Below are 54,016 nucleotides of genomic sequence, written 5' to 3' on the forward strand. Positions count from 1 at the left end.
AGTGGGATACGTATATGTCTAACTTTTGCAAAGTATAACTTTTATTGGGAGTCAAACCTTAATGGATCTTGTAAATTAATATTAACAGCTTTCATAAAACCTTTAGCTTTATAGGAATAAATTCCCAAGTTCGTACTCTTGAGCAATTAGATCACTCTCACCCTCGTACTCAGTTTCTCATTTAACATATTTATTCAATGAGATGGGTGGTTCATCCACATGAGTACCAAAACAAAGATCCATAAACCTAGAGAAAATAAACTTTAATGCTATGAAACTTAAACTTTAATTCTAAATTAACCAATGTCAATTTAGTAGTAAATTCGACCTTCCTATGGGCAAAGGCACATCATGCATGGATTTACTATAAAAATTTATTCATAAAACTAGTAAATATAAACACTAAGAATCAAATTTTCCATACCTATGGGCCTAGGAAAAATCTCATCTTAATGCTACATTCACCATCTTATTCCAATTAAATCATAAAAATAATAACTTCCCTATGGGGCCAAGTCATTATCTTCATGAATTAATTTCAATTTAGATGTCTTTGTACCTAATGAAGTCTTGTAACAAAAATTTTGATGTGATTATCATCATGGCTTAAGATGCTATGGCCACTCCTAAGTCATTTTGATATTCACCACTTCAAATAGCATCATAAAGATCAACCAATCCTAATATTGATCATGACAGTATGCATTAAAAAATGATATTTCAATACATGATAAGTGCACAGAAACCTAGAATGCACTAAAATAAAATACTCACTTCAATGATCCAAATCTCATATATAATAATAAACTTTATGAAATAATTGCAAACTTAATTACATGCGACACATTTATCCCCATAATTTATTGTAAAATGTTATTGTAAAGTTGTAATTTACAACTATTTTATGTTGGCTTTAATTCCGTGCCAAATTTGTTTGTAATTTTGTTCAATCTTATGTACTCTGTGTTAGGTTCTAAAGTCTTAGGATTTTATGTATTTAGAACTCTAATTTGTATTGTTGGCAAACCATGATCAAAACAATGTGTTTAGAAGTGTTTTAGTCTAGCTCAAAGTTGTGCTTTTATGTAAAATTGGAATCGAGTTAAAGCAGGAAAGCATTGTGCCTTTCGGCCTGGCTCAATCGATCAAAAGACAGGCTCGATCGATCGAAGCTCGGGCAGAATGATTTTCTGCAGATTTGTCCAACTCAGCCTTAAGTGTTTTAAAACGTTTTTAGGGTTTCTTATTTGTCCTAAGTATAAAAGGCAAACCCTAACCACGTTTTAGTGTTGCTCATAATTGCGGTTTGTGTAAATCTCTTGTGAGATCTAGAGGAGCTTTCCTTTACACAAACTTAGGGTTTTCAAGAAGAAGATTTATCTACACCTTGATGATCAATTCAGTTACTGCCATTGAAGCTTAAAGAAAACACAAGAGGGTGTGCTTGTATCTGTTGGTGAATCCAAGAAAGAAGGAGTCCGTGGATTCGGAGTTTGCACGTGGTCGTGTTAGTAAGTTCTACTGGTTGGTAGTAATAAGAAGTCGAGCGTGGGGGCTTATAAGTCTTATTGTATGAACTTCGATTCTTTCAAGATAGTGGATTCAAGTTTACCTTAAGGATAGCTAGGTCAAATCTTCCCCAGGTTTTTACCGGTTTGGTTTCCTGGGTGATCATATCTTGTGTTATTTATTTTCCGCTGCTTTGCATGATTTGATCTTTGTTTTTGTATAACCTAGACTTGTTTAATTGGATTAAGTAACAACTTGGTTAATTATCTAGGTTAAATCAATTATTTTAAGGGGTCTAAAAACTATCAAGTGGTATCAGAGCGGGTAACTCTTTTGTTGTTGATCCTTTGATCACTGAGCTGATCCTTGACCCCTGTTGTCATGGAACACGGACACTCTCTAGTTATTCCTCCTCACTTTGATAGGAATAGTTATGCTTATTGGAAAGTAAGGATGAAAGCATTCCTGAAATCCATTGATGAGAAAGTGTAGAACTCCGTTGAATACGAATGGGAGAAGCCCACCACTCCTGTTAGTGAGTGGGAAACTTCTCAAAAAGAAGCAGCTGCGTTTAATAGTAAGGCTATGAATGCGATCTTTAACGCTGTTTCTATGGAGGAATTTAAGAAAATCTCTAATGTTGAGGTTGCTCATACTGCTTGGAATATCCTCCAAACTGTGCATGAAGGCACAAAGGCTGTCAAAATCAATAAATTGCAACAATTGACTTCTAAATTTGAAAGCATTAGGATGTCTGATGATGAATCTTTTGATGAATTCTATGCTAAATTGAATGATATTGTTAATTTTGCTTTTAATTTGGGTGAAATCTATGATCAACCTAAAATTGTTAGGAAGATTCTTAGATCTTTAACTGAAAATTTTAGACCCAAGGTGACTGCCATTACTGAAAGCAAGGATGTGGACTCCATCCCTGTTGATGAACTTGTAGGATCCCTTTAATCTTATGAGTTGGATCTACCCAAAACTACCAAATCCAAATCAATGGCTCTTAAGTCAATTGATGATGTTGAAGGTGGTAGATTTGATAATGAGCTCTCTGCTACAGAGATTGCCTACCTTGCCAAGAATTTTAGAAACTTTCTCAGGAATAGTAACAGAAAGGCAAGAGGCACAAACACTGTTAAACCTAGAAACTTTAAGAAGCATGATCCCACTAAGGTTAACAATAATGATAAACCTAGAGAAAAAGTAGGTCAATCTTCCAATAATTCTTTGGGCTCTCAGTGTTTTGGATGTCAAGGGTATGGACACATGAAATATGAATGTCCTACCTATTTGAAGTCTAAGGTTAAGGCTATGGCTGTAACCCTTAGTGATGGTGAAGTTTTTGATAATGAGTCTGATTGTGATAAGGATAGAAACTTCATTACTTTCACCGCTACTGCTGTAGTCGATGAGAGAATATCTGTTGAAGAGAATCCTTCTGATGGGGAACTCTCTGAAGATGCAGATCTTCAAGAGGCCTATAATAAACTTTGCAAAGTTGCTGTAAAGGATGCTATGAATGTTGAACTTGGCCTGAAGAAAATTGAATCTCTTGAGCTTGAAAAGAAGAATTTGCTTGTTAAACTGTTTGATGCTAATGAAATTTTGAATAATGTGAAAACTGAAAATATGCTTTTGCTTGATAAAGTTAAATCTTTGGATCTTGATTTATCTGTTGCTAGATCTGCTAGTTCTAAACTTGATCAAATGCTGAGTGTTCAAAAGTCTTCTTCTGACAAAACTGGATTAGGTTATGTTGAAAGCATCTTTGTGTCTGCTCCCCATTCCATTAAGTTTGTTCCTTCATCTTCTTCTTTTGAACCTTCTGTGAGTGAAATAGTAAGTGAAACTGTCAAACCCCCTGTGAGTGAGGTTGTTAAACACATAGAAGTTTCACCATCTAGGAAGATTAGGGTTGATCTGAAAGAGTCTAAGTCTAAGAAGCCTACCCTATCTAAGAACAAAACACATGATAAGCCTGCATGGATTTGTCACTTTTGTGGAAAGTCTAGACACATTCGTCCAAACTGTTACAAGCTGCAAGCTGCTAAGAGAGCAAACAAACCAAAAGTACCTGTGCCTCAAGCACAAGATCCTATGGTACTTATTGGTGAATTGGTAAAGGCTTTAAACCTTTATTCCAATCTTGGAGTTGGTAATCATTCACATGTGAATAAGAACTCCAATGTTCATGGTGCATCTAAAAGGTTTTGGATGCAAAATACTCAAACTAACTGAGTTTTTCTGACATGGTCCTTGTGCTTCATTGCTCTACCCTTTGTGACCATTGTTCTTTGGTTTTGTTTTTGTTTTTTGTTTTCTAGGATTTGCATTGCATAACATTCATGTGTTTCATTCTAAGTTTTTTTTAATAAAAAAAAAAAAAAAAAAGGAAGAAAAAGGAAGCAAATTTTGTTTTGTACTATTCTTCTTGGTTTTTGAGAACAAGGTTGGTCAATTTATTTTCACATAACATGTCTTTTGTACCTTGTTTAGCTTTGATGAGCTTACTTATTGCACTTTACTAGTTGAAATTTTGTAGTGCATGTTGTGTGGGAAAGATGTTTATGGTTCTTGATTTTTCTGTCTTAATCTTGAAGTCACATGTTTTTGAATGTTTGACTTGAACTTTTGGAGAAAGGCATAAATAACCATCTCACCACTGTTCACTAGCCAATCATGAACACCTTAGTGTATATCATAAAATTTTGTGCTCAAAAAAGTGTAGCACATGCACAAAAAGAACATAAGGTAAAGCCTCGGTTTAAATTGCTTAATACTTAAAATTGGTGTGTACTATTAGGCTTGATGTCAAACTCACACGACTTAAAATTGGTATGTACATTATGAGGCATAAATACAAGAAACTTACATGATTGCAAGCTTATGATCTAGGAGATGTGGGAGTTATATGATGTAACTCTTTAGGTGATAGTCTCTTTTAAATTCTTTGTGATGAATTTTGTAGACTTTGTGATTGATTGCTATTCACATATCACCTCACATGTATCTCAAGCTTTTGCTAGTTGCACACACTATACGAGTTACTCTTTGCTAAACTTTGTACATGTTATTGTGTGTGTTTATGGTCTGACCAACCAAGTTTTGCAAATACTTTGATTTTTGTGCAAAATTAATTTGTTGCTTGAAAATTTGTGGAGAATGCAAGAAATTTTATTTTTGGGGAATTTGGGCTTAAAATTCTTGTTTTGAAAATCACATCATAACATACTCATGCATTTTGTTCTTAAATTTCAATGCTTTGAGTTGATTCTAAATGTTTTTCAAAAAAAAAACTGTGTTTTTCCTCAAATTTAGTGAGCCTCTGCCCATTTCGATCGATCCATTCTGTTTTTCGATCGATTGAAATTTTTTAAATTTGATAGAGAGAGCCTCTGTCTGTTTTGATCGATCGAACTCTTTTCAAATTGTTTTGATAGAGTCTCTGTCTGTTTCGATCAATCGAGGCTATTCTCGATCGATCGAAACTCGTAAAACATGTTTTTTAAAAAGGTCAGATTGTCTTTTTCAAAGGGACTTTTTCAAAAAGTTTTTCAACTTTTCCTCTCTCTCTCTAACTTGGCTAAGGCTCCACCAAAGATTTTTTGTTGTTTTCCTCCAGAATTTTTGCAAGGTTTTTGTCTTTCAAAGCTGGTAAGTCCTTTTTGCCCTTCCTTTTGCATTTTATTTCATGTTTTCATGCACTGAATTGGGTATTTTTGGCACTTTCAATATTGTGGGGTTTTTGATGATTCAAACCTTTTCTGGTGAAATTGATCAATGGGTTTTTGTTCTAGGATGCTATATTGATGATTCTTGTAGATTAATTTGATCAATTTTGTGGTTTTTGAAAAATTGGAAATTCTAGGGTTTGAAATTGATCCAATTTGGGGATTTTGTCAAAATTGGGTTAAATTGATGAAATTGGCTTGTTAAATTGATGTATTTGGTCATTATTTTTTAAACTCTATCATACCTAATGATCAATTCGTCAATTTCTTTCAAATTGAACAAGTGGTTTTCAAAATTTTGGGGTTTTTGTGTTAATACTTCTATGTTCAAGCCAATTTTGTGAATTTGAACTTTTTGGACTTAAGTGCACTGCATTAGAACATGCATCATACCATTTAATTTGTTCATGCATCATATAGATTTTTATTCTATATTTTTTTTTGTACTAACTTGCAGTCTGCCCTTGGTTTTGTTTTTTTTGTTTTTTGTTCTTTTGCTCTGTGTTTTGGTCCTTATCTTAGCACTATGCCTAGGACAACTAGAGCCAATAGGACCCCTTCCACTTCCTCTGTGTCTCCCTCTAGGGTTGAGGAGTTTAGGAATGATAAGTGCAGAAAGGCCTTTGAGAATTTGAACTGTAAGCGTAAGATTTGGGCTGAGCGTGCTGTGATTTTAGATGAGCTTGATCCGGCCATTAGGGCTAACTTTGAGTCTAGAGGTTGGTTGCCTCTCTTAGAGATAAATCATCCACCCCCGACCGCCCTGATTAGAGAGTTCTTCTCGAACCTCTCTTGCCACGTCTATGATTCCAACACCCTTGTTAGGAGTTGGATACGAGGTGTTGAGTTCACCATTAACCCTCGGGTAGTGGCTGAGGCTCTTGGGGTGCCGGTTGTTCGGGAGCCTGTCTATCCCTATGATGAGTCACCTTCATTAGATGTTGTCATGTCATACATCATTGGGTCATCTATCCAGTGGGGTTCTGATCCTCGGATCACGTCCGCTGAATTTACCGAGACTGCCTATCTTTTCTTTAGGATAGCGTGTCATTCGTTGTGGCCTATTTCTCACTTCCACACCATTCCTTTAGAGCGATGTGTGTTTTTGTATGCCTTTGTTTCTGGAGCATCTATCTGTTTTCCTCACTTGTTCCTTCGTTCTTTGAACGAGGTTTATAGGAGTTCTGCCATAGGGCATGCGCTTATTCATCCTATTTTTATTCATAGGATTTTGCTCTTTTTAGGTCTAGATGATTTTTCGTCTGGTGAGCCTGTTCATGTTGTTGCTCCCATAGGTGCCACATTTCTTCGACAGAGGGCTGCTCACTTGAGAGTTGCTCCTTCACGTCTTAGAGGTGCGTCATCTAGTAGTGTTCCCCTTCCTCCCTCTTCTACAGGTGTTGATGCTGCTGAGACATCAGGTGCTGCTACTGATGATGATGTTCCTCCACCGACTGCTTTGGATGATTCAGACATTCGTCGTACGTTGGATCATGTCTTGACCGTTTAGGCGGCTCATGGACAGATTTTGGTGGACATGCTCGATGAGATCTGTGCCTTGCGTGCAGAGTTGGTGCAGTTTAGACCACCTCCCTTTTTATGATGGATTTTTGTTTGCCCTTTGGCATTCCGTCACAAAAAGGGGGAGTACTTTGTAGTGTTTTTGCTTTCGGGGGGAGTTTATTATTTTGGTTGCAGCTTGTGGAGTGTTGATTTTATTTAGGTGCTTCACTTTGTACTTTACATTTTTAGCTCTTGCCATGTTTTTTTTTTTTTTTTTTTTTTTATGGGATATTCATGTTAGGGGGAGTTTTATGTTTTGTTGGTACTTTATATGTTTCTTGTTTCAAACTGCTTATTGATTTATATTTATGAGTTATTCATTGATATATGTCTTTATTTGTGTGTTGTTTGAAATCAAGAATTTAATTTGTTTACTTGTATTGTTTCCACACATGCGGTTATGCATTTTGTTTAGTGTTTCAGGAAATATACATGTTGATTCAATTGAGCTGCTGTCTACACTTGCAACTGATGGATAGTAGTTAGGATTGAATTTATTTTATGAGCATTATTTTGTAAAGGGCTTTTTATTTTGTAAACTTTGAACTTCTAGTTGTGTTTTGTCACGGATTGCCAAAGGGGGAGTTTGTTAGGTTCTAAAGTCTTAGGATTTTATGTATTTAGAACTCTAATTTGTATTGTTGGCAAACCATGATCAAAACAATGTGTTTAGAAGTGTTTTAGTCTAGCTCAAAGTTGTGCTTTTATGTAAAGTTGGAATCGAGTTAAAGCAGGAAAGTATTGTGCCTTTCGACCTGGCTCGATCGATCGAAAGACAGGCTCGATCGATCGAAACTCGAGCAGAATGATTTTCTGCAGATTTGTCCAACTCAGCCCTAAGTGTTTTAAAATGTTTTTAGGGTTTCTTATTTGTCCTAAGTATAAAAGGCAAACCCTAGCCACCTTTTAGTATTACTCATAATTGCAGTTTGTGTAAATCTCTTTTGAGATCTAGAGGAGTTTTCCTTTACACAAACTTAGGATTTTCAAGGAGAAGATTTATTTACACCTTGATGATCAATTCAGTTGCTGCCATTGAAGTTTAAAGAAAACACAAGCGGGTGTGCTTGTATCTGGTGGTGAATCCAAGAAAGAAGGAGTCCGTGGATTCAGAGCTTGCACGTGGTCGTGTCAGTAAGTTCTACTGGTTGGTAGTAATAAGAAGTCGAGCGTGGGGGCTTGTAAGTCTTATTGTATGAACTTCGATTCTTTCAAGATAGTGGATTCAAGTTTACCTTGAGGATAGCTAGGTCAAATCTTCCCCAGGTTTTTACCGGTTTGGTTTCCTGGGTGATCATATCTTGTGTTATTTATTTTCCGCTGCTTTGCATGATTTGATCTTTGTTTTTGTATAACCTAGACTTGTTTAATTGGACTAAGTAACAACTTGGCTAATTATCTAGGTTAAATCAATTGTTTTAAGAGGTCTAAAAACTATCACTCTGTATTTTATGTGGGATTTCTTGTAAGGGTTGTGTGTGTGAGAGAGTATGTGAAGACTTAAGGCAAAGTGAAGAGCAAGAAGTTTTTGCGGATAGCTCGTGAGAAACTTCTTGCGAAGTGAAGCATGTGCCCAGCACATGACTGGAATGCGAAGAGTCAGGACAAGATGGTAACAACTGGTTTTTGCGAGTGTCTCGCGGGTAAGGCCTTCTTGCGAGATACCTATGAAACATTCTATTTTACCAATTTGTCATATCTGATACACACTATCTCTACTCACACTATATATACCTATTACCCACAGATGTTGAGGAGTGCTTCAGAGAGAAAACCCTAGCCACTATCCTTGAGAGTTAGAGATTGTTATACCCACAATTCTCTACACAATCCATTGTGGTCTTTCCTCAACTCCTACCTCTTCATTTCTATATCATTGAGAGGTTGATAACCCAAATACTTACCACACCAATTCTAAGTGTCAAGTGAGATTTTGGTGCTGCTGGGAAGCATTGGAAGAAGCCAAGCTTTGGCGGATGCAATCAGGCGTATTGCGGGATCCGGAGAACTAGACAAGACATGGTTTCGAGAAGTCTTGTTGGAGTAGGAGCTTGGAAGTCTTAGGTGCATTGGGTAGATTAGGCTTGGAGGGTCTCTTGCTATTCATGTATCCCAACTGATTGTCTAGTGAATTGATTTACCGCTTGGAGGGCGGCGAAGAGGTTTTACGCTGAGTACTTCGTTTTCTCTTCGATAACATATCAACATGTTATCTTGTGTTTGCATTCTTCTTCCCTACTCTTTTAGTTTTCATATTACTGTTGTGTTTTGATGAATATGGTTTAGAGTAGTTATATTGTTTATCTGCTCGCATTTACTCTATTCTGCACTTAGTTTAAGTAAGAGTAAAATCAATCAAGCCGTAATCTTTAATTTGGGGGTCTAAACAGCTCTTGTGTTTTATCACATTTTCAAGCTTTCAGTTATGGTTTCCAAAACATAAGGATCATTTGTGTTATCATGCAAAATATATTGATCCACAAAAATAGTCTCTAAAGCAATTCACATTTGAAAATTGTACAAATTATTAAGGCATGTTGGTCATATGAGCCACCATACTATCACAAATTATTTTCCAAATAATTAAGATTTTATATCTAGGAAATAAACATAAATACTTAGATGAGCACTTGATGAATATCAAAATTGAATTTACAAACACTTCAAGTGTCTTGGCATGTATTTTAGTCGAATTACCCACTAGTCCACATTAGCATATTGTAAAATATTATATGTGGACAATTTAAGATTAGAGAAAACAAAATCCTTGAGTCACACATGAATGAAAAACAAATAGATACAGCGTATCTACCATTAAACATGTCTAGTTCTATATAGATAATAATCATGTGGATTTCAAATTGATGCTTCCAATCTCAAAACTCAATGATAATGCTACACCAAAAAAAAAAAAAAAACTTGATCTCTAGGATTTAGAGTACACATACTCTATATTTGAATTCAGGACAACTTAAATTTCATCCCAAAATTAAATTAGTGCATACAAACTTTTACCATACAAATATACGGCAATTGGAAATAATAGAAATTTCTCTAACTAAAATCACTAAACAACATAGCATGAAGGATGGCTCTGATACCAAATGTAAGATAAAATTTAGAGTGCAACGGAAACAAAACAAATAACAAATATAAACATACCTTCAGCTATAGTTGTTTTAAGTGTTTTGAGAAAAACAGGACTTGATATATGATAATGTATATATAAAGGTGCCTTCTAGTCTATGGTCTTTACCTCGCATATTTCCTTTTGATGGAGACAGACTATATATATAGGCTAGATTAGGGACCCTTTTAAATTAAAATTTGTTCCATAACCTCCTTCCATCAAGGAGTTTAAAACTTGTAATTTCAAGGTGTTTATTAACCAAAGGGGTTATACCAATTGAGAGTTACTTAGAAATTGTTGTTCACCATAACGTCTTTCACAAATAAAATCCCTAAGATATGATTTTTCATTTTTCATTTAAATGTGGGCCATATAAAGTTTTCTTAAAAGCTTACATTATGAGCTACCATATGGAAGACCAAAGCCTATGGTGGACTGGAACATGTGCAGTAGGCTGTGCACATGTATCTAACAAGTGGCAGCAGCAGCATGGGGTACTGACAATTACCAAGTAATTGTGGCTGGGGCTAACTTTGTGCATCTGCTGGATTTTTAAACAATGTATTCAAAGGGCAATTACCCATGTTGTGGCAGTAAACATAGAAACAGTTACTCGGCTAAGTAATTGCTCATGCCAATTTTTTCATGCAATATAAAAACCTATACTGTTGGGGATGTCAGCAACAAGTGTGTATGGGAAAAATTTGTGTCAGTGTTAGGCAAAGAAAAACAAGTTTACTTTCTGTAGGATCATATATAGTATCTTTGTGTGGGTTTGGGTTATATATAGCCTAGGCGGTTGGATTTTTAAACTAAGGCAAATTTTGTATGAGGTAAAGCCTTGGCGTTCCTTTGATATAAAGTAATAAAAGGTTGGAAGTTTTTCCATTTGTGTTGTGTATTTGCTTTGCATGCTATGTGCTTGCATTATGTGCTTGTTTAATTAATTCACAAAAATTGGTTTGGTGTTCCTACTTCCTAGTGTGTGAGTGGTGGCTATTGACTAAGATTAAATGGGCTACTTAGTGTCGTCACAAGGTAGAAAATTTGAAGCTAAAATCTGCCATGTGACACCTAGATATGTAGCTCAGTTTTTTTTGTTTGTTTGTTTGTTGTTATAGCTCAGTTTTCTTTATCAAAACAAAACCACTAAAATAAACAGTTGTTGCATATAAAATCTTCTTTTATTACATTTGAATTTTATTTATCTCACTTAATTTTTATCTACTTTCCTCTGCAACCAAATGAAGGATTAGATTGCTTTGTTTCACATCTACCTAAGCTACACGCATTTGTAAATGGTGCTACTACTTTGAAATAAGAGAATAATAGGAGGAACAAACCTTGGTTGCTGTTGTTGTTGTAGACGATATATACTACCAAAAAAAAAAAAAAATTTGGGCTTAACTACATAAAGAATTTCACTATCATCTCTGGTTGGATTTAATTCTCCCACTAAACTTATCTTTTTAAGGAAATCACTTTTGGCATTATGGAAACAAAGGCATAGTGGATTATCTTATGAATAAGAATTGCCAAAATAAAATATTAATGACTTATCAAAGTTGAAAGCTATATATATGTTTGTATTTAGGGTCTCTCTCTCCCTCTCTCTCTTGAATTTAAGTGTTTCTTCCCAATAGGTTTTGATATGGGGAAGACCCGTTAGAAACTAGTTTGATCTTGGTCTTCCACTATTGAAGCAGGTCATGTGTGTTATTTCACTTTAAAAAATACCGTGTCACTTAAAAATGCAATCTAATTACTTTGTTAGATTGCATTGTGGATATACATCACTGTTAGTTTCTTCAAAACCTTCTCCCCTCTCCCCTTGTGTGTGTGTGTTAAAATACTTAGTATTCTCAAAAAAAAAAAAAAAAAAAAAAATTTTTTAGGATTAGAAATTTAACCAACTTTTGAATTGATTAGGTACCCACATATTTCTTTCTCCTACATTGAGCCTTCTTTATGCTTTCATTTATGTTTTTTTGACTTTTAAACATTTCTTCAACAAAATACTATGAGGTCGGTTATGGCTGCGTAATGAAGCAAATTAACATCGAGTGAGTGAAGTGATACATTCCAAATTATAGGTAGGCATAATGCTACTACCCCAAGCCACAGAGAAATTAAGTGTAAATATGCCAAAAGTATATTAATTTTGCATATCAAATGAAATAAAACAGTGTAAAAGATGCACCAAATGGCCATTGAGTGCAATTCATCTACTTAGGAGGTTTAAATAGTAAGGTTACACATGTAAAACTGCTAATTTAAAAACTTCTAAATTTTAGCAAATTTTTTAAAAAGTAATTTTTTCTAATCGCCTTTCTGCCTCTTTTTTTGCTCACACTCTCTCTCACATTGATTTTTTTAACTCCTAAATTTTAGATAAATTAAATAAATAAAAAACAGTTTTTCCTAACTACTTTCTGCCTCCTTCATATTTTTAAAAAAGAAAGTATAATAGTTTTTTTTTCTCTGCCTCCTTCATATTTAAAAAAAAAAAAGAAAGTATAATAGTATTTTTTTTTTCTCTCACTCTCTCTCACGTTTTTTTTTTTTTTTGGGTTGATAAACTTTTTCTCTCACGTTAGACATCTAGCCTCTAGGGAAAATTAAAAATAAAAATAAATAATTGTAGTAAAATAACTTAACCCATTACCAAGTAGTTATCCAAAAAAATAAAAAGCAGTTATTCAAATTTAAAATTCCACCAAACCCATTATGATATACTACAACAAACAAGGCCTATGGTGATGAAATTTAGTGAGGAAAATGTATTTCGTCACCAAATATGAACATTCAGTGATGAAATTTATATTTCGTCACCTAACATGGAAAAAGGAATTAAATTGGTGACGAAATGAAATTTTCATTGCCATATGTCTCAAAAAATTCTTGCTCCAATTTTCATTGACATATTCTTGCTCCAATATGTCTTAAAGAATATTTTTTACGAGGTTCATTCAAATTTGTGTTGAAGATGTTGATAAGGACCTCTTTGTAAATAAAATTTTTTTTTTTTTCACTTTGATCATTATGATAATATTGATGAGATCTTTCGTAACCTATGATCCAAAGGACAATTTTTTTTAGTCAACACAAGTTCTTTTAGATAATAAATCTTAGGTAGGAGATAAATCTTGTAGTATATGTGACTTCCTTATAAAAAAATTTATTCATAGTATTAGCAAGAGAATTAAAGATAAACTATAAGTTCATTGGGCATATGTTTTCTTAGTATAATGAAAATATTAATTATTATTCCTAAGATTAAATCTAGTAAATTATCTATTCTCTATTACTATAATAAAGTTATTAATTATTGTTGTTAAGTGAGTTTTAATTATTATTACTTAGAATACTCTAATTCATTAATAATTAGTTTTTGTTTTTACTCTTTTCAATTCTTTTATTTAGCAATTCAACTCAATTTTGACAACTTACAGGTCTTTGTAAATCATTAAGAAGAATTTTGTTGTGTTTTTTACATTACTCTATTAAGAATTCAACGCAACAATATAATCATTAAAAAAAATGTCTTCATTCTCCACTCTCTCACGCCCCACTTCCACTACCTCACACTTAATTTTCTTTTAGTGTTTCACTTAATTAATAGCTCATTTAATTTTCTTTTTCTAAGATTTAAGATCAAAAAATTATTAATTTTTGTTGTTGTTGGACTTGCTATTTTCTTTTTACTAGATTTTAGATCAAATTGGTTTGATGTTGGGTTTTTTCTTTTTGTTTAAGAAGGCCAAGATAAATTTTATTATCGAATTGATTTGTTCTTTGGACTTATTTTAGGGGGTTCAAAATTTTATTTTAAGGTGTTCAAAAAAAAATATATATTAAAATGTTATATTAAAAAAAAAAATCACAAGTCAGGGGGTTCATTTGAACCCCCTGAACACCATGTGGCGCTGCCATTGCCAATATTATTTTTGAGTGCAAAATGTGGTAGGGGAGTATGGTGACGAAATATTTCGTCACAAAAAGGGAGCTCTAGGGTGACGAATATTTTTGTCACTAAATAGTGACAATAGGCGACAAAAAGCTAAATTCATCACCAATCTGTCCAAAAAAAAAACCAGGCTCCAGACTAAAATGTAAGGAAATTTATGGTGACAAAAAATGACATTAGGTGATGGAACTTTTTTGTCACTATAGAGTTTGACGAAATTTCAAATTTCAATACTCTCAGCCTCTAACTTCACCAAATATCTCTCTCTCTCTCTCTCTCTCTCTCTCTCTCTCTCTCTCTCTCTCTCTCATGTTATCAAAAAAATATTAGTCTCTCTTTCTTCTCTCACCTCACCCTTCATGACCCTTATAGCCACTCATGCAGCCACGGTCGTAGCAAGTCATCACCTTGCTGTCACCGGTTATTTGTCGTCATCTCCAATTGGTAATCTCTCTCTCTCTCTCTCAAACACACCCTAGGTCCTTAGTCCTCAAATGGTGATGATGTTTTGTTTATTGCAGAAAATTATTATCATTTAATTTAATTTGTTTTTTAAGTATGACATTGTGAAGAAGGTACTAGTTTGTAAATTATGTATGGCATGGCTATGTTTAAGACTTTTGAGACCAAACCTTTTGTTTCCCTTCAAATTTGGTGTAGTAATTGATAATTATAAAAACAAGAAAATTGTTCAATTTAATGGTCTTACAATTTTTGCTCAACTTGTATTAGATTTAGAATTGAACTAGTTATGTCATTTGTAGAATATCATCCTATATATGCTTTTTTCTTTTTTATGAATAAAAATTATATAACATGTGAATGAGGACTAGAGGTACAGCTTTAACATAGTCATTGACTTATTTTGCTTTCAAAAAATAAACTTTCAATTTTTCGATAAATGTATGTGATTCTAATGAAAGATTGTATGCTTGGTTTTGGCCTTTTATGTTTATTTTTGTTCTTTGTCTTTTGCTCTTCCATTTTCAAATTTTCTTTGTTTTGTGTCTCAATTGATTAATATTTAATTAAACTATCCAAAATGGTTTGTTTTTGTTCAAATAACACTTTGAATGCTTCTCTTCATTTTTTTTTTTTTTAATTATTAACAATGGTGTACTAGGAGGAAAGTAGTGCACAAGAACACTAAAAGAAGGGCAAGTGGACCAACAGGTGAGTTAGTACACTTGGCTTGAGTATAGTGTGAACTTTAACTTAAATACTTCTAAAATTGTATAATGAAAATGATATGGTTGATGTTATGGTGGATTGTTGAGTTGGAGCAAGTGAGTAGTTTGCACGTTGTTATAAGGTGGTTTAAGTTAATATGGTAACTTAAAAGTGTTGATTCCTTTGTATATATTTGTTTGATTATTGAAGTTTATGATATATATAAAGTGCTTTTGTGTATAAGGTGGTTTAAGTTAATATTTAACTAACAAAGCTAATTCCATGCCAACACTTGAAGTTTTGCGCTCGTGGTGGTTTAAGTTAATATATAACTTACTTTTATGTTTTAATAGTATAATGACACTTTAATTCCTTTTTAGATTGTATGGATGATTTGTTTTTGGATGTGGTTGGAAATGAATGAATGATTTGTTTATGGATGTGGTTGGAAATGAATAGGTTAATGTAATGACAAGTAAATGTAAAGAACATTAATAAAAAATATAAAAAAATGGTGACAAAAATTTTTGTCACCAATATCTGACTATAAGCAGAAATTGGTGACGAAATAATTCGTTACCTAATCTATTGAAATTGAAAATTAAAAAAAAAAAAATACACTCAGTGACGAAATATTTCATCTCCTTATATGGTAAAAAAAAAATTACAAATAAAAAATCATTGGTGATGAATTTATTTCATCTCTGAATATAATGTTTAGTGACGAAAATATTTTGTCACCTATCATTTTTTTTATTAAAAATTTTTAGACCTATTGGTGATGAAACTTTTCGTCACCAGGACATTCAGTGATGGATATGTCTTTAGTGATGAAATAATTGTGACGAAAAGTTTCTTCACCATAGTCCACTTTTGTTGTAGCATTAAACACTAAAATAGTTATTCAAATTTAAAACTCAAAACTCTGTCTCCAAACCCACTACTATAATTACACGTACTTTTTTTTTTCTTTGTTCTTTATTCTACATGTCTCTCTATCTTTATCATCTTCTCTTCCTTCTTTGAATTCTAAAAAACAAATCTAATCATGTACATCTATTCCCATATTCCCACTAATTTCAAAGGAAGGCAATCACTCAAAACTCAATTAGGAAATCATTTGTTTTTAATAAATTTCATTATATTGCTTTCTCTTTATATATTTTCCTCTAATTGCTCTATAAGAAAAAAAAGCCTCATCACATGTGCGAAGTGCGTGTGATGAGACTAGTGTGTGTGTGTGTGTGTGTGTGTATATATATGAGATCGAGTTCAAGTTATACTACGAAATATATTTATTTTATTGGGTGTGAGTTTTAATAAATTTACCGTTGGATTAGATTTTTTTTTCTTATACTTTACATGTTTAAAAAATTTTAAGATGATCTAAAATCAATAATTATGTTATAGATAAAAAGTTTAAATTCAAGTTTTTATACTTAAAATTGCGTATAAAAGGTGGATATTTTGATCGAACATAATAATATTAGACTGACACAAAATCTTGGCATGCATGTTAAGAGTTAAGACAAAAAAAAAAAAAAAAACATATAGGGTCCGTTTGGATACAATTTATTTTATTAAAAACTGAAAACTGAATACACTGTAGCAAAATAATTTTTAAATGTATAAATAGTACCGTGAGACTCATTTTTAATATTTGTTTCTGAATAAAGTGGTTGTGGGTTCCGTGAACAGTCCGTGAACAGTGACTTTCGCTTCTGATGATAGTTCTTTATCATCAGATCAAAATACCATTCGATTTTTGGTGTAGGCGGGGATTGAACCCCAGATCTCTTATTCAACCATCAGAGACTTTACTAGTAGAGATAACTGGAACCTACTATTAAAAAATTATTAGATGGTGTAATTTTACATAAGAGTTATACAAAGTCACGAGTGTAGCAACCCAATCAATATTTATGAATTCAATACTTAAATTTCAGCTTCTATTTGATACAATAAAAGGAAATAAAAAATAAAAAATCAGCGTATAATTTCAACATTTATTGTCTCATTTCAAGAACTAAAATTACACCTGGACTAACTTTTCAGCCCAAAACTTTGATGCAGGGGTTGATTGATATAAAACCGGGCCAGCTATTGTATTGAGACCCGCTCCAATTCAAACCGGGCCCATAACCCCGCCCTCGCCCCTTTTTTCCTTTCCAAACGAACTCGCTCAGAGCAGAATTCAAAAAGAGAGTAGCAGCAGCAGCAGCAAGCAGCAAGCAGCAAGCAGCAAGCAAGAACCGAAACGACGGCGTAGTAGCAAGAAAACACAAAAAACACAGAAAACGACAATGTCGCATTTCTGGAAGCCCGGCACCGAGAAGCCTCGCATGGTCGACGACGAAGAAGGTGGAGTTCTGTTCTTGTCCACCGTTGCCTCTTCCTCATCTTCTTCGGGATTCGGCTATGGAAGCATGGAAAAGCAGAGGCAGAGGCTTCCCGTGTATAAATACCGCACCGCGATTCTGTATTTGGTTGAAACTCACGCCACTTCTATTATCGTTGGCGAGACTGGCAGTGGCAAAACCACTCAGATTCCTCAGGTTCACTTTCTTTTTTTCCCTTTGCTTATTTTCATTTGTAAAAAAATGAAACTTCCTATTAGGTCAATTGTACAATAATGAAAAGACAGGAGAGAAATGTTACATAAGTGACCAAACTAATCTATCATCCTTAGTTGAGTATGGTTCCTAGGTGTTGAAGTAAAATCACCCTATCAATAATAAGGAAAATTCAGGGTCAAGTTGTAACACCTAACCAGGTATGGACCCAAAAAGAAACTATTGGAACAATCCACCTTTTGTATCTAATTAAATAACTTTTTGCAATTGTATGTTCATTTATCAGCCTTTACCTTCCAATGGTCCAGGAACTGGGGTTCAAATTTCACCAGCCCCCCCCCCCCTCCTATTATTTACCTATATGTATTTATCAGCCTTTTCCTTCATCTATCTTAAATACCAAATTTCTCTTCTCTGCCCCCACATGGTTAAAATTATCTACTTGAAAATCCAAAATCTAAATAGCCACTTAAGGACCAACAATTGCAAATACAGGTCTTGGAAATATCCAAGCCAACAAGAATCAAAAACAGTGAAAAACACAAAATCTGAGTGTAAATACAGATACCCAATCTCATTCTCATCAATCGGAGTATCTGCTTTCGGCTTTTTCACCCTCTAGTATCGATCCATCTTCTCCACCATCAAAAATTTAAAAAAAAAAAATCACATCAAAACCATGCTATTCGAAACCCTAACTAAAGCAAATCCATTCAACAGAGAAACCACCTAAAAACGAAGAAAAACCAAAATATAACAATAAAGATCATAACTTTATACCTTGGCAGGCCAAGCAGGGAAGCCCTTGACTTTAGCAAGCACAAGATCGCCGACCTTCCATTGCCAGCGAGCTGCCACCGCTGCTGCTTTACTCAAGCCTTTTCTCCGACTCGGGGCCATCGGACTTGAAAACCTTACCCAATCAAAATCGAATCGGGTAGGCCAAACCAATAGCCAACACAAAAACGAAGAAAAAGAAGAAGATTCTAGATTCACACTAGGGGACTAGGATTTTGGATAAGAGTTAGATAGAAAGAGAGAGATGGGGAGGAAGAGAATGACTGGAGAGGGAAATGGGAGAATGGCTGCTGTTGAAGAGAGAGACAAATGCTAAAAAATAGGGTTAGTAGGGTTATAAAGCAAACCCAAAATGAAGTAGTTTTGCTAATAAGAAGAGAAAAAATAAAAAAGCTCTTACTATGGGTCGAACTTGGGCCGACTGGTGGGAATACGTGTGTCCTTGCCGCTAGGACACCTGGAACTTTCTTGATATAATTTGAACAAATTAATATTTAATATCTAATGCGGTGATTAAAAATTAAGATGTTTTTAGTGGGTTCGAACCTAGGGAAAATATTGTCACATGCGTGTCTTATCACTAAACTAGTGTAATTGTACATAAATATTTTATAAATAGTAATATTTTATAATTTATAAACTTAGCCTATAGCTGCGTTTTTCAAATGCGGCTATAGGTCTTTTTATTTATTTTTTATTTTTTAAGAAGAACCTATAACTGCATTTTAAAAATGCGGCTATAGCTAATCTATAGCCTCAATTTAAAAACATGGCTATAGACTTAACCTATAGCCTCGTTTTAAAAACGCAACTATAGGTTAGCTATAGCTGTGTTTTTTAAATGCGACAATAGGTCCTTCTTAAAAATAAATAAATAAATAAATTATTTGCCTAGATCTATAACCACGTTTATAAATGCAGCTATAGACTTAACCTATAGCCTCATTTAAAAATGCAGCTATAGGTTAGCTATAGCCGCATTTAAACGTGGCTATAGGTCCTCATTTAAAAAAATAATATTTTGCTGGACCTATAGCCACGTTTATGAACACGGCTCTAGACTTAACCTATAGCCGCATTTTAAAAACCCAACTATAGGTTAGCTATAGCCTCGTTTTTTGAACGTGGCAATAGGCCCTATCCAAAAAATCGTGACTAAAACCACTTATAAACGCAGCTATAGACCTAACCTATAGTCGCTTTTTAAGAACACAGCTATAGGTTAAGTCTATAGCCACGTTTTTGTAAATGTGGCTAAAAAAAACACGACTATAGCTTGCGTTTTTTGTAGTGCGTTGTACAATAGTGAGATGTCTTTAAGAATATGTACATGTGTTTGGTGGAGTTGAGCATTATTAGTCCTTCCGTTAATTGTTGTTAGTCTCCTTGCCTCTAATGTTGTTATGGGTTGTGGCTCACACGGCCAAGTGGTTGCATATATATGGGTGGTGATGCATTGTTGGGTTGCATTGGTGTTGGTGTTGATGTTGTTGTTGTTGGAGCATGCTAGCCAGGTTTGGGAGGTGGCGCTGCATTGGCATGGGGTGACAATTACCAAGTAATTGTGGCTGGGGCTAATTTTGTGCATGTGCTGGATTTTTAAACAATGTATCCAAGGGGGCAATTACCCATGTTATGGCAGTAAACATAGAAACAGTTACTTGGCTAAGTAATTGCTCACGCCAATTTTTTCATGCAATTTAAAAACCTATTCTGTTGGGGATGTCAGCAATAAGTGTTTATGGGAAAAATTTGTGTAAGTGTTGGGCAAAGAAAAACAAGGTTACTTTCTGTAGGATCATAGTATCTTTGTGTGGGTTATAGTCTAGGTGGTTGGATTTTAAACTAAGGCAGATTTTGTATGACGTAAAGCCTTGGCGTTCCTTTGTACTTTGAGATAAAGTAATAAAAGGTTGGAAGTTTTTCCATTTGTGTTGTGTATTTGCTCTGCTTGCATTATGTGCTTGTTTAATTAATTCACAAAAATTGGTTTGGTGTTCCTTGTGTGCGAGTGGTGGCTATTGGCTGAGACTAAATGGGCTACCTAGTGTCATCACAAGGTAGAAAATTTGAAGCTAAAATCTGCCTGTGACTCCTGGATATGTAGCTCAGTTTTCTTTCTTCTTCTTCTTCTTTTTTTTTTTTTTTTTTTTTTTTTTTTTTTTTTTTTATGTAGCTCATTTTTCTTTATCAAAAAAAAGCCACTAAAATAAACAGTTGTTAGATCTAAAATCTTCTTTTATTACATTTGAATTTTATTTATCTCACTTAATTTTTTTTTCATTAATTTTTATCTACTTTCCTCTGCAACCAAATGTAGGATTTGATTGCTTTGTTTCACATCTACCCAAGCTTCACGCATTTGTAAATGGTGCTGCTATTTTGAAATAAGAAAATAATAGGAGGATCAAACCTTTGATTGTTGTTGTTGTTGTAGACGAAATGAATATATACTACAAAAAAATTTGTGCTTAATTACATAAAAAATTTCACTATCATCTCTGGTTGGACTTAATTCTCCCACTAAACTTATCTTTTTAAGTATATCACATTTGGCATTATGGAAACAAAGGCATAGTGGATTATCTTATGAATAATAATTGCCAAAATAAAATTTTAATGACTTATCAAAGTTGAAAGCTATATGCGTGTGTGCTTTTGGGGTCTCTCTCTCCCTCTCTCTCTTTAATTTAAGCATTTCTTTCCAATAGGTTTTGATATGGGGAATGTTAGAAATACTGAATGAATCCCAAGTATGGTTTTTAGATAATACATCAAGTTCCTCTTTCATTGCAATTTACCATAAAGGATCAGTGGAGGCCTTACGATAGGTGTGAGGCTCGTGCAATGTAGCAAGGGCAGTATAACAATAATAGTCAAGTAAATATGCAGGAATGGACCTTACCTGAGTTGAGTGACAAGGTGAAATGTCTTATGCAAGATCTTCAGGCGGAGCAGGAGTAGGGGATCCAAGCTCAGGGTTGGGTGGCTCATCTTTGACCTGTTCATCTTCCACTTGTTCATTAGAGGGTGATCTAGAAGAGGCATAAAAAATATCTGGTGGTTAGATAAAGAAGTCTATAGGAGGATCAGGAGTAACTATAGAAGGAATATATGGCTCATCTGAAAAAAAGATCTAAGACAGAGGAGGTAGATATTGAGGCACGAAAGTGAGAAAACTCGACAAAGGAGCGATGTTCCTAAAAGACACCATTGCAGGAGATACAAAGACAATGAGAGATAGAATCATAACACCGATACCCCTTTTTAGTTTCGCCATAGTTAAGAAAACAACAAAGTCTAGACCAAGGCTTAAGTTTGTTATGCTCATACGGTTGAAGAAGAACAAAATAGGTAGAACCAAAGGAGTGAAGGTGGTGATAGTCTGGAGGTGACCCAAAAGGCGCTCATATGGAGTTTGATTTTGGATGACAAGACTAGGAATACGATTAATAGTATGAACAGCATGAAGAGCAGTTTTGCCCTAAAAAGGAGCAAGAACTTTGGCAGAGATAAGGAGAGCACGAACAGTGTCAAGAATATGAAAAAGTTTTCGTTCGGCTCTACCTTTTTCTGAAAGGTACCTGGACAAGTTAGTTGATGAATAGTGCCATAGGAATGCAAAATAGCTTGGAAAGCATATTGAGTGTATTCAAGAGCATTATCATATTGAAAAATTTTGATTCGTTCGGAAAATTGAGTTTCAACCATTTTTGCAAAATTAGAATATACTTGCAATAATGGAGAACGATGTTTCATATGAAAAATCTAGCTATAGAGGGAATAATCATCAATAAAGACAACAAAATAATGAGATCCACCAATACCAGAGACAAAGGAAGACCCCAAAATATCAGAATGAATTAGGTTAAAGATATCAGTAGACATTGATTCATTAGTATTGAAAGGCAAAACTGGTTATTTCCTAATTGATACGAAACACAATCAAAATTTTCTGTAGATATTGAACCTAACAAACCTCTAGAAGCCAAGTGTTGTACCCAAGAGGAAGATGCGTGACCAAGTCGAGCATGTCAAAGTGCAAGGGAAGGAATAGAAGAAACTACAACAGCTGCAACAACAATAGCAACGAAAACTAGAGCAATAGGTGGAAGATGAAGGTTGTTCATGGGAAACATATGCCCAACTCTGGGATCGGTCCCAAGCTCTTGTCTTGTCCTCGAATCTTGCATAATACACCTAGAATAATTGAAGGTAATGTGATAACCCAACTCAGTTAATTGTCCCATAAAAAATAAATTGTAAGAAAGGTTAGGAACATTAAAGACTCCAGGAACCGAGAGGTTGGAGGTCAAGATGGAACCTATATTATGACCAAACATTGTGGAACCATTAGCCATGCGAATATTAAGAGGGAGTGATATAGGTTCAAGTTGAGAAAATAAGGATGAGTGAGGTGTCATGTAATTGCATCAAGTAGAATCCATAAGCCAAGAGGAAGGAGACATACTAGATAGAACTGAGAGAGAAGAGGAATAAGATGCATTACCAACCATACAAATGGTATTAACAATGATGTTTTGAAGGTTGACTGTGGAAATGGTGATAGTGGATCCAGAAGACTTGGACTGTGCAGAGATGAGAGCCATTGGCTGGATACTCTCAATGTTAGCAACAATAACAGCAACTAATTTGTTGTAATGATAGCAAGTCTCAATATTATGGCCAAGACATTTGCAAAAATTGCAAAAACGTTTGTTGGATTATCGGCAATGATTGTTGTAATAAAACGAAGACTTATCCTTATTCTTCATTTAGAAGCAAAATATGCAAAAATGGACTCTACGCGAAAAACTAGATAATGAGCACTTGGATTGCAAAAAGTTAACTCTAAAAAGTCAATGGTCAAAGTCAAAGTCAACAACTAGTGTCAAAGTCAACAGTCCACAGTCAACGGCACAAGTCAACGAGTCAATGGCTATGACGTCAGCAGCTGATTGGGTGATGATGTGGCGAATGACGCAGTTAGGACTAATGTGGCAAGGTGACGTGGTAGAGTGACATCACAGATGACGTCAGCAAGCAGCAAGGCAGCGCTTGTAGCACGTAAGGCGCGTAGATGATGTTATAGAATATTCAAGCGGCGCATGAGAGCGCCTGAGCCGTTCGATGAGGCCAATTCTTTTTCGACGATGTAGATCGGAGAAAGACGATTCCAATAGTGGGGGCGGCGACAAGATCGAAGCAAAACTGATGGCGCGTGGAAGAATTTGACGAAATTTTGACCGGCATGTGGTGGCGCGTGAATGGTCAGATGATGATGATTCTGGCGGCGTTGTGTAGAGGGGTTGAAAATCTACACAAAGATATGTCTTATGTCTTAATTGGAGGTCTGATGTGAAAGATCAACGGAGGCAATGATCTTGGTGGTGGAGATTGAGCTTCTGGTGGTGGAGATTCAACCTTAAGTACCTCTGACGGTAGTGGAGCAATCAGGAGAGGAAACCAAAAAGGTTTACTAACTGAAGAAGTCGAGGCAGGGGAAAATACCAACAAAAACAAGATTGCAAGACACAAGAAAGTTAAAGTAGTGGCTTTGATACCATTTTAGAAATACTGAATGAATAGTATTGTATTTCACAAGTAATAAAATATACAAGAGTACCTTTATATAAGAGGCAGAATGTGTAGTACAAGTATGTGTATAGTACAAGTAAACAAGGTGGGCCTAAAGCCCACAACCTATTACACATTAACAGGGAAGACCCGTTAGAAACTAGTTTGGTCTTGGTCTTCCACTATTGAAGCAGGTCGTGTGTGTTATATGATGTATAAATGTTGCTATTTCACTTTAAAAAATACCATGTCACTTAAAAATGCAATCTAATTACTTTGTTATGATTAAATGAGAAAATGATTACAAATTTAACCAACTATTGAATTCATTAGGTACCCACATGTTTTTTTCTTCTACATTGAGCCTTCTTTATTCTTTTTATGGGAGGGAGGGACCCAAACAAAAAATATAGCTCATAGGTCCAGTTCGGGGAAAGGCAAAGGCCCGTTCAAGCACCAATCAAAGCTCGACACGTAAACGAAGTCCGAGGAAGTCGAACATGAAGCTGACGCTAGTTCGGGCTAAATATGCAAGCAGAGGTCTAAGGACGGAATACGGGTGGACCCATTGTCCAGGAGCTCGAGGAAAGATAGCACCTCGAGGTGCCTTAGCTGTCTGTTTACACCCACAAGCAAGACACCATGAAAGACATCAGAGATGTGCAAATGAAGAAGAGATGAGATATTTATAGAAAGTAAGGGTGTCAAATGGGTGGGTTTGGGGTGGACATAATTGGGATGGGTATATAAAACTCATTCACCCATTAAAACCCATTTAACTAATTGCTTCTAACCCAAATCTAACGCAACCCAATTATAATGGGTAAACCCCAATCTACCCAATTACCCAATTATCAAAATTACCAAAATACCCCTAAATTGAAAATGACCAAAGTACCAAAATATTTTAGTTTGCATTTTTTAAATGACACATCAACATTTTAATTTTTAAAAAAAGCCATGTCAAAAAATAAAAAATAAAATTATGAATTTATAATTTTTAAAAATTTAATTAAATTAATTTTTTAAATCTTAAAATCAAATATTTGTATCTGGGTTAAGACTTGAGAGAGAGAGAGAGAGAGAGAGAGAGAGAGAGAGAGAGAGAGAGAGAGAGAGAGAGAGAGAGAGAGAGGCTGAGATGCGGCTGGCGATGATCAGGTGGTTCAACTTTGGCTTCAAATTCTCTTCGAGTGGTTCGGCTTTGGCTTGAAGATCATCACTGATGCCGAAATCTTCATCCATCAGAGGAGGTAGGTTCAGATCAAATGGCTAGACCCTTGTTGCTACGGCAATCATCGGATGCAACAGGGTTCATGATCTTGACCCTTGTGACCGGATTTGAAACAACCCTGGGCTCACTAAAATGCTTTAGGTCGAGGTTTTTTTCTAGGATCAGAGCTCGAAGAAGGCATAGATGCACCATGGAGATTAAGGGTTCAAAGGAGGAGGAAGCGGTGGTGAAGGAGGTTTATGGTGGTTGTGGTGGTGCCAGTGAGCGTGGGGTTTTGGGAGATTGGGTTTGAGTTCATGTGGTTTATAGAGAACGAGAGGAGCGAGTGTTTGATTTGATTTGGGAGTGGGATCAGTGGCCTTGTGTTGCCATTTGATTTTGCACATCTAAGATTGAGGTTGATGAGGAAATTAAGGAATAGGAATTTGATCATGTGAAATTTAAGGGTTTGCTGGAGATGGATTGGTTACTGTGTTTATGGGTTTATTTCTTGGGTTGATTTATGGTTTGGTTTGGTTTCTTTTTTCTTGTTTTATTGGATTTGATGGAGATTAAACTTTCTCAGAGACCAAACAATGCAAAGTGGTGATAGAAAGAAAGAAAAAAGATTGAAATTTGAAAATTACCAAGTGGGCTTTTTGAGGAGATGAAGATTTGAGAGAAATGACAAAGATTTGAGGAATCTCCGAAGCTTTGAAGTTGCTGAAGTTGTTGGGTTTTCGACTAAAACGTGATTGGAGGCCGAGAAAATGACGGAAAATGAAAACCCTCGTGAAACACTGAAACGTTTGAGGGTTGGATTTTTTTATTTTTTTATTTTATGTGAAGGGCTAGGTTGAATTTGGGTATATTGTTTTTGGGTTAAATGGGCTTCAATGGGTTTTAGTTAAAACCCAATAATCACTGGGTCTAATTGGGTTGATGCCTATTTAACCCAACTAATAATTTGGTAGGTTTGGGTTCAATTAGAGTGGTTGGGTTTGGGTGGGCAAATGGGTTTAGACTTACTTTGCCACCCCTAATAGAAAGTAATCATCACCTCCACATTCAATACTCTGCACCTACTGAGCTGGCTATATTTATGAGAAAAAGACACTTGAATAGTGATTCCACAGCTCACATCACTCTCTACCACCTCCAGAAGGGTCCTGATGGGACAAGCATCCAAATTATTCGCCTGAGATGTACATGTGGAGGACTGAGATGCAATAGAAAAGACTATATAAGGAAAGGAACCCCTCTAGAAAGTGGGACTTTTTTGGGAAGTAGAAACTTGAAAAGTAAGAATTAAATGTAAAATTATAGAGAAATAAGCTTTGACTGTTTATGAACAATCAATCCTCGAATGAGACCAAGGAAGTGTTTATACCGAATTTGTGCTTCATCTGTTCATATTAAAAGCCTTATTCTTTTAAAAATCAAGCTTGGATCTTACTTGGCATTGCAATTGACACGAAAATCCCACTCTCTTACAAATTAATTGTGTTGGGCTTGAAATACTTAAAATACTGGGAACCACTATTCTAAGTGGGTCTGGGCCATTTCCTGAGTCTCTACCCTTTTTATTTATTTATTTTATATTATATATATATATATATATATATATATATATATATATATATATATATATATTAGTTTTAAACACTTCTTCAACAAAATACTATGAGGTTGATTATCGTTGTGCAATGAAGCAAACATCGAGTGAGTCAAGTGAGATACATTCCAAATAATAGAAAGACATAATACTACTACCTCAAATCATAGAGAGGTTGGGTGTGAATATGCCAAAAGTTTATTAATTATGCATATAAATGAAGTAAAATAGTGTAAAAGATGCACCAAATGGCCATCAAGTACACCTTGTATGCCTTCTATGTCATTAGCCCGTTGCCTAGTATTTGTACTATTATTTAAGGGGTTTTCTCTGTTTGGACTCCTATATTTTAATGCTTAAAGTATTATCAAATTCATCTACTTAGGAGGTTTAAATAGTATAGTTACACATGTAAAATTACTAATTTAGAAACTCCTAAATTTTAGCAAAATTAAAAATAATTTTTTTTTTCCTAATTGCCTCCTTTTTCCCTCTCACTCTCTCTCACAAGAAATTGTTTTATTTTTTTAAACTCCTAAATTTTAGTTAAATAAATAAAAGAAAAAACAAATTTTCCTTTTTCTCTCACTATCTCTCATGTTATTTTATTTTTTATTTTTGATAAACTTTCTCACTCACGTTAGACATTTAGGAAAACAGTCATCTAAATTCAAAACTCAAAACTCCATCTCCAAATCCACTACTACAATTATTGGTTTAGTAAAAAAGTTATTGTCTTCCCTGGGCTCCTCTGAAGTCTGAAGCCTAGAGAAAGTAGAAGTCCTAAACTTGTGTCCATCTACAAGCTTGAAACCTCTCCAGTTTAGACAGGTAGAGGATTTTTCCATTCTTATTCTTCCTTTCTTTTCTTGTCATTCCCTAATCTCAATAGTAAAGATACCCTTTGAATACCTTTTGGCTTACACCCTGTTTTTCTCCCATGGAATTTGAAATGAAGGAAATGTGTAAGCGATTTAGGTTGTCGGTAAAGGAAGGGGGCGAGATGCTAATTAAATCTAAAAGGAGGTTACTTACTCTCAAAAGCGAGCCCAATTCAGTCTATTAGTGAAACTCCAGATCAACAAAGATTACAATAAAGAAGCATTCATAGCTACATTACGTCAACTTTGGCGCTGCTCACATGGGGTTTCTATTAATGATGTTGGAAATAACTTATATCTAGCCATCTTTGAGAAGGAAAGCAATTTGGAAGAAATTATTGCCAAGAGTCCATGGTCTTTTGATAAACACCTCATTTTACTGAAGCGTTTCCATGGGGATATAAGTCCTTGTGATGTAAAGTTCAAGCATGCTTCATTCTAGATCCGTGCTTTTAATGTTCCAATAAGGAGCATGAATAAAGAAGTGGGAGGTAGAATAGCAAAGGAAATTGGTGAACTGGTAACAGTGGACGTTCCTCGAAATGGTTTGGCATGGGACCTTTCCTTCGCATTCGTGTGAATATGGATATAACAAAACCACTAATGCATGGAAAGATAATGTGGATCGAAGGATTGGAGGCTGGATGGATTTATTTCCAATATGAGAGGCTTCCAATATTCTGTTATAGGTGTGGTATTCTCGGTCACAATGATCGTGAGTGCCCCCAAAGACAAGTGGGTCGACTTTGTTTGGAGGCCAAAATGGGTAACTAAGCATAATTTTTCAACTATCTAGTTAGTAATTTCAGTTTCCAAACTATATTATTTACTAGCATTTTGAGTCTTTGAAACTCGATTTTGGCCTATAAATCGAGTCTTAAAGACTCGATTTTTATGGTCTGATGTGACATTTTTCCCACGTGGTGACCACTTGGAAATCGAGCCTTTAAGGCTCGATTTATAAACAAAAAATTTTAAAAGAAATTTGAAGTCTCATGTACCAGCCGAAATACCCAAAAACAAATTTCAGAAATCCCAGAAACACAACAATCCCAATCTTAGAGACTCAGATCAAAGGGAGAGAGAGCTCACCTCACCAGCGCATGGCCTGGGTTCCCACGACGGCCTGGGTCACGCGCGGCCTGGGCTCGCGCCAGGCCTGGTCGCGCGTAGTGGCCTGGGTTCTCCTCTAGGTTCTTCTTTGATGTTCTTCTCTAATGAGTTCGGCCTGGATTCTTCTCTGATGAGTTTTTCTCTGATGGGTCGCGTGCGGCTTGGGTTTTTTTTTTTCCTCTGGGTTCTTCTTTGGTATTCTAGTTTTTATAAGGGTTATAAATCGAGTCTTAGACACTTGATTTTCATGTTGTCGCCATGTGGAAAAAATGCCACATCAGACATAATTAGGCCATGAAAATCGAGTCTTTGAGACTTGATTTATAGGCCAAAATCAAGTTTCAAAGACTCAAGATGCTAGTAAATAATATAGTTTGGAAACTGAAACTACTAACTAGATAGTTGAAAAATTATGCTTAGTTACCCATTTTGGCCTTGTTTGGAAGAGGATGAATTACAATATGGTCATTGGTTGAGAGTGGTGGCTCCAAGAAAGCAAAGTCAAGGCAATACTCAACACAACCATCAATCTCACTCACATGCACTGATTCCTGATGACCAAGCCCCTGAACTAGATGTGGATGACACTATCTACTATTTGGAACCTACTTCCCTTGCATCGGAGCTGAGTCTGTTGGAACCTAATGGGAATTCCTCTACAGCTGAACTCTTAATGGATTCCCAACGTTCGCAGAATAGGGGCGATAGTTGTGGACCAAGCAGAGAAACTGCATTTTCAGTGGATAACACAATACTCAATTCGAATGTGGGGGAACCCAATTTGAATTCAAAAAATGATACAGCGCCAGAAGGATCTGTGAAGTTGAACGGGATACAAGAGAATAAGGGTGAGGTTGTGCAACAATGTGATACGGGAAAGAAGCAGCTGGACGAAGTTTTAAATTTGAATGATGATGGGGTTCGGGTTTTGACCAATAACAAGATAAGTACTGGGATGGATTTCACGGAAAAAGATGTCGACAATATGGAGGCAGAAGATTGTGAGGTAATTGTAGTTGATAATGATCAAAGACCAAAATTTTCGGCTGGAATAAATAAACAATCTCTTGAGGAATTATTTGTTAGAAAAAGTCTGAGAAAGTGGAAAAAGCATCTTCGCGGGTCTAATGAAGCGGCTATTCCACAACCATCTGAAAACTCACAAATTTCTAATAAAAGATCATCTGTACATTATGATAGTGTTGATGGTGAAGATCAAACTCTTGTAAAAAAGAGAGTTGTGGAAGTGTGTGTTGCCTCAGCTCAATGCTCCATAGTTGAGGTTGGTCTTTAGCCATTCCAACTAAGATGAAAATTCTTAAACTTTTAGAGACCTTCACTGTTTGGTGAAGGAGGAAGGTTCAAAGAATTTTATTTCTCGAAAAAAAAAGAAAAAAGAAAAAAGAAAAAAAGAAAAAAGAAAGAAAAAGAACTTGGTCTGTGTGATGTTGAAAAGTTTGAAGCTTGCTTGGGAAGGTCTAGCTTTGCTTTGGATGGAGGACAACACTTCACTGATGCGCTTTGGCATGCTATATTACTTATCTATGGAATTGTTTGGATGGAGTGGTACACTACCGTATTGCACTACAGCTTGAAGTCTTTATTTAATTTATTTTCATTTAGTTCCTTTTTGTGACTTTTTAATAGAGCTACTCTAGTTTCTTGTTAGTGTTGCACAAGAGAAAGAGAAGGCTATTGTTTGAATTGAGCAATGCCCCTTTTTTCTCTTCCCAATTCTATACCTTGATTATGAATAAAGTCTACTATCATTTCCTCTCAAAAAAAAAAAAAAAAAAAATCCACTACTACAATTATACAAACTTTTTTCCCCTTTGTTCTTCATCCTACATGTCTCTCCATCTTTAATTACCATTTTCTCTTTCTTCTTCGAATTCTAAAAAAAAAAAAAAAATCCTACACATTTGTTCCCATAATCCCACTAATTTCAAAAGAAGGCAATTACTCAAAACTCAACTAGGAAGGTATGAACATACCATTTGTTTATAATAAAATTCATTATATTGCTTTCTCTTTCTCTTTATCTCGCTTTCTCTAATTGTTCCAACAAAAGAGAGCCTGATCGCATGCGCAAAATGCATGTGATGTGGCTAGTGTGTACACACACACATATATATCTTTTCAAGTTACTCTACTAAATATATATTTTTATTGGGTGCGAGTTTTAATAAATTCATTGTTAAATTAGATTTTTTTTTTCCTTATCCTTTACATGCTTAAAATATTTCAAAATAATTTGAAATCAATAATTATGTTATAGATCAAATGTCTAAATTTTAAGTTTTTAAAATTAAAATTCTGTTTAAAAGATGGATTTTTAAATCAAATAATAAATAATATTCGATTGACACAAAACTTAGCATGCAAATTAAGAACATGAAGAACATATAATCCAACAATGATAATTCTGAAAGATTAATTTATTAAAAAATTATTAGATGATATAATTTTGCTTAAAGTTATACCAAGCCGCAGAATGTAATAGCCCAACCAATATTTATGAATTCAATACTTAAATTTCAACTTCTATTTGATACAATAAAAGGAAAATAAAAAATAAAAAATTCAGCGTATAATTTCAACAGTTATTGCAAATTTTGATAACTCAATTCTTAGTTTCCATAACTCATAACTCAAAAATGGTGGGACCCATAGCAAAAAGGTTGTTTGGCAAACGATAACTCTGTTTCCATTACTCAATTCTCCGATTTTTAAGTTATGAGTTATGGAAACTGAAAACATATTTTGACTGTTTTCAGTTTCCATAACTCATAACTCAATGACATTTCCGTAAATAAACACACATAGAGGGACCCATAGCCGCAACTTTTGACCACCTTTTGACTTTTTTTTTTTTTTTTTTTCACTTGTTCGGTCTTCAGTTCTGGTTTTTTTTTTTTTTTTTTAGCTTTGGTGAGTTTGGGTACTGAAAGAAAGAAAAAAAAAAAAAAAGTTGCATCGGCTGACAGGTATGGCCCACAAATAGTGTGAAAAATATTGAGTGATGGAAATTGGGTGATGATGGTAAACGGATGTGAAAAATTGAGTGATGAGTGATGAGTTATGAGTGATGGAAATTGAGTGATAGAAATTGATCCAAAAAGTGAAGCCAAACAGCCCTAAACAGCCCCTTATTGTTTCATTTCAAGAACTAAAATTACACCTGGACTAAACTTTTCAGCCCAAAACGTTGATGCAGGGGTTGATTGATACAAAACCGGGCCAGCTATTGTTTTGAGACCCGCTCCCATTCAAACCGGGCCCATAACCCGGCCTCGCCCCTTTTTCCTTTCCAAACGAACTCGCTCAGAGCAGAATTCAAAAAGAGAGTAGCAGCAGGCAGCAGCGAGCAGCAAGCAAGAACCGAAACGACGGCGTAGTAGCAAGAAAACACAAAAAACACAGAAAACGACAATGTCGCATTTCTGGAAGCCCGGCACCGAGAAGCCTCGCATGGTCGACGACGAAGAAGGTGGAGTTCTGTTCTTGTCCACCGTTGCCTCTTCCTCTTCCTCTTCGGGATTCGGCTATGGAAGCATGGAAAAGCAGAGGCAGAGGCTTCCCGTGTATAAATACCGCACCGCGATTCTGTATTTGGTTGAAACTCACGCCACTTCTATTATCGTTGGCGAGACTGGCAGTGGCAAAACCACTCAGATTCCTCAGGTTCACTTTCTTTTTTTCCCTTTGCTTATTTTTATAGTAACAGTGAATTCAATATGTTGATGGTTATTTTTTGGTGAGAAATTGGCAGTACCTTAAAGAAGCAGGTTGGGCTGATGGTGGGCGTGTTATTGCTTGCACTCAACCTAGGCGTTTGGCTGTCCAGGTTATTTACTTGTTGATTATTGTGGTTTTGTTTCTGTTTTATAAGATTGATTATTCAATTATCTGAAAAGTACTTGATTTTATTGAAGAATGATGGTGTAATTTTAGAAGTAGTGTCTGTTAGGAAATGGTAAATTCAAATTATGGGTAAAATACTATTTTGGTCTCTAAATTTTAAACTTTAATTAAGTTCTTTGTTCATCCTTAAACTTTGTAAAGAATTTTTTTCAATAGTACAGGAATGAAAAAAGATATTTTTTAAATGTTTAAGTACAGAAATAAAATATTTTTAATAGTTTAGAGACGAAAAATAAACTTCTTAAAGTTTAGGGTTGAGCAACGAACTTTTGGTAAAGTTTAGGGACTAAAATTGTTTTTACCTTTGAATCATTTAGTCAAAATTTTGGCACTTTACTCACATGTGGGGCTCAAACTCTACCTTAATAAGTGGGTCCCAATATATGGCATTTTTAACTTTTTATATGGGAATTATAGTAGAGACATGGTTCGAACTGATGGTCCATTTGGATTGAGGGGGAGTAGAGTAGATTTGGCCCAAAATTAGTCTATTTTTAGCCAACTGTACTCTACTCTCCTCCACTCCTCATCTTTCTCCTTTCAATCCAAACGGACCCTAAGGATCACATGCTTTTATACCATGATAGATTGTTAGTTATGGTAAGAGCTTAAACTTTTCAGAATTGGTGTATTTAATAATTTAACCTATATTATTTACACCAAACAATCAAAATGAGAAATGAGAAAGGATCTTCATCAATGAAACTTCAAAAAAAAAAACTTCTTTTCAGTGAGGTCCTTCTTGCATTGCATCATGACAATAATCAAATCGTAGCATCTATTGGTCAAACTATCTATATTGTTTATGCATGATAATGTTATGCCTAATTAAGGAGTGCAGTTGGAATAGTGTGTATGTGCATCATGACATACTAGTTCATTGGCTGAGCAGGGGAGGGAGTATGGGTATGCTACTATTTCTATTGTGCTATAGCAACCTTTAATCTTTTTGCTTCATCTGGTGGGAGATAAAAAGGTAACTTTGATAGGATAAATAGGATAGGATAGGATGCATGATGCCTAATGCATGATTCTCAACAGAAGTCCTCAAGAAGGAGAGCGTATCTTCATAAATGTGCAGAAATTCAAGGAAAGCTTATTCTTTGCAATTAAGTTCGGACTTTCTAGTTTGAACATTTAACATCAGTATTACCATATGAGAGGGTGTTTGCTTATAAATATTTGCTATATTGCTTCATAGTCAGTTGCTGCAAGGGTGGCTGAAGAGATGGGGATCAAGCTTGGAGAGGAAGTTGGCTACACAATTCGATTTGAAGATCTTACAAATACAGTGAGACCTTTCTACTTTCTTTTCAAGCTCTCACTAAATCTTTTATAGGATAATCTTCTGTTGTGATAAGAGCATAATCTACATCAGAATGCTGTATCTTGCACATATCATATGATTTTTAGAAAATTTCTGGTGTTTTAAACTAGAATTTGTGCAACAGCTTTTGTTGTTTTTTAGTTCCTTGTCATGACTGCTGAGAATTTCCATGGTTTGGCAGCACAGAATACAACCATGATCAAGTTTCTAACAGATGGGGTGTTACTGAGGGAAATGATGGATGATCCTCTTTTGACCAAGTATAGGTATTGAGTACACTTCTAGAAATTTTTATTATTCTCCTTCATGTTTTCAGCCCATCTTTAAACTCAATCTACTTATGTTCCCTTGTTCCTTATGTATTGGTTCTGTAAAAAAAATTTGGTTCTTAAGATTAACTTATGTTGGTCAGTTTTAGCTGGTCTGCAAACGCTCATACATGTGCATTAAGATTTTACATGCAAAAACCAACTACTAAAATTAGCGATGAAAAAAAATTATTTGATTGATTGTCGCTTGCACTTGCTTGTTAGTCCAGAAAGTAACAATAATTTATTAGTTTACTTTTTCCTTTTTGTGACCAATTCTAACTAATCTATTGAGGATCCATAGCTGACCCCATAAATTTGGGATTAAGGCTAGTTGTTGTTGTATACTATGTTCAGCAAAACTATAATTGTCTGTCTTTTTAATAACTGTTGTTATAAATGTTGTTGTATTATTTATAATCATATTATTTCCGTAATATTTTCCCCTTCAATTTCTCTACTGTTTCAGTGTCATAATGGTTGATGAGGCTCATGAAAGGTCCATTTCAACTGACATATTACTTGGTCTACTAAAAAAGGTACCACAAGAAATTTTGAAAACTAAAAACTGTAAAATTCCCCCCCCCCCCCCCCCCCCCCACATTTTTTTTCTTGAGTTTATAACCTTTTTGTACATTTTATTATTACTTACTTCCAGATTCAACGCCGTCGACCTGAGCTGCGCCTGATTATTTCCTCTGCTACAATTGAAGCAAAATCAATGTCTGCTTTCTTCCAAGCCAGGTTTTCTTCTAAGACTTAGAGTGAAGTTAGATTCTGCACTGGCTTGCTTTGGTTTCTGTTGCCATGGTTCTGGTTTACAACAAATATTCCAGTTAACTAGGTGGAATTTTAATTTCTTGTCCAATCCACCCCAAAGAAAATCCCTTAGAATATTCTTTCAATCTTCTTGCCACACCTACAGATAGTGGGAATAGAGATAAAAAAAAGTTGGGCTAGATAGTGAACTTTTGATAAGAGTGAGTCTCCTCCTTTTTGATGAGTGCTATTTCTTCCAGCCAGCCAGTTGACTATGTTTTCTCTCTATAATGGGATCCTAGGTTTGTCTTGCCTTGAAGTGAGCTCCAAAAGGCATATCCAAGTATTACATAGGAAGGGATGAAACATGACATCCAAGATCACTTGTAAACTCATCAACGCTTAGAACTTCTCTAATTGGCACAAGTTCAGATATTCTCAAACTAATCCTTTTCTATAATTTTCCATATTTTCCTTTCCAATTAAAATTTTTTTTCTACAACTCATTTTTACGAACTAGGGCAGGTTCCACTCATTTTATGTTTTAGTAGAATCCAAATATGCAGGTTTTTTTTATTTTTTTATTTTTTATTTATTTTTTATTTTTAAATTCTAATGTTAAGATCATATTTAGTGCCAATTTATTTATTAATCCCCTTAAAAAATTAAGTAATTAATACCCTAGAGTCAATGATCTAACCTTAAAATCCAAAAGTCCATCAAAGTATGATATTTTACACAATCAAATGAATCAATTGACTTAAATGCTTCTAATCTTGTAAAATCCCTAATTTCTAAAACCCTAGACTATAGAAATTTTAAGAAATTAGAGTGATTAGGAAGAAATTCGTGCCTTTGAGACACTTCAATGATCTTGGCTACAAAGATTCAACCTTTACTCTTCTACCCTTGTAACTCATAAGAAAGACCCTCTCTAGAGTACTCTATGAGTGTACACCCATTTTGATGAGTTTGGTAACTTACAGGGGTAATTAACTATATTTTTCTAAAAGAAAATAGATATTATTATTTTTTGATAGTTAAGAAATTTTTTCTGAAAAAAAGACTACTTCATGTACAACGGACATGAAGAATCATAAAGAATTACAATAAGAAAAAATTGTATAAAAAAATGTGGGGGCTCTATGAACAACACTATGGAATTACTATTCAGAAAACCCCATGTGCGAGACCAATAATATAAGGAACTAGTGAAGGTTGCTAACAACTGAACCCTTGTACTTTTCACATCTTTGTAAGTGTGTTGATTGCATTCCATCCATATAGTTCACATCAAACATAATAGAACAAGGTACAAAATATTTGGTGAATGATTACAAAATCAATTCCTCCATTTAAACATAAGGTCGATGACCTTTTTCAATAAAACCCTTTTGTTTTTTGATTAGTAAGTAAATTTTACTAATCAAAAAAAGAAACAAAAACCTGTTCTTAGGCAGTGTACTAGAAATGTATCAAGATTACAAAATATTATAAGAATCCAAAAAATCTAGTAAACTAGAGAAGGGATGACCATTCAAAGTAGCCCACTCATATAAAGTGTAAAGGGGTCCTATTTAGTACTATAGATTTTTAGAGTACCTAGATAACTTTTGAGTTCTTGTTAACCTTTTTTGTATTTTTATTTTTTCCCTGCTTGGGTTTTTCCTTTGTGTACTTCCTGTGTGCTAGGGTTGTGCCCCTTTTGCACTTTTCTTTAATGGATATTATTACTTATAAAAAAAGTTCCTGTGAGCTATAAGATTCTTTTTATTGTATTTTATTGGCTCTTGGCTTGTACAAAAAGTTATTAAGTGAAAGTAAAAGTATGCTAGTTGTTACTGCCAAAGCGTGCTTCCTATTGTTATTTTTCATATGCTTTCATTAATACATGTTATCACCTTCATCATATTCTTGTATAGGTTCATATTTTTTTGTTCCAAAATTATCTTGATTTTCCTTTTTTTGTTGCCTCAACTTAGGTTGACCAACAGTAATTGTTTTCCTTAGTATGTGGCCAACAAACATATTGTCTTTTTTGACTATCTGAATTGAAAAAAATTATTATTATTATTTTTCTGTAACTAGCAAAAGGCGTCGAGGATTAGAAGGTGAGGAGCTTGGACCAAGGATGGAACCTGCGATCCTATCAGTTGAGGTATACTGTACTGCCATTTTATCTCTCTCTCTCTGCCCACCCTCCTTCCTGGTTTTTCTAATTTGGAATGGCAATTCATTTAATCATTATTTTTGTTACAGAACTACAGTAGTTTTCTTCAGGTAACATTATGATTTCTTATGGATATAAAATTGATATATCATTGTAATCTGCTTAACTTTTAGGGTAGAGGGTTTAATGTACAAATTCATTTTGCTGAGGAGCCTGTTTCGGACTATGTTCAGGGTGTTGTTTCAACAGTATTATCAATTCATAATCAGGTACTCATAATTTTCTTAAGATCTCTCTCTCTCTCTCTCTCTCTCTCTTTCTCTCTCTCTCTTTAGTCCCTTTCTCTCTCTATCTTGCTATCTTTATATTTTGGATTGGTAAGTCACACATGCACCCAGTGAGTCTTGAACCTAAAATCTCACTTATGCCTGTTTTTATTGGGGAGGAAGTGCAAATTTTAGCTAGAGCTTATTAGCTTTAAGGATTTCTAGTACACTTGCTGCATACTAGAGTGTCCCTTTCAAAAAAAAAAAAAAAAAAAAAAAGGAAGGAAAAAAAGCAGAAAAAGTACATGTTCCAATTTAGATGTCTAACCAGCTCTCTTTCCTTCTTAAAGATCCTTGATTCTTTGCATTTGCTAGTTTTTCCTCCTCTGGTGCCTTAGGTGCGCCCTTCGTGTAAGCTTCATGTCCTTTGGTGGTGCTGCCTTGGAATGATTCCAAATAAATTCCTAACTGAAATTGTATGGTGTAACCCCTTGCTACTTCATACACTAAGTTGTAGCATCGATTTGATCTACCATTACATCACATATGCAGCAGATCTACATTGAATCTGTGCTAGTGACATATGCTTAGGGTGATGCTCCTACAGCAAGGAACTACATAAGAAAGGTCATAACTAAACTGTAAACTGGAGGAACCAAATTGTTTTCTCCCCACAATGCATTAATCTTTAATTTTACAAATGAACTGTACTGTGGATTGACTTCCTTACCAAGGATTCATAAGTCCTCTGAACTTTTTTATTTATTTATTATTATTTTTATTGAATGAATTGTAAATTGATGTACCATGTTATATTCCCTGAAAGCTTGTTTCTTCTTTATTGACCATAGTTATTTATCGGTGTCCATGTCCATGTGTTTCCCAGCTGCGACTATACATAGAACCTTGTAGGCAATGGTTTCATTTTTTTTTTTTTTTGGTGGAAGTTACTAATAAAAAAATTATTGTGAAAGTTGATGAGATGCTGCGTTTTTTTTTTTTTCTTCCTAGTTGAGGATTGCCTTCTTAATATGCGTAGAGTGGTATATTGTTTCATGAATATTTATCGTCTAAATTGTATTTGTTGCTTTTAGGAACCCATGGGTGATATTCTGGTATTTCTTACTGGTCGAGATGATATTGATACTGCTGTCAAGTTGCTTAATGAGGAAGCTCAAAGCAATGGAAAGAAATCTTCAGGTTCGAATGACAAAGCAGTTATGTCTAGACTTTGTAGTTTCTACATGTATACATCCTAAAGTAGTTGTAATTTGCTGAAATACACACACAAGCTATATTTATAATGTGTACATGTTTGTGTCTATATGCAATCATGCGGCCATGTGTATGTGTGTGTGTCTGTATGTTGTGATTTATTAGATGCTCCATGATTTGTAGATGGTTCTGTATTTATTAAATACAATTGAGGTTTTGTGTCATAATATTGTAACTGATCCACATCCTCTGTTGGTATTGTCCATTTATTATTATTATTTTGCTTCCTCACTCTTCCTTTGATTGGTATTCACATGATCATATTACAATACATGATACCATGGTTCATGAACCACCGGAATTGACTTGTATTAACAAAGAACAGGGGAGCTTGCTCTTTGCACTGCTTCACTGCTTTAAGTTTGATTTTATTGAGTTGGCAGTATTACATGTTTATCTTGTAGATTAGTATTTAAGATTATATTCTATTAGACATAACCAAAATCATTATGAAAAGTTTTGTTGGACATTATCATGAGTCAATCTACCTTTTCAGGATTAATTGTTTTGCCTTTGTACTCGGGACTCTCACGTGCGGAGCAGGTTAGTAATATATCAATATGGTATCTGGGTGCAATAAACTGATTTCTATGGAGTCTTTGTTTGTCAAATTTCTGATTCACTGACTATCTTTTTGCTTTCCATAAGGAGTTGATTTTTACTCCAACTCCTAGAGGGAAAAGGAAAGTAGTGATATCAACAAATATAGCAGAGACATCGTTAACTTTGGAGGTAACATCTCTGCCCTCTAGAGCAGTTTTTGTTGGATGTGATTAGTTAAAAGCAACCAGGAAGTGCATTGTCATCCAACCTTATGCTTCTATTATGTGCAGGGAATTGTGTATGTTGTTGATAGTGGGTTCTCAAAACAGCGATTCTACAATCCGGTAACGAATTTGTTGTTGGAATGTTTAAATTTATGTAGTTGTACTTGTATGATTAGTTCTCATACTCGCATCATATCTTGAATGTTTCACCTTGCAAAATTGTTTCTTGTAAATGTATCAATCTTGCCAACTCCACTTGTGTCTATGATTGAGTGTTGTATTTTTTTCTCACAACCAATTCCAGGCTTGGACAAAGGAGTGTTGCATTAGGTTGATGAGCAGCGTAAAATTGTCACTTTTCATGATTGGATCCTATATAGATATGTGTTAGGGTGTCCCCTATTAGGAATGTGTTGCATTAGATTCCCATATGTAATGACATGTGGGTTAGGGTTAACTAGGGTGTTACCTGTAAGCGACACACTACATAGGCACTTGGGTGTACTGAGAAATGGGCAAGGTTCCCTTACATTGGTGAATGCTTTTGGATAGACAAGTTAATCCAGGAGAATAGGATTTGTATAAACACTTGGAATATAGGATATTTAATAGGGAAATTAATGGAAATAGTAGATACTATAATTAGGAGGAGAATAAATATGGTGTGCTTGCAAGAAATTAAGTGGATAGGGGATTAATATAAAGGAATTGAACATACATATATAAATTATGGTCTTCAAGAAAAGATAAAAATAGGTATGGAGTAGAGATAATCATGGATAAAATTCCTTAAGAAGTTGTTGAGATTAGGAGGATAAGAGAGAATTTTTTTAATAAAACTTATCCTAGGAGAAGAAACAATTAACATAGTGCATATGCTTCTCAAATAGGGTTGGAAGAAGCCATTAAGCAAAAGTTTTGGAAGGACAGAGATGAACTGATTCAAGGGGTACCAAATGGGGAAGTGTTTTTATTGGAGGAGACTTGAATGGTCATGTTGGAAAAGATAGTAGTGATTTTAAAAGAATGAGTTAGGAGATGCTATTTTTGACTTTGCAATGGCATACGATCCGATATTGGTAAATACTTGGTTCAAGAAGATTCACACTTAATTCCTCCTTTAAAAGTGGGACAAACGTTGGCCAAATAGATTTTCATCGTTACTTGAAAAGTTGATCGTAGATATTACAAAGATTGCAAGACTAGAAGAGAGCATAACCCATAACCAATCAACATAGGTTGGTGGGACTAGATATTTGTATTAGAAGATGTTGGAAAATAAGAGAAATTTGACATGGAAATCCAAGATTTAAATGGTGGGGTTTGAATGAAGAGAAACAAGTTATTTTTAAAGATAGAATGATCAAAGAAGGTAAGTAGGGCCTAGATGAAGCTCTTGAAAAGATGTGGAATGAAATCAAAGGTTTTATTAAAAGAGTGGCTAAGGAAGTATTTGGAGAATTGAAAGGACAAGGAGTACCAACTAAGGCCTAAGGAGATTTGGTGGTGGAATGAGGATGTGCAAGTAACCCTTAAATTAATGAGAGAGTTATAGAAGCTTGCCTAGATGTAGAGACAATGCCACATATAAAAGTATAAAGTGGACTGGGTTGCAGTGTTAGGCTTTCGTTTTTTTTTTTCAATTCATCTTTTTATGGACTTTTGTACTTTACGCATTTGATTTGTATTGTCCTTGATGTACTTCCTGTATACTTAGGTGACACCCTTCTTTTTTTAATTATTTTTTATTACTTATATAATTTTTTTTTTTATAAAGTGTTGCAGATGGAAGCAATAAAGGCTATTCGGGAGGCTAGATTTTACGCTTATGATGAGATGTATATCAAGTTTGGGGATGATGGATTGAGAAAAGAATATTTATAAACTTGCTATGACAGGGGAAATGAGAACAAGAAACTTGGAGTTTATCAAGTTGCATTAAGGATGAAGATCAAAAGAGTGTTAGTAAAGAAATATGGAAGAGTTGATATGATTTTTAATGGATTTTATACAAGAAATTCAATTGAGGATGGTAAACATAGGTTTGTTAAAAAAATTAGTATGATCAAAATAAATGACACATTGAGGAGATTGAAAACGGGAAAAACTGTACTCCTTGAATTTTGGAAGTGTTTAGGTGATGAGTATAGGATTGTTAAAAAAGCTTGTCAATAAGATCTTAAGTGTTAACAAAGTGCCTAGTTAGTGGAGGAAAGATAATTTTATACCTATATACAAGAACAAACAACATCAAAAATATACAAATTGTCGTGGAATTTAGCTTATGAGTCGCACTATGAAACTTTGAGAAATGGTGATTGCAATTGAATCTAGTCAAAGAAAAGGTACAACAATATTGGATAATCAATTTGGTTTTATACTTGGGTTACCATGGAAGCAATGAGATCTCCATATAGTTCTTATTGACCAAGTGAAAGTGTATGATAAAGCACTTTAAAGGTTTTGTGACAGGTTTTAGAAAAGAATAGAGTTTCTCTAAAGTATATTAAGGGTAAGGATATTTATTTGACTGAGTTGTAACTAATGGGAGAACAAGTGAAAGAATCACAAGTGGGTTTCCTATCACAATAGGTTTGCATCAAAGACCCCACTTTAAGTCCATATTTCTTTGTGTTGGTTATGGATGAACTTATTATATACATTCAAGAATCAAGATGAAGTCTCTTGGTGTATGTTTTTTTGTAGATGATACAGTCTTAGTGGATAAAACTAGATGCAGAGTCAATGTAAAGTTGGAAGTATGGAGGGATGCTTTAGAATCTAAAGGTTTTAGGTTAAGTAGGTCTAAAACAGAGTACATAAAGTGTAAGTCTAGTAAAAGGAGAAATAAAGAATTCAAGATGAATGGGTTGTAAAACTTGATAGCTAAGAGATACCAAAGAAGGGGGAGTAGCTTGAGATGGTTTGGTTATGTGCAAAGGAGATCGATTAATGCATGAGTGAGGAAGAATGGTTTGATTCAAGTCAAGGGATCGAAAAGAGATAGAAGACCTAAAATAACGTTAGTAGTAGTAGAAAAGGACATGTTAATTAAGGAAGTTACAACAATTATGATTTTGGAACTGAGAGAATGATGGAAAAAAATAAACGTGGTTGATATTGATTAGTTTATAGAGAATCCATTGCTGGTCCCAAAAGTTTTAATAATAAGGCTTTGTTTTTGTAACATGTCCTATAGCTTTGGAGCTATGGAATATGGTGTCCCGCTATTTGGCCTCCATTGGGTTATGCCAATGACAGTCATTGAAATGTTTGCGGCTTGGCAGGGGTCTTTCGGGATGCATAGAAATATTTCTTTTTGGAAGGCTGTGCCACATTGCATTATGTGGTGTCTTTGGCAAGAACGGAATTCCAGAAGTTTTGACGGATGTGAACAGAATATCCTAGAAATTAAAGTCTTCTTCTGTCCGTATTTTTTTGGATTGGAGTGCTGGTTTTCTCTCTTACACTTGTTTGATCATTGTATTTTGAATTGATTGTACTTCTCTTTTAGCACACCACCGGTGTACTAGGTTTTTTTTTTTTTGGTAATAAAATTTTTCATTGCTTATTAAAAAAAAAGTGTTTTTTTTTTTTACTGGGGGATTATAGTGTGGATGATTGGTCTTGGTTTAGAATGAAGTAAATCATCTTTAGGTTGGGATAATTTAACTTTTTTGAATTATTTATAGAAACATGCTACACTATAATTTTATATCATATTTTTTCCCATTTGCATGTAAAAATTTTATTGTAATTATGATTGATTCAAATGGCATCTAAAATCATTCTATGTCTGTCTACTCTTTCTTATCATTGAATCTTTTTTTTTTTGGTTTACTTTGCTGCAGATTTCAGATATTGAGAATCTGGTAGTGGCACCTATATCCAAGGCATCTGCTAGACAAAGGGCGGGTAGAGCTGGACGAGTTCGACCTGGGAAGTGTTACAGGTACCTATCTTCAAGGCAATATTTTACCTTGTTATGCTTCAGTTTTGCAGTTAGGAATTCCTAAAGCATGTGACCACTCAATGCACTTGCACCAAGAAAAGTACCATTACCTTTGCTACACATGTACCTTCAACTAACATTATTGAGACAATGACATGCTTTTATATGAAGAAACATTATAATAAGTTAATCTTATGCATTAGGTACAATTGTGTTAATGGGAAATGACTCAAAAAGGCCATTTTAGTTAGAGGCAACTTGGTTTGTGGAATCTGTGATTCCCATAAAAGTTCACATTCTCTAAATCTTGGATCATCAAAATCAGTTTCCTGAAAATGTAACATGCCCATGTTTGGTTCACTAGTCGAATTCCTGTCAGGTTCTTTGGAATGTAACATTCTTGTGTTTTGTTAGATCTAAACTTTTCTAGGATGATAACAGCTTTTGCCCTAGACTTTCAAAAATACCCTTGTTTACTATTTAGTATAACAATATGATCTTGCGTTCTAGGCTTTATTTTGGCCCAAGCCTGAAACCATCTCCCTCTTTCTGCTCTGGCTTAACAACAGTCATGTATGTGGGCTAACTATAGTTGTCGGCTGTGTCTTTTGGGGGGGTGGGTGTGCTGGGCTGTTAGTGGTACTATAGAGCTTCCACCAGCACAATTAACAAGAAATGGTCTGAATTGGGACAACCTGAATGCATGAAATGGGCAGTTTTGGAATTATTGAAAATAAGAAGTTCATTTTAGTTTCTGAACATTCTTCCCACCATTTTTTGAAGAGGAATTTTTAATTAACAAGGTTTGAATGTGGTGATGAGATTTCTACGTTTTGTGGAAGTGTGATACCCATGAAAATGTTACATTTCGAAAAAGTACAGTTTAATCTGGGAGCCATACATGAGAATCTGATCAGATTCCCAGAAAGAAATGGGATTCCACTAACCAAATGGATTGTAAAGGTTTAGCTTGTAGAAACTTTCAAAACACTCTTAATATATTTGTAATGATATGGGTATACTCTTATTTTTAGGTTTACATTATTATAAACTGAGCACAGTCATGCTCTGTTTCAATTTATTGGTTCACAAGTTCCAAAATCTTCAGAATTTGATTATAACTGCCAATTTTCATAAGCAATTTATTTTATTAGAGTGTACACTGCTGATTCAAGCTAATTTTCCTTGTAATCTTATATGCCTATCATTTACTACCTTTTTATGATTTAATCTTTTGTGCCCATGTTTTTGTGCATTCTGCCTAAGTTTCAAAGGTTGCTATTTGAACTTATAGAGATGATATGCAGTTATTTGATACATAGTTACATCTTGATCTTTACTACTGTGGCTGCAACCAGGTTATATACTGAAGAGTATTTTGTCAATGAAATGTCTGCTGAGGGTATTCCAGAGATGCAAAGATCAAACCTTGTTTCGTGTGTGATTCAGGTATGCAGTTTAATTGCAATAAGTTCTATAAGTCATAGTGTGCAACTGTGTATCCTCTCCTTCCCCCCCCCCCCCCCCCCCCCCCCCCTTTTTTTTTTTTTCATTTTACGATTCCATAATGGGTTGACGAAACTCTCGTATTGCAATAATTTCTTGTCTTTGAAGTGTTCATTTTTGTGTTGATTATCTTTTGATTTATGATAGTGGTTATAAATTGACATGAAAAAGGGAGGAAGGAGAGACATAGCTTGAACTGGGGTTGACTTCTGTTTATGATATAATTAGTTACTTGTACCACTCCTCTATGTCCTTCATGCATAACTGCTTCAAAGATTAGTAAAATGTCCTTTGCTGAATGTGATGTGGGAGGCACCAAGAAGTATTTGTTTTAATTTTGGAAGTCAATTATGGTTTATTAGTCAATTGTTTATTTTAGGTCTTAGTAATTAAATAATTAATTAGTATATTTATTTTCCCGGAGTCAAGGTTTTTGGGGTAATTCAATATTTGGGATTTTCCAAGTCATTTAGGATAAGGTTTTCATAGTCAATTACAATAAGAATTAGGGTTTGCCTATGTCAGTTAGAGTTAGGTTTTAGTTTTAGTAGTCTCTATAATCATATTATTGTATTCCTATGGGGAAGATCATGGTTTGATTGATTGAAAATTTTGCATGGTTTGGTTTTGACTACAACCAACACCAACCCTAGGTGCTGACTGCTAGAGGTTTCTCTCTTGCTTGGTGCGGACCCCTAAATTATCTATTCTTCAATTTTATTATTGCATCGTTTTGGTTTTTTTTTTCCTGCGGCAAAGGTCTATTCCCTTCATTGGTTATCTTGATTGTCATTATCATGTAGTTTGTGCAACAGTCAGTAAAACCTCCAACATGCTTAAGCTTCAAAGGAGTGAAATATAAACTTTTTTTCTTTCAATACAAGGACAAACAATTATATTAAGAAGAATTATGTGAGAGAACTTCAATACGTAAATGATTTATTACTCCAGGACCAACAAGTAGCCTCCCTTTATCCTTTATTATGGGGGGAGGAGTGTCATTTGAGCCAAAGCTCTTTGGATTTTCTTATCTTCTTATTTACAAGTGCCTGAAATAAATGAAGTGTTATGATGGCAGACGGTTATAAATTGGTTTCTTTATGTCATGTTTTTCTTATGATCTCCGGGCTTTTCTTCAAGCAAGAACTTAATATAGTAATGATATGCCTTGGAAGAGTTTTATTTATTTTTTTATAAATTTTCTAAGCAATAGTTTTGATGCTAATTATTTTGTTCTGATCTATCAGTTAAAGGCCCTAGGTATAGACAACATCTTGGGCTTTGATTGGCCAGCATCTCCATCTCCTGAAGCAATGATTCGAGCGCTAGAAGTACTGTATTCTCTTGGAGTGTTGGATGATGATGCCAAACTTACTTCACCGGCTGGATTTCAAGTGGCAGAGATTCCATTAGTATGTTGCCAATAAACTACGTTATCATGGTTTTTAATTTTTTATAAGCAATAAAATTTTATTGATGAGGTGGATCTATGTTTTCATGGTTGATGCGTATGATTGCTCATGTGTTTGATCCTCTACATTTTTTGAAAGTATTTTCCCAGTCTGCTGGACTTGGGGAATGAATGTGAAAATTAGTCTAAAATGTTGGCATGCCTGGGGTTATATTCCACTGTATCTTGCAGTAAAAATGTTCACCTCGTAGTTGTTATTACTGCATATTAGCCTCCCATTCCCAACACCCCCCCCCCCCCCCCCTGTATGTTGTTACGTATTCTCTTACAATTATTATGTTTTTAATATAGTGTAATCTGGATGAGCTTGTATTATATTTTGGGATGTGTTTGTTGTAGTAGGTTTGTTTCTGACATGGTTGATTTTTACCTTTTTTTCAGTTGATAAATTTAAAAAATGAAACTTGAATGTGTGTGTTGAAAATTTCAATGTAGGAACCAATGATCTCAAAAATGATCCTTTCTTCAAATGAACTTGGGTGTTCAGAGGAGATTCTTACTGTTGCTGCCATTCTCTCTATCCAAGTAAATTGTTTTACCCCTCTTGCCTTAGTTGATTCTAATATATTATCACTTTCTCTGGTTCAAGGTTTATATATGGTACACTTTGAATTTTAAGTGACAGACACAGGAAAAATGCTGTGACTGAGAAAGCCATGTTGGGCCTTGTCTGCTCTTTTCCTTCCTCTAATTATTTAGGAAGAGAAAAAAAACTGCAGGCCCCATGGGGTTGTCCCACATTGGTAGGGAGGGAGTTAAAAGGCTTTATCAAGTGTTAAGCTATCCTATTAGTTAGAGTACTGTTTTTGGTGTGGGCTTGTGTCTTACACTTAATGAATAATGACCCTCATGTGCTTCTCTTCTTCCTCTAATGAGAGAGAGAGATAAAAGAAGTATACTGTATTTTGGAAAGATATTCATTTATACAATCATACAACGGATACAACTATACATAGGTATATTAAACAGTTCAAGTAAGTTTTATTTCACATCTAACCCGTGTTATGGCAGTCCATTTGGGTGTCTGGGAGGGGAGTACAAAAGGAACTGGATGAAGCCAAGTTGAGATTTGCTGCGGCCGAGGTACTTGATTTAAAATTTCAATTTTTCTGGACAACACAACTTTAAAAATTCCTTTACCGTACCTCTAGTCTTCATTTACAAAAAAAAAAAAAATCCTTATTCCTCTGTTAGTTGTCAATTTTGTTTTATCTGTATGTTGGTCATATACTTTATCCTACATGCTTTGTTGTGCCAAGAAATCAATCTAATTTCTGAGTTTGAACTGCTGCACATTCAGTCAAACTTTTGAGCCCCACTTCCAAAAGAATACCCAAAAGGTTACGCCTTTTGAATGATCAAATTTGAATTTAAATTGAGCTTTCACAATCTATCTGAAATGATTGTCTAACATATAAAATTTAGAATTGTTCCATCTCATTGTTTGGTGCTTTGATGGGTGATGGTACTACTGATATCTACTCAATGCATCTTCCATTACTGGACCAATAATTTGTTTTTTTGGGGTTGGGGTGTAATATATGTGATATTTTTCTTTGCTCAGTAATGGTTGTGTAATGAATGCAGGGTGACCATGTGACATTCCTAAATGTTTACAAAGGGTTTCTTCAATCTGGAAAATCTTCACAATGGTGTCATAAGAACCATGTGAACTACCAAGCCATGGTGTGTCTCTGTTTTTAGCTGCTTTAAAAATTTTAAGAAATATTTTTTTTAATGGTAATTGTTATCACATGCACCTTTAGTTATTTGACCTTGACCTCACATCTCCTTCTTATTTAAGGCAGGAGGAGATGCTATTTGGTCCAAAGACCATTGGCCAATTGATGAAATGGTTTAATTTTCACTTTTCTTAGTTCCATGTGCGAATGTAGCTCTAAATTTACTTGATTTAAGTAGTATTACCTTGTGCACTTTGTGGTTGTGGTTTTGTTTATGTTGATATTGGTTTAAATGCTGTGCAGAAAAAAGTGATTGAAATTAGAGGGCAGCTTCGAAGAATAGCACAGAGATTAGGCATAGTCTTAAAATCTTGTGAGGGAGATATGAAGGTAACTTTCCAAGAGATTTACTGATAGAACAATGTCATACTTCCCTATAAAACATTTGTTTGCATTGCAGAGAAAAGGGCAGTAGAACCAACCATCAATTCATTTTTAGCCACTTGATAGACTACAACATGAAATCTTCTTTTTTGTTTCTCTCTATCCTTGTCCCATTGGTCACTGGAAGATGTCATGCTATTCATACTTCTATAGACTTAAAAGCTTCAGAGCTTTTAACCATTATTAGTACTAGCTTATAACCTGCACTATGCATGGTACCCATTTAAAAAATATATTTATATATATATATATATATTAGTACGAGTTTGGCTAAGTAGTAACATAATTATCTAAAGTTGGATGTAGAGAAGGCTTTTGATCATGTGAATTGGAGTTTTCTCATCCTTTTCTTAAGTGCTGTGGTTTTTTGAAAAGTGGAGGCAGTGGATCTTCTTTTGTTTATCTACTGTTCGTTTCTCCATCTTGATTAATGGCTCTCCTAGTGATTTTTTTGGGAGCTGTAGGGGGTTGAGACAAGGCAATCCATTGTCTCTATTGTTATTTGTAACTATCATGAATACAGAGGGTAGAATGTTGGATAAAGCTGTTAATGAGGAGTGTATAGAGGGATGTTCTTTAGTAATGTCTCATCTCCTCTTTGCTGACAATTCTCTCATTTTTTGTGACACTGATCTTGATCAGCTGTTGCTATTTCATATGGTGCTCATCTGGTTTGAGGCTGTTTCAAGTTTAAAAATTAATTTGGGTAAGTCAGAGTTAGTTCCTGTGGGAGCGGTTCCGAACATTATGCTATTGTTGGATGTGTTAGGATGCAAGCAAGGTTCACTTCCTATGAAATACTTGGGTCTTCTTTTGGGTGCTATCTTTGAAGAGAGGATGATATGGAATCCAATTTTAGAGGTGGAAAGGAGACTTGCGTGATGAAAATGTGTATATTTATCCAAAGGGAGGAAGAGTCACTTTAATTAAGAGTACTCTATAGAGCTTGCTTACCTATTTTCTCTCTTTATTTCCTCTCCCCGCAGATGTGGCTAATCGTATTGAAAAAATCCAGCAGAAATTTTTATGGGATGGTATGGGGGAAGGACTAAATTCAATCTAGTTAAATGGGTGACTGTTTGTATTCCTCCTTCAAATAGTTTGGGTATTAGAAGATTGATATTTTTTAATGAAGCTTTGTTAGGGAAATGGTTGTGGTGTTTATACTTTGCCTGGGCCATACAAGCTTGGGAATTGGAGTCCTTGATGACCTTTATGGATACCATTTATGGTACAGTAATTACGGGGATTGGGGAGGATAAGATGTGTTGGAAACCAGACAAGAAAAATGGCTTCAAGGTTGGTGTTTATTAACGACTTTGGGTGCTGGTGCTGGTGCTGGTGCTGGCGCTGTTACTAGCGATCATCCTTTCCCCTGGAAAATATTTTGGAGATCAAAGGCCCCTTTGAGAGTAGCCTTCTTTGTATGAACTGCAGCTTTGGTTAAAATTTTGACAACTGACAATTTTAAGGGATAGAAAAATAAGGATTACCAATTGGTGTCATATGTGCAAATGTAATGGTGAATCTGTTGATCACCTTTTGCTACATTGCCCTATTGCTGCAAACCTGTGGTCCTTGAATCTATTGAGCTTTTAGCTTTTTGGCAAGGTCGATACTTGGTATGGTTATATCCCCCATTGCTTGAAGTGGTGCATTTGGGGGGAAAGGAATAGCAGGAGTTTTGAAGATACTGAAAGTTCTATGCTTGACCTTATGTTGTTCTTTTTCAGAACCTTGTTGTACTGGTTGTCTGCCTTGAGGAATCTTTCTTTATTTTCTATTGTTGATTTATTAGATATATGCAATTTTTGTAACTGACTGTTTGCCCGTTATATCTCCTGTATACTTGGGTGACTCATTTTTCTGCTATATATATATTATTACTTATCACAAAGTAATTAGTAACACAGTCAATTCATAATTCATTCACCTAAAACTTCATCTATCTAGCATTTAAGAAAACCATCTGGCGATTATCCACATGAATCTCTCTTTCCTTCTGTTTTCCCCTGTTTTCTTTTATTTATTTTTAAAATAAATTACTTAGGCACCCCATTCAAATTAGAGGGGGGAAAATAGGAAAAGAAGAAAAAAAAGAATTGAATGATGGCATAGGATTGTCTTAACCCATTAAGGAAGTTCTCTAAAATAAAGTTATTTTATTTTTATTTTTATTTTTTAAATATGGTTATTTTAGGATGAAAACTAACATAATTACTAATTAGAATGAAGGGATAAGTTATAACAAATGAGATTATACTTCACAATTGCTTGCTAGTGTCAACTGTTAATGGCAATTCAGCATTCAAGTTGGTGGAAATCTAAAACCTAGAATGAAATTCAAATGATCTGAAAAGGATGATAACTGATCAATCTAAAATTTTCCTGTGATTCACTTGTTCTCGCAAGCAGCAGCATCCTTGATGGCGTTACCTTTTTAATAATAATAATTCCATCATCGTCATCTTCTCCTTATTGTATCAAGACCTTCAATTGTGCTTGGCAATAAATCAGTTTTTGAAGAGAACAAATCTGACAAAAGCCAAAAATGCTCAACCGAATGACTAATAGTAATAATCAAACCGAGTAAAATGATGGTAGGATTAATAATAGCTGGTAATTAGGTGGTATGCTATTAATTATTCACTCTCCAATCTCTAATCATTACTCTTGAAATGGAGAGGAATATTAAGAGATTAATTGAAGGGCATAGACCGGGGTTTTGACCAAACCTTGTAATTTTAGCCTATATACACGTGGCATATAATGTGCAATTTTAGGATTGCTAGTTGTTCTATTCAGCATTGGCTTTTCCTCATTTCCAAATTATTTTCTATTTAGAACTTAGAAATTGTCATTCTGAATAATTTAAAATTGAAGTTTGAAGATCAAAAAACCTTTTTTTGTCATATTCTGAGTAGTTTGAAATTGTTAATGTTCTATTGTCTTTTTCCTGTCCAGGCAGTAAGAAAGGCAGTTACTGCTGGCTTTTTCGCTAATGCGTGTCGTTTAGAAGTGAGTAATTTCCTTATCAGACTAACTATCAATGCACCTTGTTCTCTTTGGACATATGAATTTATGTTCATTCCTGTTAGTTGTAAAACTTCATTATTTCGGCCATTTCGTTTCAACACTTTTATGAGTGATCCCCCTGATAAATTTATGTTATTGTCAAAGGCATTCAGTCACAGTGGGATGTATAAGACTGTCAGAGGCTCTCAGGAGGTTTATATTCACCCATCGTCTGTGCTGTTCAGGTTTGTACAGAAACTGGTCTGATATTTGACTTGATACTGTATTAATGAACTTATGGTTTTTCTCTTTTTGGTTATTTTAATAAAGGGAAAATGAAAAATTTTATTTATTTATTTATTTTATGCATATTTTTTTAGTTGTACTATTATGTAGCAATTGAAATAAAAATATTCAAATGTCACCACATGCTTTTCACATGATAATTAGTTTTCCTGATCTTACACTGGAATCTAGTGCTACAGAGAATGGCTTAGGTAGGGACCTTGAATTTTGCTAGTTTTATCCTCTTTTGGTATAGGTTGGGTTGGGAAGCTCCCCATTCTTTTCTCGTGCATACTTAAATAATTAATAAAAGTTCAATTATGGAGTAACAGGAATATGCATTCCTATTAGAATACTTGCTTATGGCAACCTACAGTAAAGAGTAACAGAGGGCAATCAACACGCACTTAACTTATTTATTTTATCTTCTCAGAGATTGCTGCTATTTCGAGTACAGGGTAGTCATTTCTCATATATTTGCACAAAGGTTCCTCAATTTTTAGGAAGCTCTTTCACCCCATGGTTTTTTTTTTTTTCAATCGCACCAATAATTTTTGTATGTATCTATGTGTTCTCATTTGTTTTTGCTGTCTGATCCATGCTGCAACCCTATTGGCTGTTTCTCTTTTTATGTGCTTCATCCATAATGTATTATCATCTGATTTGTACATGTGTTGTGCACATGCTGTTATTTCATCTCAAATATGTGTTCATCATGCAGAGTTAACCCAAAGTGGGTTATATTCCATTCTCTTGTCTCAACTGATCGGCAGTACATGCGCAATGTCATCTCCATAGATCCTTCTTGGCTAAGGGAGGCTGCCCCACATTTTTACCAGCATCAACCACACAATGCTATTGGTCACTGACCTTGCTGTTTGATTTGCTTATGCAATGGATCAGGGGGAAGCTATTGGTATGGCCTAGATCAGTAACCTAGGAATTTCCTTGAAAATATATGTATTAATTTTGAGAACTCTAAATCGCCATTGTTATATTCATCTCTTTTTGATATATAGTGTGTAACATATAGGGCTAGTTGACATTGGTTTTAAGCTGACCTCTTGTTCATCATAAATATTAATTTTGTCCATAGTAGTGAGAATGAGGTTTGTGCGATAAAGTAATGGTAGTTTGAATGATAACCATATCTTTGGGTGATCCCTTCTTTTTTTCTGAGTGGAAATGGAGGAATTATTATTGCATTATGCTTATGTTTTTATGTGCTTTTTAACTGAGAAAGGGTGTTGGGGAACATATTTAGTAAATTGAGCAATGCTAACAATTTTTAAGACTCTTTTACTTGTTTGTATCAAACATTTGAAAAGTAGCAAATTGCCTTTGAACTTGAACTTGAACTCTATGTACTACACTTTTTAAGTATGAAGAATTGCAGGCAATGTAAATATGCATTTTTCCCCCAACTTTGGTTCGGAAAAATGAATTTAGAGCTTATATTTCCTTGAACCGGTTGATCTCTATCTTTTTGCCAGTAATGGTTTCAGCTCTTGTTGTTGCCAAGCTTCGGGGATGACCGATAACTGTTTGTTTGTTTTTATTTATTTATTTATTTTTTTAATATTATAAATTGTGTTGTTCAAGGTTCTCTTGTCCTGATCTAACTTCGATACATCCACCTACATCGTATAATATTTAGTCAGAACCTACTTCATACCTTAGAAAATTCCTTATGCACAATCTACGATCACCAATCAAATGGACTGTTTGTTCATTCGGTTGAATGCAAGTGTGGTAAATTAAATTAGTTTTGTGGCCTCGAATTGGTGTCCTATTTGGATTCATCGCCTGTTCACAGAGATTAGTGCCATACGGATAAGAAAAATTTAAGAAATCTGATAACATGTGCCAGTGCCAGTCGGTCAAGTCAAATTTAAGCAATCTGATTAGGTAGCTCGTGATCTTCCTCAAACGTGCTATAATTAAAAAATTAAATCAACTATGAGTCCCAACTTAAGACTTTGATTTTCAGAAACTAGGGAAGGGAAGGCAGGATAA

The 54,016-nt window shown here is 34.7% G+C and overlaps 1 protein-coding gene across 5 annotated transcripts; it reads left to right on the forward strand.

The window, feature by feature from the left end:
• The first annotated feature begins 17,258 nt into the window (after positions 1 to 17,258).
• On the forward strand, positions 17,259 to 53,297 carry LOC126726123 (probable pre-mRNA-splicing factor ATP-dependent RNA helicase DEAH9). 5 transcript variants are annotated; one of them, XM_050431243.1, is made up of 23 exons: positions 32,188 to 32,533; positions 32,622 to 32,696; positions 33,975 to 34,064; positions 34,287 to 34,366; positions 34,878 to 34,947; positions 35,067 to 35,152; positions 37,256 to 37,325; positions 37,511 to 37,606; positions 38,698 to 38,803; positions 39,375 to 39,421; positions 39,527 to 39,610; positions 39,712 to 39,765; positions 43,497 to 43,597; positions 44,956 to 45,046; positions 46,351 to 46,515; positions 47,010 to 47,099; positions 47,586 to 47,657; positions 48,162 to 48,260; positions 48,560 to 48,646; positions 51,665 to 51,718; positions 51,881 to 51,960; positions 52,722 to 52,906; positions 52,984 to 53,297. In XM_050431243.1, the coding sequence occupies exons 1-22, from the start codon at positions 32,282 to 32,284 to the stop codon at positions 52,867 to 52,869; spliced, it is 2,097 nt and encodes a 698-aa protein (XP_050287200.1). In that variant the 5' UTR covers positions 32,188 to 32,281; the 3' UTR covers positions 52,870 to 52,906; positions 52,984 to 53,297. The 5 variants fall into 5 exon arrangements, with proteins under 5 accessions (XP_050287199.1, XP_050287201.1, XP_050287200.1 ...); XM_050431242.1 differs by lacking the exon at positions 32,188 to 32,533 and adding an exon at positions 17,259 to 17,634 and having other exon boundaries at positions 52,722 to 53,297; XM_050431241.1 differs by having other exon boundaries at positions 52,722 to 53,297.
• Positions 53,298 to 54,016: the final 719 nt, after the last annotated feature.

The sequence above is a fragment of the Quercus robur genome, chromosome 5 (assembly GCF_932294415.1).
Source record: "Quercus robur chromosome 5, dhQueRobu3.1, whole genome shotgun sequence".
NCBI lineage: Eukaryota > Viridiplantae > Streptophyta > Magnoliopsida > Fagales > Fagaceae > Quercus > Quercus robur.

Excerpts from the sequence above, each read along its gene's own strand:
- LOC126726123 (XM_050431242.1), top strand. The coding sequence starts at position 17,383 with ATGTCGCATTTCTGGAAGCCCGGCACCGAGAAGCCTCGCATGGTCGAC. Across the intron at positions 46,516-47,009 it reads AAGTGGCAGAGATTCCATTA|GAACCAATGATCTCAAAAAT; the intron begins GTATGTTGCCAA and ends ATTTCAATGTAG. Across the intron at positions 48,261-48,559 it reads ATGTGAACTACCAAGCCATG|AAAAAAGTGATTGAAATTAG; the intron begins GTGTGTCTCTGT and ends AATGCTGTGCAG.